This window comes from Cupressus sempervirens, chromosome 7 (genome assembly GCF_028749045.1).
Source record: "Cupressus sempervirens isolate cs-2001-9-10 chromosome 7, ASM2874904v1, whole genome shotgun sequence".
Taxonomy (NCBI): domain Eukaryota; kingdom Viridiplantae; phylum Streptophyta; class Pinopsida; order Cupressales; family Cupressaceae; genus Cupressus; species Cupressus sempervirens.
Window position 1 is genome coordinate 485,478,468 of NC_143124.1, and position 72,089 is coordinate 485,550,556.

The window sequence follows — 72,089 nt, forward strand, 5'->3', positions numbered from 1 at the left end:
TCTTTGGGATCTAGTTTGACTCCTCAAATCATTGGTATCAAATCTAGTAGATCTATTGAGGGGTGAAAAATTAGTTACTTTTTTTGTAGATTGTTATATTGAGAAGATGCCTCCAAAAAAAAATATAGAAGGAGATACAAGAGCTGATATAAGCTACTAAAATAATGGATAGAGAGTTGAGGAAAAAAAGAGACTAAGATTCAATAAGGTAAAGAGAAGTGAGACAAGTAAGCAAGTAAAATGCAACCATCTCAAAAATCTTGGAAGCTTTGGAAAGGATTCCTACGAGGGATGTGCATGAAGAACAAGAAAGTGATGCTTAAGCACTTGAGAATCCTCATGGAGAGGATTGACGGGACTTAGATCTTGAAGAAAGAAGGATGATAAGGTTGTTGAAGATATTTCAATGTGGTAGAAGAAAGACAATAACTGATTTCCATATCTATCATTGCAAGATAGATAGTGAAGAGGTTTTGCGGTTGATAGATTCCCAAGAGAACTATTATAATTATGGAGATATAAGGGAAGTAAAATAAGGTAAAGCTATACAAAACATAGCTAAGAGGGACAACATTGACATGGTTGAGTAGTGTAATGGAAAAGAGGTTTTGTAAGGGTGGAACAAACATGACCAAATGGTGAAGGATGTGCCTCTTCCATCAAATAATACAATCCAAAAATAGAGGATAAGGAATAACTTGAAAGAAAAGGAGATGGGTTTGATGACCTACATAGAGGAATTTCACAAGTTGAGCATAAGAGGTGGATTAGAGCATAAAGATGAAAATGTTGCAAGGTATCTTAATGGGCTTATATAAAACTTGCAAAATGGGATTACCTTGATTTTTCCTAACACGCTTAGAGATAGTTTCCAATTGGCTATAAGTGCATAAGATATGGTCAATAGGAAGAAAGAGAGACAAGAAGGTGGTAGAGGAAATGCAAACAGAGGAAGGGGAAGAAAAACTAGTAATATGAGAAGAAATGATAGTTTAGTTTCATATGAAATGGTGAACAATTTATATTTGGAATGGTCACCACACAATAGGCCGTATAGAGCATCACATGTATAGAGCATCTCCATTAAAATATGTTTACTGGTGGAAACTTGTGAGAAATAGTTGGTCCCAATTCAGTTGTGTGTCAATATTAGGAATGTGACCAATTAATGCGACAACCTCATCATATGTCACGATAGTCAAAGTATTGACAGCCCATAGGAACTCAACCTTTGAACATCCCATCTGTAAATGACCTCATAAAGAAAGTTCAATAAACCCGCATGAAACAGTGAAACAAAAGTTGCATACTTGTGAAGATGATCAGACTGCAGGTGATCAATATGTCTCAAATCTATATTCAGTTCTTTTACTATGCATATAAATGGTTTGTTATATAAAAGACTTATATCCACTAGATAAATAATCATTTTCTTACTATGCTATCCTTATCCTTGGCTGATCTCTAGTAGACCATTTCTTAACCATCCTCCTTCGATCTATAGGTCACTATATTGATTTGGTTCATCTTGTCTTTACTCGATTTAATAAGAAATGGCAATCTTATGGATTGCCAAAAGAGGAATGGGTCCAAGTGGAAGATAGGATTGAGAAGTGAGTTTAATTAAAATATAATAAATAGTTTATTACAAAAGGGAGATTTGTATGTTCTTCGCAATCTACTCCCTTATACATTCTATCAATGTTCCACATTGAACCTGATAGAGAACATCACAACACATAACTAGCAACATAGAACATACCTCCTAGTCACCTCAAGAACATAAAATTTCAAAAACCAAAGTGCACAAGTTTAAATTCAAAGCCTCAAAGGTCAAGAGCACAACAAATAAAAATAAATAAATAAATACGAACAAAACCCACATTTGATGGAATCACAGAAAATCTGGTGGCTAGATAGTTACAAGCTGATTTAAGCTAATCCTTCATCACCATTAAGGTTGAAAATAACATACCCAATTGAAAACCAATTTACATATACAAAGTGACTAACATTACTCACAAAGAGGGAGTAGAAGCTACACACTACCTTGTATCCAAGGTGCACTAAAGAACATAACCAAACTCTTGGAGATCATATAATCCTAAGTTTACATAATCTGGTAGTAACACATTTCATTAACTTATGAAACATTTACCAAGTTCCATGATTTGTCTTTCCAAAAATGACATGCTAGATATGCTTTCCAACAATATAATTAAGATCGTTCCATCACAAACTGCAAGTTTCAGCATCACCCGAGATGGCATTGTAGAATGAAAATAGAATGTGATCTCCAAAAAGAGAGAGAGGTTATTGTAGGTCTCTGCAACGTGGTCCTATAGGAATTGGAATCTCATCCATATCTCATACGAGCTATGAGATATGCCCCATCAAAGATTGCAGCCCTGTGGCATTTAGTGACCCTTAGGGACATTCGGGTTCAGCGTGCCTGAGAACGTTCGAGCACTGAAGGGGATAGGATGAGGTTAGGGATAGGGTTTACCCAACCACCCAGAGCTAATGGAGCAGAAAGTTTGATCCCATGATGAAAGATGAAAGAGGTTTGGCAGTTGGCAACTTTGTACTGGCCAACACGACAAGTTTTAGCATCACCCGAGATGGCATCGTAGAATGAAAACAAAATGCGATCTCCAAAAAGTGAGCGAGGTTGTTGTAGGTCTCTACAACATGGTCTTGTAGGAATTGGAACCTCATCCATATCTTGCACGAGCTTCGAGATATGCCCCATCAAAGATATTTGAATTCATAGTGTTTAATGAGAATATAGTTGAGGGTTGCTTTGCTTTTCTATGTTAAGTTTGGCTTTCAATTTTGGAGGAATGAATCAACCTTGATGATAGAGGTAAATACTGAATAATATTTATTTAATTACATTGTTTGAAAAAACTTTAATGACCTTTAAATACAATTGAAAGAAATGGAATTGATCTCCCTTACTCATGTAGATGAATAAAATTGGAATTCAAAAAAGAGAGCGACATCCACCATAAAACCATGCAATCATGCACTTGTTGATGGGAGTATCATAAGTTCATTGTTAGATGGATATGCCAAATGTGGAAGAATTAAAAGGAAAATATGTTGATTGATTGAATATAAAACCAAACATGTGTAATATTTAAAAATATATCATGGGGCTATTAATAAAATCAAACTAATAGAATCAAACTCTACAAACATGGGTATTCAAACTATGAACAAAAAAACCATCATTATTGAGGTTTTAGCATGTTGGGCAAGATAGGGTCTTATTGAAGCTAACAAGAAGCATCATTGTATATAGTGTTTTATAGGCATAAAATTAAAGTGGCATAAAACCATTCACATGCAAAAACATCTAGAACATGTGATAAAATCATATGTTCAAACCATTCATGTAGCCATACTCACAAATTTCAACAAAGAATTACAACCAACGTAAAGGTGCTAAACTTTGTAAGCTATGGATAACTATTGATCTTTAAATATAAAAACATTTGTATGGGTCTAAGGTAATATGGATTACAAAATTTCTTGATTTTCCAAAATATTATATCTTAAAATTCACAATCATCAAATCTTAGCATCCAATCAACTAATCTAGTAATACAAGCATCAAACCAATGTGATAACAAAAAATCAAAGTTGATTCCATAAGGTCTAACAATATCATATAATTCATTTATCACTAATTTGAAACATCATAAGCATATGTCTAATAATGCCATACATGAAATATATGTAAAAAATGACATACATAGAAAAAATTATACAAAACATATGCCCAATAATGCCATATAGGTGTAAAATGTACATCATTAAGCTGAGAGGCTTTCTACAGTGGGAGCAAATTTCAATGTAAACATTTTAACATTTTAAATAAATTTGATGTTCATTTGATTGTTTCTGCCACGTCTAGCTCCGCTGGCAAGAATTGAAGTCATGTGCGTTTTCGTTAAACTCATGTGTGTTTCAATTGTTTTAGTTGCATGTTTTGATTTCTTTCTTTCTTTACAAATGCATCAATTGCACTTATATATTATATATTAAAGAAACGCATCAATTGCACTTATATATTATATATTAATTTTAAAAAATTGCATGTAGGTACATGGCATATCTATTAAAAGTTATATTTAACACATAATAATGAATCTGTTAAGAAATGAATGGACCACTCCAAGATATTGAAACGTTTGTAACGGATTAAGCTCCCATTATATAACAATTTGCGACTCTGACTAAAAACAACATACAACTTTTAACTTTGTTCTTTCTGCAAATTTTAAGAAAGGTATGCTTTTCATCTCTACTATTTCCATTTCCATGATGTCTTTTTTGAATAACACTGCAATTTTAATTGAGGTTTAATTTTATCATTTGTTATTGCTTATTACCACATTGAATTTGTTTTCCCTACATTTTATTACCATTGTTTGTTTTCAAAATACATAGAACACTGTTGCACATTCTGTATTCATCTATTGGATAGGTTCAGTCATTTTGGATTTAAAAGTGATCCAGTCCACAATTACGAAAATAAAATGTGACTGAAACCATGGCAATTGTGTCCTGCTATTTATATTGTTGGTGACCTTCTTCAGATTTTTGTAGGAATTGAGTATTTTCCTTTTCACAAATTACCAAAGAAGAGATAAGAAACTTTTTGTTTGATATCTACTTTTTTAAAACCATTGGGACTAAATACAACATAGGAATAAGGATGGATGACCTGAACATTAACATCCTTCATGAAATCATACAGAATAGCCAGTGAATATAGCACTTACATCTGGTATGGTTTAAATACCTTCTATTTAGTTGTCTCAATTCCAAACTATTGTCCTGCACAAAGTACACTAACTCAAAGCAATTTGTATTGCCATCTGAGGATTTCTTACCATTTAAAAAGCTTTTGGCTTTGTTTCAATTGCTATACCACCAATTCAAAGGATCAAAATCAACCTATACACATTCGACTCTTAAGCTACATAAAAGTTCTGAATAAACCTTTCACCAAATCCCTCAATGATTTGGATTAATTCTAAACTTCGATAAAGATTCAAACTTACATATTTCTAATTTTTTAGCTATATACTGAACAAAGAAAATTTACAACGAATGAGACTTAAAGAAGTACACATTTTGAAAAATGACAATCATGATTAATCATATGCATGCAAGAAACCAAACTAAATGAAAGTTGAAACTTCAATAAACCACTTCACATAAACAAGAAGATTGTTGATCCATTGTATTGAAAAGACAAAACCAATGGATTCCTTGGCCTTCTCAGAATCCCTCAAACTAATCATGTTGAGGACCATGGAAAAACATGCTAATGCTTCCAAAAACCAAGAAAAAATCATGCCTAGCCAAGAATAGGAAATCTCATATAGATTATATAGATTGAGGAGTACATTCAAGTTAATCTTAGATTTAGTTATTTTTTAGAAATATTTGATTTAGTTATTTTTTAGAAAGATTAGATTTTTTTTAGAAAGATTAGATTTAGTAATTTTTTAGAAATACTAGATTTAGTTTTTTTTAAGAAATATTAAAATTTAGTTATTTTTTTAGAAATAAAGAGATTAGTTTTTTTACACAAATCAAATAAATATGAAATATAATGAAATAGGAGCCTTTTTATTTTTAAAATCCTATGATTTTTCAAATTTTGATTTGCATGTAAATGATTAATAAATGATGAAGTTTTAAATTTCATTTAGATATTTAAATTGATTTTTTAATAACATTATTTAGTTGTTTTTTTAGAAATATTACATATGGTTCAAATTTAGATATATTTAGTAAAGTTTTGAATTTCATATAGATATTTAATTTGATTTTTTAAAAATTAAATTTATTTAGTTTTCTTTTTTAAATTTTAAATATTAGATTTAGTTATTCCTCAAAAATATTTGATTTAGTTATTTTTTAGAAAGATTAGATTTTTTTTAGAAAGATTAGATTTAGTAATTTTTTAGAAATACTAGATTTAGTTTTTTTTAAGAAATATTAAAATTTAGTTATTTTTTTAGAAATAAAGAGATTACTTTTTTACACAAATCAAATAAATAGGAAATATTATGAAATAGGAGCCTTTTTATTTTTAAAATCCTATGATTTTCAAATTTTGATTTCCATGTAAATGATTAATAAATGATAAAGTTTTAAATTTCATTTAGATATTTAATTTGATTTTTTAATAACATTATTTAGTTGTTTTTTTAGAAATATTACATATGGTTCAAATTTAGATATATTTAGTAAAGTTTTGAATTTCATATGGATATTTAATTTGATTTTTTTTAAATTAAATTAATTTAGTTTTCTTTTTAAAATTTTAAATATTAGATCTACTTCAAATTTTAATAGTTTGTCTTACAAGTTAGATTTAATTTATAGTATAGTAATATATAGTATATTAATATTAAGTGTAGTGCCACTTAAGGATAGTGCTCCTAAAACAATTTTTAATGAATAATAATATATTCTTAGGCACTATGTTTAAATTATATTAATATTTTGTATGTATTGTGAAAGTTAATTTTCTAAATCTTAATTTCAATTAAGTTTTCAAATAGATTTTTCCTAAATTATATTTATTCTAAATAAATAAAATTTAAAAGAGTTAGTAAAATGAATAAATATTCTATTATTTGAAATTGACAATTTCAAGAAAATATAAAATTTGAATACGTACTTAATAAATTTTTTTGGACCTAAAATTATGAAATTAGTAATTCAACTAAAATGCGTTAAGATCTAAGAGAAAATAGTGTAATATGGAGTAGTGTTTTTACATTCTAACATTGAAATCAATAATAGAAACACTCACTACAATAAATTCTTACTCTTTTCAAATAGTGAACCAGTCGAATATTTTAGAATTATAATGTTTAAGGAAATGTTGTTTCTATATACTTCATCTTTAAAGGGTATGGATTCTTAGATGAAATAAATGTATGTTTCTATATAATAAAATAAATATCACCATATTTCTTATATGTGATATTTGTTGTGAACATAAATTGCAAGATATTTCTCATTAATTGAAGATTTTATTCACTTTATAGCTATGAGTCTATCAACACCAAATTTTCAATCTGATGAGGAAAGGAGACAATATCAAATACAACAACGAAGAGCGTATCAGAGAGAATATCAAAGGGAATATCGAAGACGTCCGAGAGAACAAATGACAGAAAATCAAAGACAAGATCAAAGAAGGAGGAGTAATGAACTCCAAAGAAAAAACTACGCCAGGCGAAGGGCACAACTTGCAGTGCAAGAATTGGAATATGAAAATAGAGATCAACAAAATAGTAACAGAAGTTGTCGTCAAAGAACATCTGATGGAGTATCACATTCTGAGATACAAGGAAGACATCAAGTGGATTTACAGCTCAATGAGAGGTATAATCAATCCTTGACTAAAAATATGCAATTGGATCTTCAAAATGAAGTATCAAGTACAACTGAACGTGTTCCTGAAACACCCCATCATACAACTCAAGTTGAGATAAATTTAGCTAGACAAGGTAATGTAAAAAATGTACAAAACGTGAATGGAAAACTTGGTGATAATTTCTATAGATTCCAAATGCAGTTTCGCCAAAAATTGGATAGCTTAAGAATGCCAAACATGTGTTATATTTGTCAAGAATGTTATCTAGGCATGAAAGTGTCATGCACCTCTGAAGGTCCAGTGTGTAATAGATGCCGACAAGAGAGAGGAAATAACAAATTCTCAGCTTCAAATAATATGGACCCAGGACCTCAACCAGAGGAGCTTGCAAACTTGACACAAGTTGAGGAAATGTTAATTGCACGTGTCAGTCCCATATTGCAAGTGACACATGCAACTGGTGGCCAATTTAAGTACAGAGGACACACAATAAGTTTCCCACAAAACATAGATCATGTTTCAAACATATTGCCACATACAATACATAAGTTGCCAATTATTATTGTTCGAAGGACAGATCAACGTGGGACACAATATAACTTTACCGTGAATAGAGATCGTGTATACAAAGCACTCAAATACAAAGTAGAGCATGATAAATTTTATTCTGATGTTCAAATAAATGAAAATGCTCTCAATGATCTACCCAGAAATAGAGATGAAATTTTTTTTCATAGATTGAAGACGGTGAATATGGAGTTTGATACAGATGCAAATAATATTATTTTTCCGGGTCCAGTTATGGAGACAGATGAAGGGAATGTAATTGAGCACACAACATCAATGGCTTCAAGACCTCCTAATGCACAAAAGGAAATGGAACTTATCCGTGCATGGGTTAATAATCCTAACGCAAACCTAGCATCATTGATAGATTGTCCAAGTATTGGTGTGTCACCTATTAATGAGTATGTCACATCAGGATTATTGGATATGGCATTCCCAACATTATTTCCTAATGGTACCTGTGATTGGTTAGAACCACGGTTGTGACATGTATATCTTCATGAATTTGTAAAGCGCAATATAGGGATCATCGTTTTGGAAAACATCCTAGATTTAGATATTTCATGAATAACATGATCATGAGACATCGTGCACGAAGTTCAACCTCTGTGTTTGTAAAGAGAAACTTTAAAGACATGCCAATCACCATCAATGAGTTGCGGCAACATATGGAAACTACACCTCACTCTAGATTGGCAGATAAATTGATGCAGTTTTGGTACAACGCTAAGGGGAACAAGGTCACATTGGGCAAAATCTCATGCAGAATTGATAGATTTGATTCATCAAATTGGTTGTCCTACAATGTTTTTCACATTGAGTGCAGCAGATATGTATTGGCCTGATTTACATGCTCTAATGCTAGGAACAATGCCAACTGATCCACGTGAAGCTCAAAATTGGTGTAGGCAAAATATAATTGATTATCCTCACATTGTGGCACACTATATGCACTTGAGACACTCTATGTTTAGAAAAGAGATTCTAGAAAATGGAATGAATGTCAAAGATTTTTGGTGTAGATATGAATGGCAACATAGGGGGTCCCCACATGTGCATGGATTCATATGGATCGAAGGGGCACCTAATATGGAGAACATTGACTGGTCAAATGAGGATGAACGCAAAAGTGCTAAAAGATATTTTCATTATATTGTTCATGCATGGAACCCTAGACAAGATCCTCACCAGTGGAATATATAGGTATGTTTATAAATATGTATTCTATGGTATAATTTGATATGACCTTATTTTCTCATTCAACTTATTTTGAATTGTAGCCTTTCATGAATTTTCAACAACATCCATGTCTCAAAAACATGAGACAACTTCCAGAGGTCAATCTAGATCATGACTATGAGGAGATCCTAAATTGTGTAGAAAGACACACAATTTCTAAGGAGGGTGCATGTTTGCAGAAGAAAAGGTGGCATATGGTTTGCAGGTAATTATTTCATTACATTGCGATATCTAAACCAAAATTAGAAATTGGTCACTAGTGTCACATGACTAACTACATATCTCTCTTATATTTATTATAGGTATAATGCACCTTGGCCATTAAACCTAGAGGGATCAAAATTATATGAAGACAGAGAAACAGGTGAAAAGAAATTTGAACCAGCCAAAAATGATGAAAGAGTCAACTCACATAATTGCCACATACTGCAACTATGGAGAGCAAATATAGATTGGCAACCTGTTCTCTCCAAACATGTTGTGGTGAAATACATTGCCAAATATGCAGCAAAAGTAGAGAAAAGCTCAGAAACATACCATCAAATGTTGATGCCCCTCTCCAACATGGAAAACCTTGATGATTTAGCTACACGTGCATATAGGAAACTTCTAACTGAGACAATTATAGAAAGAGACATTGGTGCTCAAGAAACATGTCATATGCTATTAGAGCTTCCATTGGTAGAGTGTAGTAGAAGATTTGTTAATCTAAATGTGTCCCATGAGGTCTTCAAACTTGTAACTATAAATAATGAAAATGGAAATGATGAAGACAAAACTAAAGAGAAAACAAAATCTTTCATTGATGGGTACAAAAGAAGGCCCCTATGTATGGAAGCCATCACATTAATTGATGCAGCAAGATCATGGATATATAATCCTAAAAGAAGAAGAGAGAATAAATGGGAGCCAAGGGAGAAAGCAGCAATAGTCAGAGTCTTTCCTAGATTTGTATCTATACCTTTACGAAATTAGCTAAATGGGTTGACTTTTGTTTATCAAAATTATTGCTCTACAAGCCATTCTGTGATATAGAACAAGATATTGGTCATAATGATGATGCCATCATAGAAAACTAGGACACATTTAATTACATTCCTTGGCATGTTCAACATACTGTGGTGACAGACAATGATGAAAACCCAAGTGATTCTGACACTGAAGACAATAACAATGTTCAAAGAAATACAACAGAACATGAATGGGAAATTATATCTAAGTTGCATCGTGGTCAAAACATAGAGTGCTCAAAAATAGACATTTTAGGGAGAAGAGACATTGACAAACATACAAATTGGTCTATTGATTATAAGGGAGAAGAGTACACTACTGCAGCAATCAATTTTATAGGTAATGTGAAGAATCATGGTTGTCTAATATATGATGACATTCCCCAATGCATCAACTACATGACCCTTGGTGACAAACAGAAAAAGGCAGTTGACATTATTATGACACACTATCATAGAAATTAGAATGTGGAGCCATTGCTCATGATAATTCAAGGAATAGTAGGCACTGGAAAGTCATATCTAATTGGTGCAATTAGTCAATCTCTTCAAAATGCAGCAATGCCCTCTCTATCTCCCCTTCTATTACTTGCACCAACAGGAGTCGCAACATTCAACATAGGAGCTTCTACAGTTCATTCAAAATTAAAAATACCAATACAAGGTTTTTGTCAATTAGAAGGAACAAGACTCACCAGTTTTCAAGAAGAAATGGCACATATCAAGTATATCTTGATTGATGAAATGAGCACATATCAAATATTAGCTTTGGAGGTAAAAGGCTTCACTTTTCCTCATTAAAAAGTGTAGCATGTATAAAATATAGACTATTATGTTACTAAAATTTAATTACAAATTAATCATTTTGACATAAATATTTTCATTCTTATATTTCAGGTGTATCTATAATTTTGGGGGGAGATTTGGGCCATCTTCCTCCAGTTGTTGACAGACAGCCATATGACAGTAATAGAAGGGCAAAGTTGCTATGGCAAGAATTCAAGATTGTTGTTACTTTGGACAAGATATTCAGACAAGATGGGGAGAATGAGGATCAACAAAGATTTCGCCAACTTTTGATGAATGTAAGAGATGCAAACCCACGGATTGATGATTGGAGGTTGCTAATGACAAGAACCCCTATCAACATAGATCTTCCAACAAATTTACAGTTTGAAAATTCTATCCATCAATTCTCAACAAATGAAAATGTTCATAGTTACAATAAAAAAATGTTGCATTCATTGAAGTATCCTGTTGCATGTAGTGTTGCGACAAAAGCAAGACATGGTAATGCATTGGAAGATTATTCAAATGATGAGCTTGATCTGGAATTGCTACTTTGTAAGGATGCAAGGGTCATGCTCAGTATAAATTTTATGAAATTTCTTAAAGGTGAACCTAAAATTAGCTATCACAAGGGTCCACTCAAAGAATGGTTGATAGCTATTCTTAATTTTGGTTACACAATCACGTTCACAATACATCAAGTCATTCCATCTTTCAGGTTGTTCCATGCAAATTATGGCATACCTACATTATTTCATGTAAAGTCTACTCTATCAATTAAAGTATGAAAAATTCTTCATGGAAATGTAGAGTTATTGCCAGTCCATCCATGGTTGAAAAAGTAAAAATATTCTACAAATTATTTATCAATGAATTGTCAACATTTTGAACAATACTATTTTTTATTATACCCAATTTTATAATAGCTATTAAATAATACATTATCAAGTTTTGTGATGGACTATGTCATCATTTCTTTCAATGATTATTAAGTATTTTTTTATTATGTTTGTAGAAAAATTTCTATATTGCTTCAATATGCTTCAATTGTTTAATTATTAAGTTTTTTGATGGACTATGTCATCATTTCTTTCAATGATTATTAAGTATTTTTTTATTACACATATTTGTACAAAAATTTCTATATTGCTTCAATGTGCTTCAATTGTTTAGCAATACAATGTATAACATTTCTTCGCTTTTTATAACATTAAATAAATTTCTATATGATTTTAAAATATCTTTTTAAATTACTATTATTATTTTTTCTCTATGCAAATTTTTAAAATTAATATATAAAAAATATACTAAAATCATAATAATATTAAATATCTATTAATACAAAAATTTCATAATATATTTAACTATAATGAATTATAATTTAAAAAATAATGTGTTTCATTTTGCATCGCGAGTGCTACTAGCTTATATATATTATATATATATATATAATAAGCTGAGAGATATCCTTCTTGAGGCGCCTATTTTCATAATCTCACTCAGTGTAATAGGCGCCTCGAGAAGGATATCTCTTGGCTTATTATATATATATATATATATATATATATATATATATATATATATATATATATATATATATATATATATATATATATATATATATATATATATATATATATATATATATATATATATAATATAAGCTAGTTAGATATATACTATTTCCAACTAGGGGAACAAAATAAATCCCTAATTGTCTTTAATTTCCAACAAGTGGGAGATGGTGTATATAACGAGGTCTTCCTCTGTACTTGTAGGTGAATGCATGAATGTTATGTGAACAAATATGGAAACCCGTTGAGATGTATAATACTTTGCTTACACCTTATTTTGTGGTTGTAGTGTGTAGTTCTCTACAAAATTTACAACCAAAACAATGGTATCCAATGAAAACGTATCCTTACACAACTTGAATTGCAAATCCAACCATCGAGCTCTATAGGTATGCCTTGCATACTTGTAAATAATCTTTTCACGAAAAATTTTCATGAACTCATGCACGGGAATCTTTTCAATAACTAGATCACATCTTTTACCATGTTTCCCATCTTTTAGGGCATATGTCACTGTCTTGAATTTTCCATAATCTACTATTTCATTTCCAATTGCATGTGTACTATCCATATGTTGACAAGTTGATAAAAGTTGCAAAGAACCACAAAATAAGAGCGTACCATCCAAGTATGATGTCTTGTAAAATTGTTGGCCATCCCTTATTTCACATAAAATGTTGGATATGAATTCCCTCGAAGATATTGGTGGCGCTTTTATGTCACAATCCTGCAAAACAAATTGAGAATGCAAAACTATGCATATGTGGCTAAAAACATCAAAATGGTTAGAAAAATCAATATGTATCCTACAACAACAAGTTGTGCGTGTGTGATTTATTTTCACATAAAAGGGTTTACCCATCTCAAAAAATCTTTGACTTATTCAAATTTGAGGATACATACCAATAAATTTTGCAAAAAATTGTGTCTAAGTTGAGTCCAAAAAATGTTTCACATGTGGCTCGCGATTTTGGCTACCAATCCTCCTCCTTACAACATCTCTTTGATTAGGAGAAACACGTGTGTTATTTTTCCAAAAATCTTCAATTAATGATTTCAAGGCTTCACTAATTTCTTTATCCTTTTGCGGTAGTCTACCGCTAAATTTCCATAACTCATTTTTTGTTGGATCTTCTAATCTCTCACGCCTTAGCATGGCTCACCTTAAGGTACCTCTACCAATTTTTAATGTTTTTCTTGTCTTTCTTATGAGTCGAGCTTTCTTCATTTGGCTAATTACTATTGTCGATGTGAGTACTCATCTTGTGATATTACTATCTTTGGTGTGTGATTTAGAACCCACTTTGTCATAATCACTCATTAGATTCTTTATAATATTTCTTTTATTTGAATCATCCATCGTTCTTAGCCCAAGAATCTTCATGATAGGCCTAAATTTTAAATTCCTCATCATTTCAACAAATAATTGGCATTGACCTGTAATATTTAATTCTTCAAAAAATAATCTTCACATATGATTAACTTTTCTTTGACAAGTACGCTTGCTAATCTTGTCAAGCATTGATTTCAGAATGTTAGTATCAATATCAATCAAATATTTTGGTTTTCTAAAACGAATTCTAGAAGGTGTTCTAATCTCTTCAATTCTCTCAACATTTGAAAATCAATATAAGGTTGAGTGTATTGTGTACCTTGGACCGAAGATGATGTGCCTTGGCAATAAGATGTAAAAGATGGAATATCACCTACTTGATGTGTTGATGTTGTGCTTTCAACATGACATGATGGAGTGTTTATATCGTCGGATCTATAAATCAGTGTCTCTTCAACATGAGAGGATGATATGACTTCAACATTGGAAGATGGTGTAGCAGATGATATGACTCCAACATTCGAAGATGGTGTAGCGGACAATATGACTCCAACATTGGAGGATGGTGTAGCTTCACAATTCAATTGTCTTCTTGAGCGTAACAATCTCATTTGTTCTCTTTGTCTTTCTAATTCTTCCTCCTTGTTTCTTTGTACTAGTGGTTCTTGATCCTCTTCGAAAGTCAATTCTTCATCATTGCTTTACAATTTTCTTTGTTCACGTAGTAATTTCTTTTTATCTCTTTTAATTGTCAAATCTCCCTCCCTATCTGCATTTGTTTGAATCTTTGGTTTCTTCCTTGGCATGATGATGATTTCTACATGTCAAAGTATTCAAACATTCAAATTATTTAAAATATGTAAATTACAAATTATTCAATTACATATAAAAATTATAATTATTTGAACAAATACACAATATATATCAAACGACTTGTCAAATTTCTAACAATTTCGAAATAACATTTCATTCAAACATACAATTTTCAATTAATTCACTATATATTACATAACATATCAAATTATAATCAAATTTGTATCTATATATCGACAAACAATATTTAAAATGGATTGCACTAACCTTTTCTATTAAAGGAATATTCAAAATTCTTCAAATCGTGTATCTAATGATTGAATTTGGTGTTTGCTAGCTTCCAAAAGTGTTGAAATAGTGTTTGCTATGTTGAAACCTGTGTTTTCTGTCAGAATAACAGAGAGCATAACAAACCAAAAGTTAAAAATGGATGAAATGGGCCCCAAGGTTGGTTTTTTTCCATTTTTTGGTGATTTGAGATAGTGTGTACGCACTATAAAGCGTGTACACACTATAAAGCGCGTACGCACTATCTCAAAACACATCACTCCCCATCCTCCCTACTCTCTCTCCCATCCCCTCCCTCTCTGTCCTCCTACTCTCTCCCATACTTTACTCTCTCTCACTTTCCCTCTCCCACCACCTACTCTCTCTACCTCTCTCACCCCCTCTCCTCTCCCATCCTCAGCTCTTTAGATCTCACACACACACTCTTATCCCCCCTATCTCTCTCCCTCTCCCTCTCCTACCACCTAATTTCTCTCCCCCATCCCCTACTCTCTCTCTTCTCTCCCATCCCCTACTTTGTTACTCTTACACACATTCCCATTCCCCCTCTCTCTCCCTCTCCCACCACCTACTTTCTCTCCCCCATTGTTGTACTCTCTCTACCACCAGCTACTCTCTCTCACACTCACACTACTACTACCTACTATCTCTCTCTCAAGTTCTCTCTCTCTCCCTCTCTACTATCTATCTCTCCCATCTTGTACAAGCTCTCTCTGCCTCTCCCACTCTCTCTCCCACCACCTACTTTCTCTCCCCCATCCCCTGCTCTCTCTCTCGTCTCCCATCCCCTACTCTCTCACACTCTCACACTCTCCCCCATCCCCTACTCTCTCTCTCCTCTCCCATCCCCTACTCTCTCACACTCTCACTCTCTCCCATCCCATACTCTATCTCTCTTACACATACACCCCCATCCCCCCTCTCTCTTTCCCTCTCCCACCGCCTACTTTCTCTCCCCCATCGACGTACTCTCTCTCTCTGCCACCCCCTACTCTCACACTCTCATACTCTCTCCCATCCCCTGCTCTATCTCTCCTACACACACACTCCCATCCCCCCTCTCTCTTTTCCTCTCCCACCACCTACTTTCTCTCCCCGATCATTGTACTCTCTCTTTGCCACCCCCTACTTCCACACTTTCATAGTCTCTCCCATCCCCTACTCTCTCACTTTCATAGATACACACACTCTTATCCCCCCACTCTTCTTCTTCTCTCCCATCCCCTACTCTTTATATCTGTCACACACACTCCCATCCCCCCTATTTCTCTCCCTCTCCCTCTCCCTCTCCCACTCCCTCTCCTACCGCCTACTATCTATGAATCTCAAGTTCTCTTTCTTCCTCTCTACTCTCTCTCTCTCTCTGTCTCCCATCCCTTGCTCTCACTCTCTCTCTCATCCCCTACTACTTTCTCTCAAACTCTCACACTCTCTCCCATCCTTTACTCTATCTCTCTTATAAATAAATACACATTCCCATTCCCCCCCCTCTCTCTCTCTCTCTCTCGCAGTCCTTGTCCCACTGCCTACTCTCTCCCATCCCTTACTCTATCTCTCTTAAATGCTTCCATTCCACCTCTCTCTCCCTCCCACTCCCTCTCCCATCACCTACTCTCTCTCTCTCTCTCTCTCTCTCTCTCTCTCTCTCTCTCTCTCTCTCTCTCTCGCTCTCCCATCCCTCTACCATTGCCTACTCTCTCTATCTCTCTCTCCCCTCTCTCATTCTTGACTCTCTCTCTTTCACACACACACACACACACCTATCCCCCCTCTCTCCTCTTCCATCCCCTACTTTTTCTCTCACTTGCTCTCCCTCTCCCGTTGCCTACTCTCTCTCTCACTCACACTCTCTCCCTCTCCACTCTCTCTCTCTCTCTCTCTCTCTCTCTCTCTCTCTCTCTCTCTCTCTACTACCCTCTAGTCTCTCTTAAATTTTCACACTCTCTTCTATCCCCTACTCTCTCTCTCTCTCTCTCTCTCTCTCTCTCTCTCTCTCTCTCTTACACACATTTCTATTCCCCCCTCTCTCCCACTCTCCCACTCCCTCTCTCATCGCCTACTCTCTCTTCCATCCCCTACTCTCTCTTGAGCTACTTTTTCTTCCCCCTCTCCCATTCCATACTCTCTCTCTTTCACACACATGCACTCCCATCCTCCTCTCTCTCAAGTTCTTCCTCTCCCACTTCATCTCCCATCGCCTGCTCTCTGCCCCATCCCCTACTCTTAATCTCTCTCTCCCATCCCCTACTTTAAATCTCTTTCCCCCATCCTGAATTCTCTCTTTTCCACCCCTACTCTCTCTCACACTTCCTCTCTTTGCCACCCCTACTCTCTCTCTCTCTCATCCTATACTCTCTTTGCCACCCCTACTCTCTCTCTCTCATCCTATACTCTCTTTTCCACCCCTACTCTTTCTCACTTTCTCTCTCCCATCCTGTAGTCTCTCCCCTCTCCTATCCCCTACTTTCTCTCTATCTCTTTCATGCACACACATAGCCATTCCCCTATCCCCCCCCACATAGTTCTCTCTTGCAACTTAGATCTTAATAGTGCATGCGCCCTATAGCGCGTACGCGCTATTTAGAACTGAGGTTTAAATAGCATGTGCATGCTATAGGGTGCACATGCTATTTAAACCTTAATTAAACCCAAGCCTAAGGTTATGTTTTTCCTTGGAGATCCAACCCAAATGTTTGGATTTGATGAACAGGCCTGAGACGTGTTTTCTAGCAAACATTAAAAAAATGATTGTTTTTTCTTCTGTGCTCCCCTTCAAGATTTCTCATGGTTGGGTATCGATAAGATCAAGTTACATAGCATTATAGGTATCTGTGTTAGATATCTAACCATATAATTTATTTTTAATTTGAACTATTTCAAGCCTTTCATCTATAATTTATTTTGAATGTATGTTCATTTTTTTTCAAAAACCACCATGTACTAATTGGGCTATAGATTTTAGCTCGTTCATTGAATTTTGTAATAACTTCTTTTTTTAGAAACTAGACTCCATTCTACACACTTTGAAAAAAAAAAGTTTTGATTTTAGTTTAGTTTTCGATTATTTCTAGGGGGAGTACATAGATATTTCACATTTTTGGGATGTGTCTAGTTAAAAAATTCATTAAAAAAAAAATACACATTATAAAATTACCTAAAAAATCTGGGATAAACTACATAGTGTTAAGTTACTTTTGACTAGAGCAATTAAAGAATTTCAAAAAAAAAGTTAAAATTTTTGGGGGGGCACACTTTGTACTGTGTTATGTTTTTTGTAATAAACAATACCACTTTTTGTGGCCTCCTTTTTTGAGGACCTAAAACTAAACCATTTTGAAAAAAAACTAGTAGTTTAGAAACTAGATTCAAAGGACTACGACTTTTTTTTTGTCATATCTAAAAATTTTGAGCATAACTATCTTCAAATTCTTGTTGAAGTTCAAAATTTGCAGATTTTTGGAAAAAGGTGTGCACTTATACCCACCTTTTGGCACCACAACTTTGTGCACTTACCCATGTTAAACTAAAACCAATGAATTCATGGAATTTTTATGAATGATATTAACCCTTCACCAATAAGTTGATTCTTGGACTATCATCATAGACCTTGTTAGTGCTAAGGTGAAGGAGTGACTCAAAAACTAATAAGGAATAAGATAGTCAATAAGAACTACTGAAGAATATGATAACATTAGTAACTAAATAATTATTGAAACAAGACATAATAGATAAGATCATAAGCTACCAAACAAGAGGACAACCCATAGAATAAGAGTAACCAAGCGACAAGAAGGAAATCAAGCAAGTATGCCAATTGACGTACAACATAAAAGGAAATAAGTAGATAAGTACTACTGATCGATAATTGAAAATGGCATCGATTAAACAAGAAGATAAATGTAATGAGACTATTCAATGGACAAGGAACTAATTTAACAATGAAGAGGTAAAACTCTAGAAATAGCTATTGAGTACACAACTCTTGATAACCCATTCTTAACCACCAAGAGACTGGAAATGCTACAATGAGCTTGAACATTCTAGATATAAATGACAGCTACCATACCGATCTAGGAAGAGTTTGTACAAACACACATATTTTAATGGTAGGTAGACTAACTTAGGATGATACCCAAAAAAATTGAATGTGAGTTAATAAATTTAAGAAGAGTATCCCTCTATGAGCTATGGGATAATATTTTATAAGTCTATATTTCAATTATATGCAAGAACTATTAGGAATGTGCACTAATCTTAAGGCAAGGCCCTAAATGGCACAACTATGTTGGACCAAGGTAAGCCTATATATAGAAGTTGTGTCCCTAAATGCAGAAGACTTCTAGGAGGAAGTCAATAGCTAGGGGGGGAGGATGTAAGGCCCACACTAGTACCCTACTATAGAAATGGATGTGATTAGGAGTTAATTAGTTTATGAATGTCATTCTATTACTAATAATGATTTATGAGATCTTATTAGAGGTTGATGCGGATTTTAGCTATTATAAGTCTAATACCAATTCAATAGCATTATGTTGAATAGATAGGACCACATGAAAATGAGATTCAAAATGTTCAAGCTAAGCACTTGGACACAAGATACTAGGGATGATCTACTAGGCAATTAGGGAGGATAAAATAACATTTGTTCTACTAAGAGCAACTATGACCATAGGTTATGATGAGAATAAGACATATGGATATGTTTGGAAATTGGCTCTAACTTATTATGACATAATTATTGAAAAATTCTATTAGTATGAGGAGTTAACCCTAGAAAATCAAACAAACCCTTCATAAGGTGATAAAGGGTTATTGCTAGGAACGTCACTATACCTAACTTGATTGAAAGGTACGAGTTAACTAGTCTACACATTAGCGATTTTCACTTAGGACATGTATGTTAAGATTCATTTTATATGTTTTCATGATTTACTAAAGAGAACTTAGAGTTTCATTGTTATGTTAGAAAGAGTTGTGATAATATTCAGAATGATAATGAGTGATATTAAGGAAGATTATTGTTGATACAAATATTTGATATTTCAATGTTAAATTGATAGTCAAAAATAGAAGATGATGATGTGCAATGCAGTACTAGACCATTATAAATTCAATCTTAATAAACATGGAGAATGTTTAAAAAGAACTAGATAATAAGTAAGCTTAAAAGAGACCTGGAGATGCATATTTACATTTTGGAAAATGTATTGCAAAGAAAAAAAAAATCAGTCATTCTATTAGGGCCCATTTGGTTGTAGACATAGGAATGGAGAATTAGAATGGAAAATTAGAATGGGATTGGGAATGGAGAATGGGAATGGAAAAGAGCAATCCCTTTCTTGTTTGGTTCGCCTGGTATTTGATTGAGAATATGTTACTCCCTTGTTTGGTTGTACAAAATTGGAATTGGAATATAGTTAAGTTTATATTTTAATATATATTATTTATTTTAATATGGTATTATATTTGGTTAATTATTTCAATATATTGTAAAAAAAAAAAAAATTCAAAAAAATTCTATTGAAATTAATTTATGTCAACATTTTTTAATGAAGAGATATAAACATAAAAATATTATACACAATAATATAATCATCAAATTAGTAAAATTTGCTCATCCTGATCCAAATTTGATAAATTGAGTTGTACGTCAATTTGATTTTTAAATTCATTTAATATATTTTATTTGTTTCACTATATTGATATATTTGGTTAATTATTTCAATTTATTGTAAAGAAAATAATTTTTTTCATTCTATTTTATTAAATGAAATTAATAAGAAATTAATTTATTTCAACATTTTTTAAATGAATAGATATAAACATAAAAATGTTATGCACAATAATATACTCTTGAAATTACTAAACTTTGCTCATCGTTTAATACAAAATCATATAAAAGGTTTAGTCTCCATGATTCTTTACAAAAAAATGGTCATTTCATCACTAAAATTAGAATCACCATGATCACCAATAGTGTGTTTATAAAAAATAGAACCGAATTAAGTCCACATTAAAATGTGATTTTGGCTTTTTCCATAGAACCAATCTCCCTAGCAGTTGTCTCCCACACAATTCACAACTTGCAACCATTCCTATCTTCTTCTATAGATTTTGATGTGCTTTAGGTAGATGAGCAATCTTTGACCCAGTGGAAGAATTTGCAGCCATTGTGCCCCTGCATTCCAAAACTACATTAGGGCTTGCCACAATAATAAAATAAAAAATAAAAATAAAAAAGATAAGTAACAACCTTTCTTTTATCTGGACAACACAAAAACTAAGCCCAGGATTATCATTTGTAAGTGACATCTTCATTACTATAGGTCCAACACCGCATCGACACATTGGAAGAGTTCGCAAATCCATCAACCCTATATAAATAATGAACAAATATAATGAGAAATTACTACAAAAGTGTAAAATATATTCTAATATCTATATTCAATGGACTATGTTGTCACTCCTCAGTCCAATCCTGCTAGTGATGCAAATACCTCTTGACTTAAATATTTTGACATATGACACATGACTTTCAACTGTATATTGTCCCAAATGCTTGAACACTGTATAATATATATAACATACCAATGCATGCATTTTTTATATCATAAAGAAAAGATAGGATGTGGAGAGATTGAGAAGCACAATTTACTAGGATGGTGTTTTTGCAACAAGGGTGTTGACATCACTGACTTATTCCCAACCGTATTAGTTATACAGCAATTATTGACAACTATTGTAGTGTGAACAAATTTCCAGAGGCATTGAGATTGTCGAAGAAAGTGATAGCATTCAGCACTAACAATGATGAAGACATAAGAACTGGTACACATACTTATATTAAACCATAAGCCATATATATTCCTCACATAGACATAAAAATCGCAGTTAGAGTGTTGATGGAAAAATTACAGTCCCAAATAGCATAGTGAAGGGAAAATTAATGTGTGATTGTGTGTAAATCCACATTTTCAAATGTGTTTGTGTAATTCTAAATCCTAGAAGTCAATTTGACCAGAAGAGTGTGAAAAACAGGGTTGGTTCTAAATGTTGCTACAAGTTATCCGAATACTTTTCCAATACAACAGGGTACAAATAAAGAGGTCAAAAGGTATGACACTTAAAACACCCACCTAGGCTGGAAGCACTGCCTTTGAACATGGAGCAACTGTCCAAGATAACATGGAAGCGATAGGAAGGGTGAGCAACATCACTAAAATATAGTGCAATTGCAAAGCACACGTCTTCAGGTCTCACCCCAACAATCATCTGCTCAATCAAATATGAAGAATTAAAATCCAGCTCAAACTAATGCATAATTAACATTAACACATCTCCACAATCCACATAAATAAACAACAATGGTGAAAATGCAAGAACTAGTACAAAGACATATATTAACCATAAGCAACATAACTAACAAATAGTACAATTGAAAAGCATAAGTTGAAATTTTGGATAGCACACCACTCTCATTTTTTTTACATATGTGTAATTAGGTCAGTCGAGAGTAAACAGTTTATAGAAAACAACATCATCTAGAAGAAATTTTTTTTGCAAATATTGTCCAATATATTTTTATGAATTATATGGCTTCGTGTACAAGAAGTAGCTTTATCAAATATGTTAGTAACATTACACACATTACAAAGTCATACGTTAAACTCTAGCATCAAAATACGAGAATCATTCTACTAACTACAATTTTTTCTCTTTCTACTTAGAGATGTACATACAACAGAGTGCATATTATGTGCATACAACAGCACATATTGTGTGCATACAGCAATGCATACAAGTTTCTACATTATATTTTAAGAAATGGATGGAATCAAAACTGACATATATATAGTTGTATGGAAGACGAGATTTGATTACTTGCTATCATTTCAGAATGCCATAACACAAATCTTGAAATATTATATGGAAAAAAAATGTTGAAATTTTTATTGCATACCTATTGCTGCTACCATAGTTAAAACCTTCAGTATCAGCAACAATGCTATAGCAGCAATAGCTATGGTTTCCTTTTAGTCCTAGATTTCTAAGTTAGTTTACATTGTAAAAATATGCCCTCATCAATTCCCTGAATTTGACATAAACAACAACCATTTACATATCAAAAGCCATTTAAAAGAGTTATTATGTACATGCAGCAGTGTGTATAGCAGTGCATATTATGTGCATACAATAGTGCATATTATGTGCCTACAACAGTGCACATTATGTACATACAGCAGTGCATAGTATGTACATACAACAATGCAACTATAAACACATACAAATAGCTATTGCAAGTAAGCCATAAAATATAATTATGTTAGAAAAAATGAAGGAAATCATGTATTGTTAATCAATTGCTTCAAAAAGATTGTAAATTCATACATAGTCTTAAAAAAGATTATCAGTTCATAAAGATTGTAATTTATCACAAAGATCTTCCAAACTTAAACCTAACGTACTCTTCCCTCTCCTACGCAGACATCTCTACGAACCCCAAAGCTTTTGTTGGTTTAGAAGTAAAACAGTCATAGGCCACAATCAATGTTTCCTTACTGATTTTGGGCATGGCCTTTAGGGCAGCAAATGTAGTTGATATATCTTTCTTGATTTCTCTTTGATCAACATTTATATTATGACCCTTACTCATACCCTGATCTATGTTTTGGATGCTCTCGCAGAGGACATCCAAACAAGAAGCCATGCTTGGCTTCTTTCTCTTTTGCCTCCTTGTTGTTAGTGTAGAAGGATTTTGTCTTACAGATGTAGTAGAATTTTTTGATTGGAGGAACTCTTCATCAAAATCAGGAGTATTGAAGCCTCCATCCATAGGCACATTAAAGCCCCCCTCATTATCAAGATCAATAGCCTCTTCAAAAATATGCACATTTTCAGCCTCTATAGTTGTTTCTGCTACATTTTCTTCAGCTATGTCATTCCCAAAAATGCTTGCTAACTCATTGAAGTAGAAGAACGGTTGCCTCTTGTACACTTGAGCATTTTTGAAGCAAGATCTCTACATGATGAAAACATGAAGGAATTAGATATCTTTTGTAACAATTGATTGAGAGATATTTTACTGACATAAAAATATTACCTTTAGCAACTCTTCCCATACACTATCCTCAGCATCCACACACTGAGTTGTTTCATTCCATGCGAAACCACTCATGTTTCGTAGCTCTTTCATGACTTTGAAACCTTGCTTCCACGTTTTCAATAAAATTATCCTTTCCAAGATTCATATGCATATCTTCATTAAACTTCTTTTGTATTTCTGTCCAAGCTTCCTTTTTAAAGCCCCCATCTCCTTTTCTTCCTAATTGAATTTGCTCAAAAAGTAAATCTAGCAATTTCCGTTCCATGTCTCTTGTCCACACCACTTTGACATTTTTACTTGAAGTAGCAGCCAAACTAGCAACTGTGATCACATGTACCTCCTCATCCATTTTTCTTAGATTGGTGAATGACATATGTAGCTGTAAAACTTCAAAAAAACAATCAAAATCTAATATAACCCCTAGCAACTATCACTCAGCATAAAAGCATGTGTATTTTTTTAACGTTATAAAATGTGCATAACATCCAAGCATGTGTATTTTTTCAATGTCATAACATGCATACCTACAACTACATTTCCCATGTCAGTGATTCTATTTTTTGGAATGTTTATACAAAATTGTAAGCCCCTCTTCCATTATCAAAAAGGCTGGATAATAAGAAGCAACCAAAGATGGTAGCACAACTGAACTCCGTAGAAACTAAGCTTTTTATGAATTATTCATGTTTTCCATGCCCATTCACTGTGAAGGAGATTTTAGAAGATATTCATAGAGTATTATAAGAAAGGGATTAGGATGATAGGTCCACAGATGTTTCCAATTGCAATAGAGCAATAGCAAGGTAGCAAAGAAACCTGGGATCCAAAACAAGTGACAAAAATTTAAACAATAAAAATATTTCTCATATAGAAAACCTCCAGTTCATAAGCTCGAGTTTATACAATAGATGAGGTATCAATGGTGCAGTTGCATGCTAAGAGGTGTATGGTTAGCCAGACAGTACTGGGAAAAAGCTGTAATCAGCTGGAAAAGATGAAATTCTACTGAAAACAGTGTTGAAACACTAGTACATTATCCAAGGCATTGTGTCAATGGTGATATTAGGGTGGAACATCAATTTTTCAATGACAAGTTTGCAATATCAACCAATGTTGCTACATCTGCCATCTAAATGATGTTGACTTTAATTACATGGCTGGAGGTGTGGACTTTAGCAAAGAATAGGTTGAGAAACACATACTAAATGCCCAAATATGATTGATATCCTTCTTGAAATGATGGAGCTTCACTGTTATTAGGCTATTAACTTATGTTAACTAATAAATAATGTAAATAATAGCTGGTGTGACTGATCTAATACTTAGAATGACTAATTTTCTCTCTCCAAACATGGTGCTCAGCCAGGGTTGACTAAAATAACTCAGATCCAACTCTATAAGATGCTAAAAAATTCACCAAAAAGACCAAAATTAATACTCAAATAGCATGAATAACATCAAAGAAATACACAAGATTGATCAATTATAGCCCATAGTGGATTGTTACATAGGTTTATTGCTCATCAAATTACATGAAACAATGAAGACATAAGGAAAAAAAGATTTGGTCAAAACATTGATTTCTCAACATTGTAAAGTACAAGACTGCAAAACTATATAAAGGTGCATACTGTGAAGTTTCCATTGCAATCAACAATCTCAAAATAAATGAGATCAATCGTAACAAATGTTCATAGAAAGTCATATTGTACCAGACATGTACCAAAGCCAAAAAACCATATTCATAGAAATACCAAGTATATATATATTATAAATACATCATAACTCTTATATAATGAGTTGTGCATAAATATGTCATTACTACGAACTACAAATATATGTTCATGTTTTGTAATACAACTAAGTTTGAGAGTTGTAGTCTTCCCACATCCTTTGGGCTATTTCATCTCGAAAATTTCCCCAGTCATCTCTATCTCTTTGATTCATTCCATATGTCTCTAGAATGGGCACATTTATCCCAGCACGATCATCATCCTCTTCAATATCCACTTCAGCTAGAAGACCATCCTCTGTGGTAATGAAGTTGTCTAGTATGCCACATGCCAAAACAATCCTTGTTTGGGTAATTATACTATAGGATGTTGCATGCTTTAGGATAGGAAAACGGGGTGAACCCACAATACTGGGTACCACTTTTGGGGGATAGAGGAAATTGAGAAATGATGAAAAATGTGCATATAGAATTTTACATATGTTCACCCGAACGGGTTACCTATGTTCGCGCAAACATATAACCGTTATATGTTCACACGAACATATTAGGTTTAAATAAGGTATGTTTGTGCAAACATACCCTGCTAATATGTTTGCGCGAACATATTTGCAACAGTGATTTTGTGATTAAAATTCCACTTTTTGGTTTGAGATCTTGATAAATTTGCCTTTTTTGTATGTTCATACGAACACAAATTATTATAAATATTCACACGAACATGTTAAATAAAAATTTTGGCTATTGGATTATTTTTCTCATACATTTGCGTGAACATGGGTTCGCACGAACATGCTTAATATGTTCATGTGAACGCCATGTTCACGCGAACATGTAAAATTAGGAAAATTTTAACCCTTTTTCCTTTTTTTTTTTTTGCTATTTTACTCACATAATGTCAGGAGAAAGGTCTCCTACTATGAAATAAAAAATGTCAAAATGTGTTGTTCAGAGCAAGCTTTGCAATGACTATAATTGTAATACATGTTTTAGTCATTAAGACTTTCAAATATGAGTTTAACTCATTGCTGGTTCATTACCGATTGAACATCAACCGACTTCGACACCTCGGGAAAATTAGTAAATCAAGTCAAAAAAAATTTGAAAAATATGTAGGAAATAGCTTATTGAGATACCTTTCTATTCAATTTTTTTTTTTTAGGTTTATGATAAATTGACTTCAAATTATCTGTGTCAAACAGAACATATGTTTGAATTACAATTCATGTCACTTCAAAACTTCATAAACTATACAATATTCAACCAAAATAAATCAAACCAAATGCATCCTCTGGATATTGATGTTACAAATCTAACGCCAAAAGAATTACTTCATTATCATTTTTAAAATAAAATTTATGTGTGTCAAACAGACTATCACTCTTTAAAAATATTGAATTTTATTATGTACCACTTTTCAGAGGAGATAAAAAAAATTGATATAAATATATATATATATTTTTTTAATTAAAAAATATGGTTACAAAGTAGGAACAAAGTACTCAAAATCACTAGTGCTGACTAGGTTTTCTCTACAAAACTCTTTTAGGTGGTAACGTGTACACCAATAAGGGGCAAGAAAACTTGGTACATTTGGATACCCAACATCAACTAAATAAATTTTTCTAACACAAATGGAAATAAAGTTATAATCAAAATAGAGCATACAAGTTTTGATTTAATATAATGACAATATTATCATGTAAAATATGAATTAATATACCAAGAGGAACCACCAGTGGATTTTCTCTAAAGAAAGTTGAAGCAAGCACCCGACTATCTACAGTAGACCCTTCCCAACCAGCAAGAATATATTGAAACTTGTAGTCAAATGAATAGACACCCAAAACATTTTGTGACAAATTGCATTTTCTATCACAATATTTTGCTTGGATGTGCACATCGACAGTAACAAGCATATGGGTTCCATCCATTGCACCAATACAATCCTATAAAAAGAGATATTATTATCAAATATAAATTAGAATTATAATTATTTTCAGCAAACAAAGAAATATCACTAGATTATTTACCTTGAAATATGGATCAAAACGGTCCTTCCCAACAATTTTTGGAGCATTTGTTGCAAGAGGGGGTAACAGATAATCACTATGAAGTGCTAATATGGCCTTCAAGACCTTCTGGAAGTGTCGACTCACTGTCTCTCCTGAGTGACCAAAGTTATGGCCAATCTTTCGGTTCCTTAGATTATGGCCAAGGGTGTGGAGAAACATCACTAGTTGTTCTTCCAATGTTATGTTATCCGTATCTTGGGTGCTCCCTTTTTGTCTTAGAATTTTGGCCAAGCGAAATAAGGCTACTCTACTCATGTGTATTTGGTCATGGCAATCTGTGTTAGTAGAATGGATAATATGCTTATAAAAAGGACATGCGGCTCTTCTTCGCTTATTCCTATGTCTTCTAGCCTCTTGGGAAGATACTACTATCAATACTGCAAGGCTGGCCAATAAAACAAGTATGCACATGACCTTGATCTTCCTAACTATGACTCCTTGGACTTGTATATTTTGAGTAAGATCCATCAAATGACCTACAATGAAAACAAGGTAACATAAATCTTACTATTGTTAAGAGTTATATAAACAAAATATAAATAATAATTACTTAAAAAAATCGAGAGTACATCAATACATAGAAACTTTTCTTACCACATCAGATCTCTAGACAATATGGAAGAAGAAACTTCTATCTTACATTGTATTAAAGAGATAACGAAGAATATACACATACGCTGAAAATGGTCAAACAAAGAGCTATACAATGTTCTGCAAGAAGGAAAGGATACTGCAGCTATATGTGAGCAGAAAAAGTAACAATTGAGCAAAAAAGGATAGTACAACTATAGCTATGATATTTGTTACCAAGTCCAACTAATTATGCTAGTCAAAAGTCCATTACATATATCCAAAATAGCAAATAGATTAAAGACATGTAACATATATATATATATATATATATATATATATATATATAGTTTTCAACATTATCTATCATTATTAATCTTTCTATGTCAAAAGATTTGACATATGATAACCCATTCATCTATTAGAAATAATAATATAAACTATATCAAATATAAAAAGCTTATTTGAAGTCAAACTCTAAAAACTATTTCAAATTAATATAAATTATTTTTAATGTCCAACTATATATATATATGCTATTTTCAATATTATTTATTCTCATTAATCTTACTAATAAAAAGCCTTTGACATAGCATAATCCATTTGTGCACAAATCTATATTGAGTTGTTTCAAACAATCTGAAGTCATCATGCATTTATATTCTAAAACCCATTCAAAATATGTTTATGTTATGATCAACTATATGAAGTTGTGTCGATCCTTGCAATAAACATGTCCTGCCAAAGGAAAGGAATTTGGGCAATAAGCTTTATCTAAAAGCGGTTGCACAATCAGCATCTCAAATAAGCTCATATAACCCAAAAGTTGAAACCAATGGACAATGCATATATTTATAGAGGTTTCGTATTTAGTAATTTGAATTATTCATTTTGTAAGGGTCTATTAGCAGTTTGTTGGGCTTGTAGAGATATTGTGTTTCCAAATTTATGTACTATTTGATACTAGCATGATGGCAGCGCTATTATTCCATGTTGAAACAAGTTATTTTATAAGTTCTATGCTGGATCTAGTTGGGTGAAGTTAAAAAGATGTTTAGTTTGTTTGTGCCTATAGGCAGTGAGCACTGTGTGCTCTCTGTTTTGAAACGATTATTGTAAGAGTTGATATCCAAGGTATTTAGGATAGTTATGACAGAGAAATAGATGTTTCCTTATGCTGTCAAGATTTTCCTAATGTCAAATGATTATGGATAATGTGTCTTACAATCATGACTGCTTTGATGCTCTCTCTCTCTCTCTCTCTCTCTCTCTCTCTCTCTCTCTCTCTCTCTCTCTCTCTCTCTCTCTCTCTCTCTCTCTCTCTCTCTCTCTATATATATATATATATATATATATATATATATGTTATCTGCAATCTTTAAATGATTAGTCTCTGTGAAATATTTGAAAAAAACTTTCTAATTTTAATATTGTCCAAAGTATTGTGTTCGTATGCAGCATTCTCTTCAAATTTTTCCCCTGATAAAGACTTGAAATTCTCAGACGATATCAAAATCATGGGGTTAATTGCAGAAGACATGTGCACAGTAAAATATTATAAATAGTCACTTTCTGCAATCTTTTTTAATAGAGTGTTGAGACAGAATGCAATGTGTCATTCTTATCCAACATGCTTGCCTTCAAAAGACTGCAAAAGATATTGGGAAAAATCTATGTGTTGCTAAAGCACTTTCCATCAGTCCCTTGGCTGAGGTAAACCTCAGCTAAGAAAAGATAAGGAAACAAATATATCCTGACTTATTGTAACTTGCATGCTAGAAGGCCTTCACCTACAAAAAACTCGAAAGCCATCCCCATCAGGGATCTAAAGGGGATCAACAAGATTATTAAAAGTTTTTGTAGCAACAAGCTTATAGCCTCAAGGAGATGGCTAATGCAAGGGGTTTTAATACCATTCAACTCCCCAAAGGGCATGCTAATGCTTAATCTTCAATGAGATATGGCATAACAGGAAAAGGGTTACTATGTCCTGGGTAAAAGCATATTGACTGGGGGTTTCTTTCTGAATCTCCACGAGAATTAGGGTTTCTTTGTGAATTTCAACAAGAATTAGGGGTTTCTCTCTAAATTTTAACAAAAAAAATGAGTCTTTGTGTTTGGACAGGCATGAGCAAGGATGAGGTAGAAGTACTTGTAGAGAATGGGAGCATTTTGCAGATTAACCGAGCAATAGCAGAGCAGCGCCTTCTGGCGAAGAAATGAGGTGTCGTAGGGGTGAGCGATCTAGGGTTGGTTATTTAAAGAGGATTTGACTTCCTCGTGGTGCCAATCCACAGCAACTTAAGGAAAAGTTTGAGAATGGTGTTCTCACTGTTACGATTTCAAAGTTGTCTTCTTCTTCTGATGAAGTTGAGCTAAATCAAATGATATCCCATGAGCTCCACTATGCTTATATGGAAAACAAGCTAGATTTTTAATTGCAACGGGAAAAAGATATTTTGGAAACATGCAATGGGGTGGCGAAATGCAAGAACATACCTTCAAATGTAAGACCTCTAAGAAATGGAAGACCTCTGCAATCGATTTGCTGAAATGGACCTCTGAAATCAATCTCCTAAAATAGTGTCGTGAAATGCAAGAGCGAGAGTTTTTTCTATGGACCCGACGAAACATGCAATTCACAATATGTTGGAAAAAGTTTAAGCTTTATAAAAGTAATCTAGTTTTTACTATTTAACACTTTTAAGCTAAGTTAAAATCATTAGTATGTGATGTTTGGCGAAGGAAGGTAGCTCCCACCTAAGAGTCTAAGTTTGTTCTATATGCCAAATAGATATAATAAGGTAACACATATGTGAATTCTGAAATATTAATTTGAGTAAGAAATATTTGATTATTTTGGGAGTACGTATAGGTATATATAAACTTATATAGATATAGTCAAAATTAAACGAAAGATAGTTTCAAATTATTACTCATGACTATTTTAAAAAGTAACAAATAGATTATATAAATATTTTCTGCTATACATCTCTTGTTATTCATTCTGATGATGGATCACAGAGTGTGATATGAAACATTTAATGATGCAAAAAAACACACAATCAAATCCAAAAACCTTTGATAACACATATATAAATATTGATTATACTTTTTTCAAAATTATTTAGTTAAATAATAAAATAAAATCTATAATAACTAATCTTGTTTCTTGATTCAATCATCTTTATAAAAGATGTAAATGTAAATGAATAGCATGATTAAAAACATACAATCCTTTTTACAAATACTTTTAATCTCAAAAATTAAACATAAATATTAATATAACATAATTATAACACATCATAATCTTCACTCTTTTTGTTCATTAGTAAAATTAGAATTATTCTAATTAAATTGTTTAGAAAAAGTAAAATTATGTGAATCAAATAACTCATTTCAAAAGATTGAACCATGATGAAGAATATAGTAAAAGAAAACTATTAATAATATTAAACCAAAAATAGATTCTAATAAAAATACATGTCATACTCTTACTTTAAAATATATTTTAAATAGAAATAACACTCTAATTACATTGTGAAAATTAAATAAATCCAGCCATAAAAAAAATTCAATGCCTTGATTCAATCTAAAATTGCAATTAAAACCCATTTTATCATTCCCACCAATACCTAGTGAATAATCTCACAGACTAGTTGGAATTTCAATTATAGAATAATTGGTTCTACCAAAAGAGGAAAATAAACATATTAAGTTGTTTAATAGAATAGTCAGACAACCATATTTTTTTGTAATTGGTATTCCAAGTTACTCTCAACACTAGTCCTAAGGAAGAAGAATAAGATCAAAACACATTCATGGATAATGTGATAAGAAATGAAAAAATAAAAGAAATAATGAAATGGGTTTGACTAATGAATTTTAGTAGATTGATGTAGTTGAAAAGATAAGAAGACAAAACAAAAAGAAATGGATGAGGTAATTATAGATGCAAAAGTGAGATCTATGATCAATGAGGGTAAACCTTCGTTCAATATACTTGATGCTGGTATACGAGGTAATTCCATTGTCACAACTTTTTTAAAAATCACATTAGCACAAGGAGATATCATAGGGTCAACAGAGGTAAAAGAAAAGGTTAGACAAGGTTATTGAGTCTACACCAGCAATGCCTACTTTATCACTAAAAAACTAAATATTTCTCATTCAAATATTTATTAATGCACCTTCCACATTCATTTCAAAATTCATATTTATACTTACCTTATCTCTTTGGCGTACCTATTGCACACTAAGATGCGATTGTTAGTATATTTATCAATTCCAAAATCTACCTTATTAATTAGAAGACAGACCTGGTCTTGAAATGATGACCTGATCCAAAAGTGGAGTATATATAATAATGACATTACTAAAAATATATATACATATGAACGCTTTAAAATATCTAATCAACCTAACCTAATTAAAAGGATATACGTGTATTCCTAGCCATTAATCAAATTTATCAAACTACCCCGCTGGCCCTCACAATAAAAAAAAGGGAAACAAAAATAATTAATTGATAAGCTCCTTAGGAAGCTTTCCATCCATGTGACATGCTTGGAAGCAACAAAGTTTCCTCTTACAAAACATGACTCTGACATGTATTTAATACCACAGGCGCCACCCATCTTGCAAATCTCATTAACTATGGTTGGTGGACAGCAAAACATGTCTTCATCATATCTCATTAGTAAAGTCTTCATCATATCCTAGGCGCCACCCAAATTGCCAAGTCGAGTTCCTCCTCCCTTCTACGTAATACCAAGTCAATTGCTTTTCAATTGTAGTTATTTGGAATCATCTTAGAAATTAAGGAATCTTCATCTTTTAAATTATAGTAACGTAATAATGATAATTAATTAAAAACTAAACAAATAAACAACTAAATAAATAAATAGAAAGAGACCTAATATTAATAGAAAATAGAATTTTAAATAAAATTGATACAACATCTTCTCGTCACAATTTGGCAACTTTCATTGTTGTAATAAAATGAATTGAATACCGCTTATATAATTTTTTAAAAATAGGAGCTTTAACCCCCTTGCACCTTGCATAAGTTTGCTTTTAGAAAACGAGTATCCTCCATGAGAGGAACTCGAAGATCTAGGTTCGATGCACAACTTCGTACCAATAATAGCTTTCCTGATTCAAACATCGATGTGAGACCTAATTCGCATTTCCTTACAACAACAACAAAAATTTGATTGTGTTTTTCCTTGTAAAACTAGGGCATGACATTCTGGTATCAGAGCAGGTTTATACGACACTGGGTGTTAATGAGTCCACAAGAAATGTGTAGTGGTATGTTTATCATAGTACCATATTGCAGGGAAAGTATGGGCTCTTAGAAAATTGACTCATTACATATAATGTTACTGAATTGACAACTAAATTGAACATCCTAAATAGATAATAGTAAATAGTTGTGGTAACAATTTTAAACCATTAAGTATCAAGGTAAGATAGGCTATTATCGCAAACTTGTACAAGTTCAAATTTAAAGGATCTTTATGCAATTCCTCTAGTTGATAGTTGTAAGACTTAGCAATTCTAGATCTCGGCACACATGAAAATAATTCTTCTTGACCATGCCAACCTTCAGGACTAATAAGGTGGTAGCTCACCTCGACGATGTTAGGTATTGGTAAGAACTCGAAAACCCTTGTAAAACATGGATTTGATCCTAGGGGGGAAATGCTCTGAATCAGGGTAATGAGAATGATTAGCATGACAACTTATATAATTGTGACAGGAACTCCCCACAATGTAGTATAACGATGTAAGGATTAATATAATATACAATAAGGTAGTATCTTACACATTTATTATTTAGATGTAAACTCTATAGTTTAAGTGATAGAAACCGCACGTGAAGAATCCCATTAGAAGTGATGCATGATAAAGATAAGTTTTCTACTAAATAGACAAGGGGAGAATAAGGAACAATATGCAAATAATAGAAAAAACAACACACATCGAAACAGATAACGTTGGATATAACATGGTTCACTGATTTTATTTTAGTATGTACTTTCCATAGCAAAAGAGGGCTCTTCACCACCTGAGACACCCTCATTTTAGGATAAGTAACAAGACTATAGATACTCTCTAGCCAGGGTAAACCATAAAACATTAAAGTTTTCGGCATCAACCAATGGAACTTAAAAGCCAAGTTTCTGTTCAAATATTGTCATATTTCAACAACACCTCGCAACTTAGTGAAAATTATCGCTTGGTCATCAATAGTTTGCTCAATCTGCACTGTAGTTTGAAAGATATAGAAACTTGACAAAGGCAAAATAGTGCTCACTATATCAATAAAGTCTTAAGGAATGAATTTCCTAAACTCGGCAAACCATAAGCAATAGGGTGTGGAACACTCTCTTGATCTACTCTCGGAAGGATCGGAAATACAAGGAAATCGTTTGTGCACATCATTGAGTTATAATGTAACTCTAGGACAACCCTTCCTCTACTTCCATCAGTAAGACCCTGATACGACGGCAATGCGTTTGAGGATTTGAATTGTTATGAATTTGTTGTTGTTGTTTTCAATTTTTGCATATTTTGGTAAATTCGTGGAATGTTCATGTAGGATGATTTCTGGGTATGGTCCCCTTTGCCTCGGGGATATGACTTGTTTTAACAAAGATTTACCATTGTGGCCACACTTATGTCTAATTGGTGATTTTATTTTGTTTAAGTTATTTTATGAGGCTTTTTTTTTTTTGTAAGTATGTTATATTATGATTTATAAGCTGGTCATATCAGGGAAAATTCTTGACAAGCATCATGAGGAATTTGAATACCACCCCCTTTAATTATCATAAGATACAATTACATTCAACCCTATAAACATGGAAATACATTAGCCCTCAAACGAATAGACCTCAATTTTCCACCATGCTAAGGATCATAGGTAAAGATACTAGAAGTGAAAAGACTATAAGGGCTGAAGGCTAAAGGAAACACAATGCTATTTTGACCTAATATCTAATAAGTATATCGAAGCAATAGTGTAATGGCCAGATTTCTCAATTAAGATGTAACCAAAAGAACACCATAACCATCGAGTGTTTACAATTGAGGGCTTGAAAGTGGATCTGGATGTTAAACTAAAACCAATGAATTCTTGGAATTTTTATGAAAGATATTAACCCTTCACCAACAAGTTGATTCTTGGACTATCATCATAGACCTTGTCAGTGCTAAGGTGAGGGAGTGATTCAAAAACTAATAAGGAGTAAGATTGTTAGTAAGAACTAATGAAGAATATGATAACATTAGTAACTAAATAATTATTGAAACAAGACATAATAGATAAGATCATAAGCTACCAAACAAGAAGACAACCCATAAAATAAGAGTAACCAAGCGAGAAGAAGGAAATCGAGCAAGTATTCCAATTGGGGTACAGCATAAGAGGAAATAAGTAGACAAGTACTATTGATCGATAATTGAAAATGACACTGATTAAACAAGAAGATAAACGTAATGAGACTATTCAATGGACAAGGAACTAATTTAACAATCAAGAGGTAAGATTCTAGAAATAGCTATTGAATACACTACTCTTGATAACCCATTCTTAACTGCCAAGAGACTGGAAATGCTACAATGACATTGAACATTCTAGATATAAATGACTGCTACCATACCGATCTAGGAAGAATTTGTACAAACACACATATTTTAATGGTAGGTACACTAACATGGGATGATACCCAAACAAATTGAATGTCAGTTAATCAATTTAAGAATAGTATCCCTCTATGAGCTATGGGACAATATTTTATAAGTCTATACTTCAATTATATGCAAGAACTATTAGGAATTTGCGTTGATCTTAAGGCAAGGCCCTAAGTGGCACAACTATGTTGGACCAAGGTAAACCTGTATATAGAAGTTGTGTCCCTAAATGCAAAAGATTTCTAGGAGGAAGTTGATAGCTAGGGGGAGAGGATGTAAGGCCCACACTAGTACCCTACTATAGAAATGAATGTGATTAGGAGTTAATTAGGTTATGAATGCCATTCTATTACTAATAATGATTTATGAGATCCTATTAGAGGTTGATGTGGATTTTAGTTATTAGAAGTCTAATACCAATTCAATAGCATTATGTTGAATAGATAGGACCACATGAAAATGAGATTCAAAATGTTCAAGCTAAGAACCTGGCCACAAGATACTAGGGATGATCTACTAGGCAATTAGGAAGGATAAAATAACATTTGTTCTACTAAGAACAACTATGACCATAGGTTATGATGAGAATAAGACATATGGATATGTTTGGAAACTGGTTCTAACTTATTATGACATAATTATTGAAACATTCTATTAGTTTGAGGAGTTAACCCTAGAAAATCACACAAACACTTCATAAGGTGATAAAGGGGTATTGCTAGGAACGTCACTATACCTAACTTAATTGAAAGGTACTAGTTAAATAGTCTGCACATTAGCAATTTTCACTTAGGACATGTATGTTAAGATTCATTTTATATGTTTTCATGATTTACTAAAGAGGACTTAGAGTTTCATTTTTATGTTAGAAAGAGTTGTGATAATATTCAAAATGATAATGAGTGATATTAAGGAAGATTATTGTTGATACACATATTTGATATTTCAATGTTTTGAATATTTTATGAGGATTGTTAGATGGAAGTTAATTGTATATGTTATGCAAATTATGTGATATTAAATTATTTTGCATTTATCTGTATTTGTTTTTATATTATTTTATTGAGCTACTGATGTTTAAGTTGAGTGTGCAGGAAGAGGAACCATGGAAATTTAATGGAGAAACAAGGTATAGGCACATGTTTAAATGACTCTGCCAAGGTGAATCTTTGTAAGATTCGTAAACCTCATTGTGATGTGCTTATTTTGTAACCGTGAGATGTATGTGTATGGCCTTTTTTTCATGTGTAGATTTTGAATGTGTCATGTGTGACGATTTAGTGCATTTTGTGTGTGTCACTTGACATTTGTGCTTGCTATGTAAAATGACATGTTATTCGTCAATGGATCATGTGGCCACCTTATTCCATGTTAAATGCCTCAACTGAGGAATTTGATTATTGCCTTAGTTAGTAAAAGGACAAGTTTATCACCTTGGGGAAATTGAAATTTGAATTACCTAGCTTTGGGAGGGTCATAAAGTAACTTTAAGGTAAGGTGTGATTAAAATTAACCCTACCCATGTTAGTACTCTAGGTTAGGGAGCTATTAATGACCTCTATGGTGTCTAGCGGAGCTAGGAGACCACATGAAAATGATATTCTTCATTGAATTCGAAAATGAGAAGGATATATATATAGAGGCATGGCTAAATGGAAAATTCACTTGGCCACTCTCTATCTTTAGAGACTATTAGCTTTGAAGAGGAGGGAGCTCTACTAGAATTATTCTTTGCCTTGCTTGGAGGAAGGTCGGTACCATGATCCATGAAGTTCTTCTTTCTGCATGTAGATTAGAAATGGTGTTCTTTATTTCATGATGAGATTTTGGTGTATTGTGGTGTGTTTGTGAATAAATCCTTGTTGTGTGTTGCATGTGGGTGGTGTTGTGAGAGTCTTTATTTGATTTTGTTTGTTTCATGTTATGTGTTTTTGAATTGGGTGTGAGGCATCACTCACCCTTGGGAGGGAAGAGATGCTTGGGTGAAGGGGTTAGTTGGGCTCACACATGTAGTTGAGGAATACTCCCTTGTGTGGAGATGGTTGTATATGTTCTATGGAATGTGAATTATCTTGCTCACTTGCATCTTGGTAGGTATAAGGATTTATGTAGAAGGGATGATGTTGGTTGCCCCAAAAGGGCATTTTGATAATGGAAAGATGTGTATATTATAATTGAAAGCTATGTAAATCCTCCTCATGGTGAGAGCTCACCTTCACCCTAATCTTGATTCATTTGTTGAATCATTCTGTAAAACCTTTTTAATGGGATGTGTTGTGATGTCTCCTGCTAAATCTTGTCTTATTGTTGTGAGTGTGTATGGCATGTGAATGTGTAGAATGCAACCATTTATGCCTTGTTTCCCCAAGCTCAGTGGGTGGTCTCCTTGAGGCCTAGGTTGGGAGCTGAGCCTCCATGGTTCCCATTTTGTCTTTCTTTTGCAGATTTTCACTTGAAGAGATTGGAAGCTTGATGGTCATGAAGTTCTTTACTTGCATGGAAGAAGAACCCTTTATGGTTGGTGTTGGAATGGAAAAGTGAACTCCATCCTATGATGAGTAGTTTTTGTGTAGCAATGTGCTGTCAATGGTCTCATGTAGAGAGATTTTGAGATATCTTGTTGTGTGATTCTCCATTGTGTATTGTGAGTAAGGTCTCCACCACCTTGTGATTCTTTAATGTTGTGTTGATGTTGTTTTATCATTGCTTTATTAGGTATGTATTGAGAAAATAATTTGTATCATGTTAAATCATGGAGAATGGACTGCGAATAATTATTTGATACCTTTTTCTTCTCATAATTGCATGAGAATAAGATTAGTTGTGGATGTTCAATATTGGAAATAAAATTAATAGTGAGATATGCATTGGATAGTGAAGGAATTGTGGATAGTATATTCGTTGAGATTAGATGATAAGAAAGTTTTCTTAATGTAAATTTGATGCTCTAAAAATTAGTTCCAAGAAATCTTGAGTTCCTTATTGCAAATTTGATTTCTTTAATAACATCATAATAGTTGGTTCATGTTAAATTGATAATCAAAAATAGAAGATGATGATGTGCAATGCACTGCTAGACCATTATAAATTCAATCTTAATAAACATGGAGAATGTTTAAAAAGAACTAGATAATAAGTAAGCTTAAAAGAGACCTGGAGATGCATATTTACATTTTGGAAAATGTATTGCAACGCAAAAAAAAATCAGTCATTCTATTAGGGCTCATTTGGTTGCAGGCATAGGAATGGAGAATTAGAATGGAAAATTAGAATGGGATTGGGAATGGAGAATGGGAATGGAAAAGAGCAATCCCATCCTTGTTTGAATCGCTTGGTATTTGATTGAGAATATGTTACTCCCTTGTTTGGTTGTACAAAATTGGAATTGGAATATAGTTAAGTTTATATTTTAATATATATTATTTATTTTAATATGGTATTATATTTGGTTAATTATTTCAATATATTGTAAAAAAAAATTATTATTTTTAAATTCTATTGAAATTAATTTATGTCAACATTTTTTAATGAAGAGATATAAACATAAAAATATTATATACAATAATATAATCATGAAATTAGTAAAATTTTCTCATCCTGATCCGAATTTGATAAATTGAGTTGTACGTCAATTTGATTTTTAAATTCATTTAATATATTTTATTTGTTTCACTATATTAATATATTTGGTTCATTATTTCAATTTATTGTAAAGAAAATATTTTTTTCATTCTATTTTAATAAATGAAATTAATAAGAAATTAATTTATTTCAACATTTTTTAAATGAATAGATATAAACATAAAAATGTTATACACAATAATATACTCTTGAAATTACTAAAATTTTCTCATCGTTTAATACAAAATTATATAAAAGGTTTAGTCTCCATGATTCTTTACAACAAAATGGTCATTTCATTACTAAAATTAGAATCACCATGATCACCAATAGTGTGTTTATAAAAAATAGAACAGAATTAAGTCTACATTGAAATGCAATTTCGACTTTCGCCATAGAACCAATCTCCCTAATAGTTGTCTCCCACACAATGCACAACTTGCAACCCTTCCTATCTTCTTCTATAGATTTTGATGTGCTTGAGGTAGATGAGCCATCTTTGACCCACTGGAAGAATTTGCAACCATTGTGCCCCTGCATTTCAAAACTACATTAGGGCTTGCCACAATAATAAAATAAAAAATAAAAATAAAAAAGATTAGTAACAACGTTTCTTTTATCTGGACAACACAAAAAATTATGCCCAGGATTATCATCTGTAAGTGACGTCTTCATTACTATAGGTCCAACATCGCATCAACAGATTGGAAGAGTTCTCAAATCCATCGACCTTATATAAATAATGAACAAATATAATGAGAAATTACTACAAAAGTGTAAAATATATTCTAATATCTATATTCAATGGACTATGTTGTCACTTCTTAGTCCAATCCTGCTAGTGATGCAAATACCTCTTGACTTAAAATTTTTGACATATGACATGTATGACTTTCAACTGTATATTGTCACAAATGCCTGAACACTATATAATATATATAGCATACCAATGCATGCATTTTTTATATTATAAAGAAAAGATAGGATGTGGAGAGATTGAGAAGCACAATTTACTAGGATGGTGTTTTTGCAATAGGGGTGTTGACATCACTGACTTATTCCCAACCGTATCAGTTATATAGCTATTATTGATGACTATTGTAGTGTGAACAAATTGCCAGAGGCATTGAGATTGTTGGAGAAAATGATAGCATTCAGCATTAACAATGATGAAGACACAAGAACTGGTACACATACTTATATTAAACCATAAGCCATATATATATTCCTCACACAGAAATATAAAAATCACAGTTAGACTGTTGATGGCAAAATTATAGTCCCAAATAGCATAGTGAAGGGAAAATTAATGTGTGATTGTGTGTAAATCCACATCTTCACATGTGTTTGTGTAATTCTAAATCCTAGAAGTCAATTTGACCAGAAGAGTGTGAAAAAGAGGGTTGCTTCTAAATGTTGTTGCAAGTTATCCCAATACTTTGCCAATACAATAGGGTACAAATAAAGAGGTCAAAAGGTATGACACTTAAAACACCCACCTAGGCTAGAAGCACTGCCTTTGAACATGGAGCAACTATCCAAGATAACATGGAAGCAATAGGAAGGGTGAGCAACATCACTAACAAATAGTGCAATTTCAAAGCACACGTCTTTAGGTCTCACCCCAACAATCATCTACTCAATCAAATATGAAGAATTAAAATCCAGCTCAAACTAATGCATAATTAACATTATCACATTTCCACAATCCACATAAATAAACAACAATGGTGAAGATGAAAGAACTAGTACAAAGACATATACTAACCATAAGCAACATAACTAACAAATAGAATAATTGAAAAGCACAAGTTGAAATGCCGGATATCACCACACTCATTTTTTTTACATATGTGTAATTAGGTCAGTTGAGAGTAAACAGTTTATAGAAAACAACATCATCTAGAAGAAAAAAAATCTGCAAATGTTGTCCAATATATTTTTATGAATTATATGGCTTCGTGTACAAGAAGTAGTTTTATCAAATATGTTAGTACCATTACACACATTACAAAGTCATACATCAAACTCTAGCATCAAAATACAAGAATCAATCTACTAACTACAATTTTTTCTCTTTCTACTTAGCGATGTACATACAACAGAGTGCATATTATGGGCGTACAACAATGCATATTGTGTGCATACAGCAATACATACAAGTTTCTACATTATATTAAAAAAAATGGATGGAATCAAAACTGACATATATATAGTTGTATGGAAGACGAGATTTGATTACTTGCTATCATTTGACAATGCCATACCTCGAATCTTCAATTATTATATGGCAACAAAATATTGAAATTTTTATTGCATACCTATTGCTGCTACCATAGTTAAAAGCTTCAGTATTAGCAACAATGCTATAGTAGCAATAGCTATGGTTTCCTTTTAATCCTAGATTTCTACGTTAGTTTACACCGTAAAAATATGCCCTCATCAATTGCCTAAATTTGACATAAACAACAACCATTTACATATCAAAAGCCATTTAAAAGAGTTATTACGTACATACAATAGTGCATATAGCAGTGCATATTATGTGCGTACAACTGTGCATATTATGTGCCTACAGCAGTGCACATTATGTACATACAACAGTACATAGTATGTGCATACAATAATGCAACTATAAACACATACAAAAAAATATTGCAAGTAAGCCATAAAATATAATTATGTTAGAAAAAATGAAGGAAATCATGTATTGTACATCAATTGCTTCAAAAAGATTGAAGTTCATACATAGTCTTAAAAAAGATTATCAGTTCATAAAGATTGTAATTTATCACAAAGATCTTCCAAACTTAAACCTAACGTACTCTTCCCTCTCCTCCGTAGACATCTCTACGAACCCCTAAGCTTTTTTTGGTTCAAAAGTAAAATAGTCATAGGCTGCAATCAATGTTTCCTTACTGATTTCGGGCATGTCCTTTAGGGCAGCAAATGTAGTTGATATATTTTTCTTGATTTCTCTTTGATCAACATTTATATTATGACCCTTAGTCATACTCTGATCTTTGTTTTGGATGCTCTCATAGATGACATCCAAACAAGAAGCCATGCTTGGCTTCTTTCTCTTCTGCCTCCTTGTTGTTAGCATAGAAGGATTTTTTCTTACAGATGTAGTAGAATTTTTTGATTGGAGGAACTCATCATCAAAATTAGGAGTATTGAAGCCTCCATCCATAGGCGCATTGAAGGCCCCGTCATTGTCAAGATCAATAGCCTCTTCAAAAATACGCACATTTTCAGCCTCTATAGTTTTTTCTGCTACATTTCCTTCAGCTATGTCATTCCCAAAAATGCTTGCTAACTCATTGAAGTAGAAGAACGATTGCCTCTTGTACACTCGAGCATTTTTGAAGCAAGATCTCTACATGATGAAAAAATGAAGGAATTAGATATCTTTTGTAACAATTGATTGAGAGATATTTTACTGACATAAAAATATTACCTTTAGCAACTCTTCCCACACTATTCTCCGCGTCCGCACACTGAGTTGTTTCATTCCATGTGAAACCACTCATGTTTCGTAGCTCTTTCATGATTTTGAAACCTTGCTTCCACGTTTTCAATTTTTTTTTAAAGTTATCTTTTCCAAGATTCATATGCATATCTTCAATGAAGTTCTTTTGTATTGATGTCCAAGCTTCCTTTTTAAAGTCCTTGTCTCCTTTTCTTCCTAATTGAATCTACTCAAAAAGTAAATCTCACAATTTTCATTACATGTCTCTTGTCCACACCACTTTGACATTTTTACTTAAAGTAGCAACCAAACTAGCAACTACGGTCACATGTACCTCTGCATCCATTTTTGTTAGATTGGTGAATGACATATGTAGCTGCAAAACTTTGAAAAAACAATCAAAATTTAATATAACTCCTAGCAACTATCACTCAACATAAAAGTATGTATATTTTTTCAATGTCATACAATGTGCATAACATCCAAGCATGTGTGTTTTTTCAATGTCATAACATCCATACCTACAACTACATTTCCCATGTCAGTGATTCTATTTTTTGGAATGTTTATACAAAATTGTAAGCCCTTCTTCCATTATAAAAAAAGCTCGACAATAAGAAGCAGCCAAAGATGGTAGCAAAACTGAACTCTGTAGAAACTAAGCTTTTTATGGATTATTCATGTTTTCCATGCCCATTCACTGTGAAGGAGATTTTAGAATATATTTATAGAGTATTATAAGAAAGGGATTAGGATGATAGGTCCATAGATGTTTCCAGTTGCAATAGAGCAATGGCAAGGTAGTAAAGAAACCTGGGATCTAAAACAAGTGACAAAAATTTAAACAATAAAAATATTTCTCATATAGAAAACCTCCAGTTCATAAGATCGAGTTTATATAATAGATGAGGTATCAATGGTGCAGCTGCATGCTTAGAGGTGTGTGGTTAGCCATACAGTACTGGGAAAAAGCTGTAATCAGCTAGAAAAGATTAAGTTCTATTGAAAACAGTGCTGAAACACAAGTACATTATCCAAGGCATTCTGTCAATGGTGGCATTAGGGTGGAACATCAATTTGTCGATGACAAGTTTGCAATATCAACCAATGTTGCTACATGTGTCATCTAAATGATGTTGACTTTAATTACATGGCTAGAGGTGTGGACTTTAGTAAAGAATAGGCTGAGAAACACATACTAAATGCCCAAATCTGATTGATATCCTTCTTGAAATGATGGAGCTTCACTACTATTAGGCTATTAGCTTATGTTAACTAATAAATAATGTAAATAACAGTTGGTGTGACTGATCTAATACTTAGGATTACTAAATTTCTCTCTCCAAACATGGTGCTCAGCGAGGGTTGACTAAAATAACTCAGATCCAACTCTATAAGATGCTCAAAAATTCACCAAAAAGACCAAAATCAATACTCAAATCTTCAAATATTATATGGCAACAAAATATTGAAATTTATATTGCATACCTATTGCTGCAACCATAGTTAAAACCTTCAGTATCAACAACAATGCTATAGCAACAGCAGCTACTGCTATGGTTTCTTTTTAATCCTAGATTTCTACATTAGTTTACACAGTAAAGAAACAGTGTCATGAATAACATCAAAGAAATACACAAGATTGATCAATTATAGCCCACAGTGGATTGTTACACAGGTTTATTGCTCATCAAATTACATGAAACGTTGAACAAATAAGGAAAAAAAGATTTGGTCAAAACATTGATTTCTCAACATTGTAAAGTACAAGACTGCAAAACTATATAAAGGTGCATACAGTGAAGTTTCCATTGTAATCAGCAATCTCAAAATAAATGAGATCAATCGTAACAAATGTTCATAGAAATTCATATTGTACCAGACATGTACCAAAGCCAAAAAATCATATTCATAGAAATACCAAGTATACATACATACATACATACATACATACATATATATAGGGTATGTGCAGGATCATGGTGTGCCAAAAAGTGGCGATCTGAAAAATATGTAGTTCTAAAATGCTTCAAAAAATTTCAAAATCTATTCCCACTTTTTTCCCACCCATCCTAATACTAAATGAAAATAATTAATACCTTTATAATTCCTACTATATCTTTCAATACCAACCTTATATGGTCATCTTTAAAACATCTCGAAAATGTGTTTTTGGCATATTCTTATGTGTTTTTTACTTCAAGCATGTAGCTGACGACTTTTTTTAAACCAAAATTTGATGTCATGAAAAGAGTTTCTTAAAAATGTTCTTAGCTTTTCATAAATGTAAGTTTTGTCAAATTACAAGTTCAGTAAGTAATTATTACTTATTTTCTAATGGAGTTAGCTATAAAGTGTTGATTAACATACTGGTTGAAAAATAGCAATAACTTTCAAGCCATATAAGATTTTTGAAATCCAAAAGATGCGTCACATTCTATGCTTCGACTAGTATAAGAAAAAAAACAAAAAACTTAATTTTGATTTTTTTTGAACTAGTTAAGGTGGTTAGACATGGGAATTTTTTATTTCTGAAAATAGTATAGTAGAAAATTTATAATTAATTATTTATTTGGAATAAAAATTTCCAAAAATATGTGTCACATCCAGGCATGAGTCTACTTTTTATATCTAAAATTATATTTAAAAATATTATCATTTGATTATGATTAAGGTGGTCAGACATACACCTACTTTTTATTTTTGCCTTGAAATTTTTGTAATACTGCATTAAAATCCAAACTTTTGACCAATCAAATAATTTTTTTTCTAGATAAGGCCTTGTATTTTAGAAACTATATTCAATTTCCTATAGATTATTTTCTTACAATTTTTTGATATAAAGTCCAGAACCACTTTAAAATTATGTGTCAAGTTGACATAACCCTGATTTGCTGATTTTTCATTGCCACTTAAGGCCATAGTTTGGTACACCATGATCCTGCACATACCCTATATATATATATATATATATTATAAATAGATCATAACTGTTATATAATGAGTTGTACATAAATATGTCATTACTACAAACTGCAAATATATGTTCATGTTTTGCAATACAACTAAGTTCGAGAGTAGTAGTCTTCCCACATCCTTTGGGCTATTTCATCTTGAAAATTACCCCAGCCATCTCTGTCTCTTTGATTCATTCCATATGTCTCTAGAATGGGTACATTTATCCCAGCACGATCATCATCCTCTTTAATACCCACTTCTGCTGGAAGACCATCCTCCATGGTATTGAAGTTGTGTAGTATGCCACATGCCAAAACAATCCTTGTTTGGGTAATTATACTATAGGATGTTGCATGCTTTAGGATAGGAAAACAGGGTGAACCCACAATACTGGGTACCACTTTTGGGGGACGAAGGAAATTGCGAAATGATGAAAAATTTGCATATAGAATTTTACGTATGTTTGCTCGAACGTGTTAACTATGTTCGTGCGAACATGTAACCATTATATGTTTGCATGAACATATTAAGTTTAAATAAGGTATGTTCACGCTAACATACCTTACTAATATGTTTGTGCGAACATATTTGCAATGGCGATTTTGTGATTGAAATTCCACTTTTCCGTTTGAGATCTTGATATATTTGCCTTTTTTATATGTTTGTACGAACACAAATTATTATAAATGTTCGCATGAACATGTTAAATAAAAATTCTGGCTATCGGATTATTTTTCTCATACATTCATGTGAACATGGGTTCGCACGAACATGCCCAATATGTTCACGCAAATGCCATGTTCGCATGAACGCATAAAATTAGGAAAATTTTAACCCTTTTTCCTCTCTCTTTTTTTTTTTGCTCTTTTGATACCCATAATTGCAAGAGAATGATCTCCTATTGTAAAATAAAAAAATGTCAAAAATGTGTTGCTCGGAGCAAGCTTTGCAATGACTATAATTGTAATACATATTTTAGTCATTAAGACTTTCAAATATGAGTTTAGCTCATTACCGGCTCATTACCGATTGAACATGAACCGACTTCGACACCTTAGGAAAATTAGTAAATCAAGTCAAAAAAAAATTGAAAAATATGTAGGAACTAGCTTATTGAGATACCTTTCTATTCAATTTTTTTTTTAGATGTTTATGATAAATTGACTTCAAATTATCTGTGTCAAACGAAACGTATGTCTGAATTACAATTCGTGTCAATTCAAGACTTCATAAACTATACAATATTCAACCAAAATAAATCAAACCAAATGCATCCTCTGGATATTGATGTTACAAATCTAACGCCAAAAGAATTACTTCACTATCATTTCTAAAATAAAATTTATGTGTGTCAAACAGACTATCACTCTTTAAAAATATTGAATTTTATTATGTAACACTTTTCGGAGGAGATAAAAAAAATTTGATATAAATAATATTTTTTTTTAAATTAAAAAATATGGTTACAAAGTAGGAACAAAGTACTCAAAATCACTAGTTTATGTCATCTTGAAATTATTTATAATTTTGGAGATATAGTCACTTGAATGTGACGTTTGTTGCAAAAATATTGATTTCAGTGTCAAAATTGGTCAAAAAGTGGAACCCATTATTGTGGGATCACCCAGCGTTCCTTTAATATACCAAATGTTTGCTCAATCACATTCCTACGAGAGGAGTGTCAGTGATTAAATAACTATTTAGGAGTGCTGACCAGGTTTTCTCTACAAAACTCTTTTAGGTGGTAACGTGTACACCGATAGGGGGCAAGAAAACCTGGTACATTTGCATACCTAGCATCAACTAAATAAAATTTGCCTACACAAATGGAAATAAAGTTATAATCAAAATAGAGCATACAAATTTTGATTTAATATAATGACAATATTATCATATAAAATATGAATTAATACACCAGGAGGAACCACCAGTGGATTTACTCTAGACAAAGCTAAAGCAAGCACCCGACTATTTGCAGCAGATACTTCCCAACCAGCAAGAATATATTGAAACTTATAGTCAAATGAACAAACACCCAAAACATTTTGTGACAAAGTGCCTTTTCTATCACAATATTTTTCTTGGATGTCCACCTCGACAGTAACAGGCATATGGGTTCCATCCATTGCACCAATACAATCTTATAAAAAGAAATATTATTATCAAATATAAATTATTATTATTATTATTTTCAGCAAAGAAAGAAATGTCACTAGAGTATTTACCTTGAAATATGGATCAAAATGGTCCTTCCCAGCAATTTCTAGAGGAGTTGTTGCAAGAGGGGGTAACAGATAATCACTATGAAGTGCTAATATGGCCTTTAAGACCTTGTGGAAGTGTCGACTCACTGTCTCTCCTGAGTGACCAAAGTTATGGCCAATCTTTCAGTTCCTGAGATTATGGTTAAGGGTGTGGAGAAACATCACTAGTTGTTCTTCCAACATTAAATTATCTGTATCTTGGATGCTCCCTTTTTGACTTAGAATTTTGGCCAAGCGAAAGAAGGCTACTCTACTCATGCGTATTTGGTCATGGTAATATGTGTTAGTAGAATGGATAATACACTTATAAAAAGGACATGCAGCTCTTCTTCGCTTTTTCCTATGTCTTATAGCCTCTTGGGAAGATCCTACTATCAATACTGCAAGGCTAGACAATAAAACAACAAGTATACGCATGACCTCGATCTTCCTAACTATGACTACTTGGACTTGTATATTTTGAGTAAGATCCATCAAATGACCTACAATGAAAACAAGGTCACATAAATCTTACCATTGTTAAGAGTTATATAAACAAAATATAAATAATAATTACTTAAAACAACCGAGAGTACATCAATACATAGAAACTTTTCTTACCACATAAGATCTCTAGAATATATGGAAGAGGCAACTTCTAGCTTACATTGAATTAAAGAGGTAATGAAGAATATACACATACGCTGAAAATGGTCAAACAAAGAGCTATACAATGTTCTGCAAGAAGGAAAGGATACGGCAGCTATATGTGAGCAGAAAAGGTAACAATTGAGCAAAAAAGGATAGTACAGCTATAGCTGTGATAGTTGTTACCAAGTCCAACTAATTATGCTAGTCAAAACTCCATTACATATATCCAAAATAACAAATAGATTAAAGACATCTAACATATCTTTATATAAATTGTTTAAATATATATATATATATATTATTTTCAACATCTTTTCTGCTCGATGGAATATGCTTTGTTTGCTCGATGGAATAGAAATATGCCAAGGCTGATGACTAAAAATCAGATAGAATTGTTTAATCCTGATGACCTATGGTTGGGGAAGACATTGTATTGGTAAGATTGACTGTATAGCAATTTTATTATATTTAAATTGTCTCCTCTATCACACGTACGTACCCTATTCCAGATTGACTACTGTAATTCATGCCGCACAGACTGCCGAAAGCGAGCAATGAAAAGTATATAGAATTGGCCAAGCTCGACTTCAACCGTATTCAGGCTACACACAGATCTGAAATACAACATATAAAGAGGTAAAATGGAGGAGGATCACGCTGAACTTAATCAAAATAGTCCCTGTAATAAAGACAATGATCAATCTAATCGGGGTTTCAAAAACATTTGTTTAATTTATGTGTTTTTGCCAAGATCTTTGATGAAAGATATTAAAAATGAGATTATTGCAATGTTATAGATGGTACAAGGATTGCAAATTCCCGCGGCTAGATTTTACTTGGCACAGAGAAGTTGCAGTTTACTGGACCTCTTCAGCGGTGATGTTCGAACCGCAATACATCGAGTGTAGACTTGATTATGCAAAAGTAGGACTCCTGGGTGTCATCTTAGATGACCTCTATGACACCTATGCAACTCTCAGCCAAATCAAGCTTTTCAATGAAGCTTTCGAAAGGTCAGCACATTCAATCCTCCTCTCATCTTTAACAAATTCCTGGTCAAATTTAACTATCATATTTTTGTCTGTAGGTGGGATCCATTGCAAATCGACCAACTGCCAGAGGAAATGCAAATAGTTTTCATGGGTTTCTATAATACTTTGAGAGATATAGCTGAACGAGTAAAGGAGGTTCAAGGCCGTGTTGTGCTTCCTTACCTGCGCCAAAAGGTAAGTACTTCGCAACATTTTAATGGATTTTGCCAAAGGGCGAATTGGGCCACTTTAAACATTACATACTGTGGAAAAAATTAAGCTTGAAAAAAAATCAAATTTGAATATTTAACATTTATAATCTTAAAATGAAAATATTACGCAGTCCCACGAGTTGTAGCCTAACAATATTTGTTTGTTTTGCCTGTTGCGGGGTTAAGTGGTTAAATCTGTTGTGGAGTTTCACGAAAGAGAGAGAGTGGATGGAAACAAGTTACTCGCCGTCATTAGAGGAGTATTGGGAGAATGTGAAAGTGTCGATAGCAATGAGAACAACTATCCTCCCATCAATTTTTTCTACAGGAGACCGTCTTCCGGATCACATTCTTCAGAAGCTTGATGACTTTTTCGATCTCGTCAGTCAGACGGCGCGTATTATGAATGACGTTAGAACTTTTCAGGTGATTCCTGCCTCCCCTGCTCTCATTTTAACCCCTTTTGAAGATCAATTCAATATCTTAGAAACTTGAACCGAATTTTATGTTGTGCCGTGAATTTAGAGGGAAAGAGATCGTGGGGAATTGGCGCCATTCGTACAGTGCTACATGAATGAGCAGGGTGGATGCAGTGAAGAAGAGGCCCTCAATTACATTGAAAAAGTAAACGAAGAAGCCCTTGCCAAATTGAATTACCAGTTTCTAATGCGGTCAGAGGTACCCAACTGTTACAAAAAACTGCTTTTCAACACGGCAAGGATAATGCAAATCGTTTACAGAAAGGAAGACGCCTTTTCAAACGCCGCGAAGGACCTTGAAGATTCCATTAAAAATTCCCTCTACGAACCAGTCCTGTAAAAGATTTCCCACTGTTATGGGATCTTAAATTCAAGAGTCAATGCATGTGGTTCCATCAAATGATAGTAAATTCCAACTTTAGCAAAATAAGTTTCTATCTCAAAAACATTATTAGGTTTTTAATAATACATGCAAATGTTAATTTAATTTGAGCATCATTCCTATGCAATGAGTGTTAATTGTTTTATTATTAATAGATTGACTCTTATTATTATAAATTATAAGTGAATAAGTTTGACTCAAAAAATATACAATAAAATCTTCATACAATATCATAATTTGACTTATACATATGAATTCATAAGCTAAAGAGATTATATAGTGATTGGTTCATAAGTCATAGCACTTGGGAAGGTTTACAATTGAAACGGGAAAGGGATTCATTTTTCTCTTTCTCTAAATAATATAAATTTCAATATAGTACTTGCAGGTATAACTATTCTGTGACACATTTTGAATTCCTTGTATTAACCGGTTATTAAATTAACTCTAAATATACTCTAATCAGTAAATACAAATAGTAACTAGTCAAAAGCGTATGTTTTAACCCTGCCTTCCCACCCCAACCTTATAAAGACATCTCTTTCCCCTGCCTCTTCAAACAAATGTGACCTCTTTCTCATCCAAAATGGCTCAGATTATATTTTCTCCTTCCATTTCACTTTCCAAGTCCTCTGGATGGATTTCAAGGAGAGCCCATGGATTTTCATCAATAAAAATGCACTCGCGCGGAAAGAGTCTGGGTACGTTTAACATCTTTCTCTGATCAAACTGCTTTGTAATGCTTGACTCAAAACTTATTTATTGTTGTTTTTTGTCCAACTGTTTGCAGCTTGCCACAACATGCCATCTGCTGCTGTTGTGGGAGAGCAAGGTAATGGCGATCACAAAATGCAAACCCTATCTGCTTTGTTTTATAGACTTGTGTATTTATACTTAAATATTGTGAGTTTTTAATAGTTAAGGCTGTAGTTATTGCAGATTTAACGATAGCGCATTCGGAGCGTAAAATTAATACTAATTACAGCAAACCAGATTATGTTTATTCTCTCTCAACATTTGATGAGGTATCGAGTATGAATTCATTTGAGTTTGCTTACCGGATCGGCATTTATTTGGACCTGTGGATTGAGTGTTACATTGATCAGGAGTCTCTGAGAAATGTAGAAGTCAAGAGGAAATCTGAAAATCTAATTGCGTGTTCTTGTTTCAGGCGGCCATGGATGAGATGGATATAAAGAGAATAGAAGAACTGGTTGCAGAGATAAAAGCGGTCTTTCATTCGATGGAAGATGGGGAAATAAGTCCCTCTGCTTACGATATTGCCTGGGTTGCCAGAATTCCTGCTATTAATGGCTCTTCTGAACCCCAATTTCCTCAATTGCTGGACTGGATTCTTCACAATCAGTTAACCGACGGTTCCTGGGGAGAAAATAGTCGTTTTTTAGCCTGTGACAGGCTCCTCAATACTCTTTCCTGCCTTGTTACTCTGGCCTTGTGGGGCGTTGGAAATAACCAAGTGAAAAGAGGTAATTTCTTTTCTTTTTTCTTTCATTTCTGTCCTTTCCATTTGTGAATTCGGTGGGGAAACAGGCCCAACAAGATTTTACCTTGAACCAGATGAAAGGGTTTGATTTCTAGGCCATGGCAGGTCTGAATTTCTTGAGAAGAAACGGAGAAGGGGTGATTAAAGAAGCACTTGGTCATCATCAACCAAAGGGATTCGAGATGGTCTTTCCTGTACTGCTGAATGAAGCCAAACTTTCGGGTTTGGATCTTCCTTATCAGCTATCTGTTATGAAACAAATAAGCGAAAAGCGAGATTCGCAATTGAGAAAGTGAAATCCTGACCCACCTTTTACTATTACCTATTTTTTATTATGTCCGGTTTTGTTTTGTTTTGTGATATGCCCTGTTTTGCTATTATATATTTGTGATATGTCCTGTTTTAAGGAATGCATAAACTGAAGCTCACGTGATTGAATAAAATTATGGTGAATCAGAGTATCTGTTGAATACCTGCACAGAAATCCTTCAACAATGCTGCAGTGTCTGGAAGGCATACAAGATTTAGTCGATTGGGAAAATATCCTGAAACTGCAATCCAGGGATGGATCTTTCTCAGGCTCCCCTGCATCTACAGCCTGCGTATTTATGCACACAGGCTATCAGAAATGTCTGCAATTTCTGACGAGCCTTGTTAAAAAGTTTGGAGACCATGGTAATTTTCGTATTTAATACTCCCAATCATTTTTTAAAGAATGTCGGATTTTCAAAATTTAAAATGTTTGTTTTGCAGTGCCGGGCATGTATCCAGTGGATATAGCGGAGCGTTTGAGAGCCGTGGATTGCGTTGAACGTTTTGGACTTGAACACCATTTCCAAAAGGAGATTAAACAAGCTTTGGACTATGTGTTCCAGTGAGTAGCAGTACCTCCTCTGTTGTGATTTTCCAAATAAAACTAGAGATTATTTGCGTTAATTTGACATCTCGCTTTGGAAATGTATGGTAGGTACTGGACTGACGAGGGCATTGGATTCGGAAGGGAAAGCCTGGTTCCTGATGTTGATATTACAGCCACTGCCTTCAGGCTTCTCAGAACATTCGGCTACTCTGTATCTTCTGGTATATATATATAATTTAGACGACTACTCATTCAAAGCTTAATCGGGGCTTTAATTTCCGGAATTATTAGATCGCTCTTAATCTCTAACAATTTGAAATGGCAGACGTTTTGAAAAACATTAAAGGCGGGGCTGAAGAACTTCATATGATGTCCAGTAACGAAAACAGCGCAGGCGTAGTCGGAATATTGAGCTTGTATAGATGTTCACAGCTTAACTTTCTCGGCGAAAATGTAATGAAGGAAATAGACGCCTTTGCGAAATATTACTTGGCTGAATTCCTGCAAAGTGAGAACTTTTATCAGGCGAAGATTGTCAAGGAAAACCTGCCCGAAGAGGTATTTTGAACTGTTTGCCTTCTCCGAATGTTTTTATCAGCGATGAACTACTGAGCATAATAAAGTATTAAAATCTGATTTGTAATTTTTTATCCAGGTTGAATATGCTTTGTCTGCTCGATGGAATAGAAATATGCCAAGGCTGACGACTAGAAATCAGATAGAATTGTTTAATCCTGATGACCTATGGCTGGGGAAGACATTGTATCGGTAAGATTGACTGTATAGCAATTTTATTATATTTAAATTGTCTCCTCTATCACACGTACGTACCCTAATCCAGATTGACTACTGTAATTCACGCCGCACAGACTGCCGAAAGCGAGCAATGAAAAGTATATAGAATTGGCCAAGCTCGACTTCAACCGTATTCAGGCTACACACAGATCTGAAATACAACATATAAAGAGGTAAAATGGAGGAGGATCACGCTGAACTTAATCAAAATAGTCCCTGTAATAAAGACAATGATCAATCTAATCGGGGTTTCAAAAACATTTGTTTAATTTATGTGTTTTTGCCAAGATCTTTGATGAAAGATATTAAAAATGAGATTATTGCAATGTTATAGATGGTATAAGGATTGCAAATTCCCGCGGCTAGATTTTACTCGGCACAGAGAAGTTGCAGTTTACTGGACCTCTTCAGCGGTGATGTTCGAACCGCAATACAGCGAGTGTAGACTTGATTATGCAAAAGCAGGACTCCTGGGTGTCATCTTAGACGACCTCTATGACACCTATGCAACTCTCAGCCAAATCAAGCTTTTCAATGAAGCTTTCGAAAGGTCAGCACATTCAATCCTCCTCTCATCTTTAACAAATTCCTGGTCAAATTTAACTATCGTATTTTCGTCTGCAGGTGGGATCCATTGCAAATCGACCAACTGCCAGAGGAAATGCAAATCGTTTTCATGGGTTTCTATAATACTTTGAGAGATATAGCTGAACGAGTAAAGGAGGTTCAAGGCCGTGTTGTGCTTCCGTACCTACGCCAACAGGTAAGTACTTCGCAACATTTTAATGGATTTTGCCAAAGGGCGAATTGGGCCACTTTAAACATCACATACTGTAGAAAAAATTAAGCTTGAAAAAAAATCAAATTTGAATATTTAACACTTATAATTTTAAAATGAAAATATTACGCAGTCCCACGAGTTGTAGCCTAACAATATTTGTTTGTTTTGCCTGTTGCGGGGTTAAGTGGTTAAATCTGTTGTGGAGTTTCACGAAAGAGAGAGAGTGGATGGAAACAAGTTACTCGCCGTCATTAGAGGAGTATTGGGAGAATGCGAGAGTGTCGATAGCAATGAGAACAACTATCCTCCCGTCAATTTTTTCTACAGGAGACCGTCTTCCGGATCACATTCTTCAGAAGCTTGATGACTTTTTCGATCTCGTCAGTCAGACGGCGCGTATTATGAACGACGTCAGAACTTTTCAGGTGATTCCTGCCTCCCCTGCTCTCATTTTAACCCCTTTTGAAGGTCGATTCAATATCTTAGAAACTTGAACCGAATTTTATGTTGTGCCGTGAATTTAGAGGGAAAGAGATCGTGGCGAATTGGCGTCATTCGTACAGTGCTACATGAATGAGCAGGGTGGATGCAGTGAAGAAGAGGCCCTCAATTACATTGAAAAAGTAAACGAAGAAGCCCTTGCCAAATTGAATTACCAGTTTCTAATGCGGTCAGAGGTACCCAACTGTTACAGAAAACTTCTTTTCAACACGGCAAGGATAATGCAATTCGTTTACAGAAAAGAAGACGGCTTTTCAAATGCCGCGAAGGACCTTGAAGATTCCATTAAAAGGTCCCTCTACAAACCAGTCCTGTAAAAGATTTCCCACTGTTATGGGATCTTAAATTCAAGAGTCAATGCACGTGGTTCCATCAAATGATAGTAAATTCCAACTTTAGCAAAATAAGTTTCTATCTCAAAAAGATGTTGGAACTTTTTGAATTATTAGGTTTTTAATAATACATGCAAATGTTAATTTAATTTGAGCATCATTCCTATGCAATGAGTGTAAATTGTTTTATTATTAATAGATTGACTCTTATTATTATAAATTATAAGTCAATAAGTTTGACTCAAAAAATACACAATTAGATCTTCATACAATATCATAATTTGACTTATACATATGAATTCATAAGCTAAAGAGATTATATAATGATTGGTTCATAAGTCATAACACTTGGGAAGGTTTACAATTGAAACTGGAAAGGGATTCATTTTTCTCTTTCTCTAAATAATATAAATTTCAATACAGTACTTGCAGGTATAAGTATTCTGTGACACATTTTGAATTCCTTGTATTAATCGGTTATTAAATTAACTCTAAATATACCAATTAGAATTCATTTTATTTACTTCTTTTATATAAATATTATATTTTAAAATTTAAAAATAACAATATTTTAACTTTATAATTTTCCAATATTAAATTTTTATGTTTTGATCGATTAATTGAATTGGTTTCTTATATATTGATTTATTAATCTTCACATATATATTTTTATTATATTTGAATCCCTAATTTCAAGCACAATTTTTCAACGACCACAACTAATATTGCAAGTGTCAAAGTTTCGTTATCTCTATCAATATTGAACTTGCATAACTTGAGGCAAGTACTTAGCCACTATGTGCCACTTGTTTGATTTTTGTAGTAAATTAATAACAACCATTCATTTTTTATTATTATTTTTTTCTATACTTTTTTATGTAAAATTATTATTAAAACGTCATTATCCTTTCATTTTATTAGTTTACAAACAATGTAATTTTTTTAAATAGATAAATGACCTAAGCCTTGACACATCATAAAGTGCAACAATGTAAAAAAAAATCATTTATTTAAGTAATATACATTCCAATGTAGAAATTCATTACAACAATTTTAAAATGCTATTAAATTTTTGAATGCCATGTTTACTATTCTACTCATATATTTGACTTTATTAAATAGCTAAGCGTTCAAGTCTTATAAAATGATATTGTGGGACCTTATTCTATCCAAGTAGTAAATTAATAACCATCATTCAATTTATTTTACAACTTTAATCAATCATGATACATAATTAAAACAATTGAACTAAAATCCTATTCTCTATATTTATTTATTTTATTATAAATTATTATTAAAAAATATTTCTTTGTATTGGCTTTGCAAACAATGTAAAATTTTATTCTTCTACTATTAAATTAAATTCTTGAATGACAACATTACTATTCTAAATGTCATCAACTTTGATTTTGATTTTGCCAAATATTTTATTAAAAAATCTAATAGATTTTGAAGTCTTATTTTACTTATGTAATAAATGAATAATGACAAGAAAGAGCACTTGTTCATTTTTTATTTTTTTTCGGTCACCAATTCACTAATCATCATTCATAATTAAAAAAGATTTGACCAAATTTTTATCATTAACATTTATTTTCTATTTTCTATGTTTTTAAAAATATTTTCCTTTCTTTTTATTCATTCTTTATAAAGACACAAACATGCTTTCAAAGGACCCTAAATATAAGCATTAAATTAGGAACCCCCAAAAGGGAAAACTGCCGAGGAAAGAAAAAGACACAAAACTAATAGCAACTAGGAAATAAAATCTTAGCTAGGGAACAACAAAAGGTCGTATGCTAGATTCTTCAATGTCTTAAAAGCTTCAACCTTCAATTGGGTCATGCTAAGTGCAATCTTCTTTAGATTGAGGATGTTCTAAGGAGGTTTATCAACCCCTTTTTTCCAAATTTATCATGGTTCTTTTTCTCAAACTAGTCTCCACTTCCTTCCCTTTTTCGTTATCAAGATATAGATCAACCACCAACATTCCTTAACAAATATTCTCCAAATTGCTCACCTTAGTGTTTAGTCTTTCAGTCATGTTTTGATCATGTTTCGACTTAGTTTGACAAGAGAGATTAAATTTTTATTAATGTGAGCTTGAGTTTCTTCTCCAATTCCTTGGTTCTTCCTTCATGTTCCTTCATTTTATCCATGGTATCCACCATTTTATATAGACAATCTACTAAAAAATTCCTCTCATCTTCATTCCATAGCTAATCTATTCTACAATCTTGTTCATTTCCTTTATACATGTCATTTCTTAGCCTTAGTAACCTTTTCATAAACGTTAACATGATCACCCAGTTTATTTTATTTTAATATCATTAATCTCATAATTTTTTTGGATTGATTTGCCTACAAAATCAACATCTCCATTATGTGTTATGACTAGAATATCATCTTGGTATTCATAATCAATTTTGAATCAATAATAATTAGTGTTAATGTCCAAAAGGAAGCAAGATCTCCCTTCTCTATCGATGTTAGGATACAAACTGTTAAAATCATTATAAGAATGAGAGTCTTAAGTCACAATTTTCTAAGAGGTTGAGGAAGCGTTCTTTTTTCTTTAGTGATGCCTATTCCTCTGGTTATATTGCCTATTCTACTTTTCTTGCCTTCAATGCTAATTGGCAGCCTTCCTCCATATTGTCAACATAGTGCATGCTCAATTCATCTTGAATAGAGAATTTTAGGCCATTCACATATCTAGCAACCATCTGCTCATTACTTTCTTGATGCTCTATGCTCATGGATAGCTTGTAGAATTCATTTGTATAGTCTTGCACTGAAGACAAGTTTTGCTTCAAATTCTAGAATCTGCGAAAGAGGGTTTGTGAATAATCCATGGGTAAGGATTTTCCCATTAGCTTTTTCTCCATCTTGATCCATGTCTTAAATTTTTCCTTTTCATTTCTTGTTCATTCCTTTTGGAGGTGATCCCACCATATCATTGCATGCCCTTTTAGTTTTGTGCATGCAAATTTCATCTTTTTTTCTTCTATCATAGGCTTCCATTCGAAAAATTTCTCCATCTCATTTAGCTAGTCTATTAGTTCTTATAGCTTAAGACTACTAGCATAGTTGGAATCGTCAATCTTTATTGCTTCACTTCTTCCTTCTAAAGCCCTAAGAACTATGTCTTCATAGCTCATCTCTCCCAGTCTTTCATCTATATTTTCTCCCTCTTCATCAGATTCATTTCCTCTTCATATTCCTTAATTATCTAGTCACTTATTGAGTCATTCAATCTCCCTCTACAAATCTAGCACCAATCTTTGCATCGGTGTGATGCCTCCTCTTCCTCTTCCAGCCATATTATTGTTCTAATACCAAATTTTGTAACTCTCAACTCTTCAAAGAATAAATCAAAAAATTACACAACACAAAAGTTTTAGAATGCCATAATCCTTCATTAAACAATTGCAACTCTACTCTCCTCTACAATGAAAAAAAAGCACCTACTTATTAAATTATGAAAATTACCATATTTGGCATTTTTTTGAGAAAAATAAATTTTTCCATTTTTGGTAATTTTAAAAACTCATCCTACAAATCTCCTTTTTTTCCCAAGAAAAGCCCCCAACTAAGGCAAGATGAATTGCAAACTGATCGACAAAATCAAACAACTGATTTTGGATTTATTACAAAATAACTTTCTTAAAAAATTGGAAAAAACATGTAAAAATAGTTTCGGAGGTCAAGATGATATTCTAAGGCTCTTGAGAAAATGTCAAAATGACCATCATTAGCAATCCAAATAACTCCTCACACAACTGCCTGTAAAATTTCAGCCAAAACCCACTTTTGAGTCAAAAGTTATGACCCCCAGAAGTAAATTTTGACGAAAACCCACATCTGAGTCAACAACCTTGACCCTTGGATACCCCTACATCATTTAGACTTCCCTTGCTTAGTGGTGGTCAGAAAATTTGTCCTCAATAATAATATATGTATCCGACTCTATAATCCCTTTTAAAGAGAAAATCAATAACCAGAAGTTGTGTGAATTAAAATTATTTATCTTATAAATTAAGGTACAAATCCCTTTCAATAATAATCAATGAATGACTAAAATTGAATATAAATTTGCAACCATACTTTTGACTAGAAAGTAATAAAGGCAAACTTTCATTCACGCATAAACATGATACGAATGTGATCTTTAATACAAATGATTTTAATAAATAGAAACACAAATTCTATCATGTTTCCAATAAAATTGATTAAATTGGACTTATAAATTGGCTATATCTACTAGACACATATGATAAATTCACAAAAGATAAATAATTGTCACATTAAAAAGTAAATTCACATGACAATTTATTCCCATAAACTAAAATGAAAGGCTTATGTCTATCATAATCATTCACCAACTCGTATTTAAAGATAAAACTCTCCTCAAAATATCATATATCAATATTCTATCATAATCATTCACTAATTCATATTCAAAGATAAAAGTCTCCTTAAAATATTATATTTCAATATTCAATCATAATCACTCACCAACTCTCATTCAAAGATAAAAGTCTTCTCAAAATATCATATAACAATATAACAATATTAAGTGTATAAGCCCCCAAAAAAAATCTCATTACCTTTAACAGTCATTTAAAAACATCAACATAGCATCAAGAGGCTAACTGTTTTTAAAATCTAGAGTTACTGAACTCTGTCCCAATGTAAGACTCAATTTTTATGTAGTTCTTAGAAACTAATCTATGTTATCTAAAGACACTAAAATAGAATGCAGATATATGATAGCATGATCAACGTTGTGGTTGTTTGTGGAACTGTCTGGTTGGCTTTGCGCTGTAATTTTGATTCCAATCTAGATGAGTTGTGGAGAAACTCTAAGTCAGCAGGAAATTTGGAAGCTCAATATGAGTAAGGCGTCTACGCCTCTTTATCCCTCCTAACCCACACCGCTTTATTCACATGAATCTCAAGTTGATCAATGTAGAGGTGTTAATAAGGATTGCACCTTAGCTACTTTGGAGAAGTCTTCTCTCAGAAGAGATTTTTCTTCCTTTACATACTAAATATTCTCCTTGAACGATTGAATTATCATTATGGTATCATCGGCCTTCATGGTTTTACCATCTTCCTTCAAGCATTCGACATTGATACATTTTAAATCATTCTACATCAAGAGGAGTAAACTCTTTCAGTTCTTTCAAAAGTTTAATAGATTCTTCACGGCCTTGTTTCATAATTGAATTTATACATTCAATGCTCTTTTTTCATACATAGATTTTGTTGTCATCGAAGTCAGACATTTCCCTCTCTGCCAAAATTTGGCTGAGCTATATTTTTGAACCTTGTTCATCCTAGAAACCACTTCCATCCACTTAATTTCTTCCTTCTTCTAAGTGGCAAATTTTTTGTTTCTGCTTATTTAATCATGTCCACAATGTCCTCAAACACTTTTCTAAGATCACCGATGTACCTAGTGCCCTCCATAATACTCTTCTTGTTAGGGCTATTCTTGGCTCTACTCTTACTCCCGGAATGATTTGTGCCGACAGGGGATCGATTCACAGAAGTTCTCCTTGATCTTTTGGCAACCAAACTTCAACTGTAACTTTAGTAGTACTTGCAACACAAGTTTGAATAAGTTTATTAGAAGGAATAATAAGGGCATGCTAGGAAAAATCAATGCTTGCACTTGTCCCTGATTATTATTCTCCCACATCTCTAGTCTCTTAGCTAGTTCTTAGCTCTTCTTATTATTGGGAAACTTCAGATCTAGATTTGATTTTCATCATCCCTGTCACAATCAATTTCATGGATAGATTGTTTTTGTACCTTTTCATTGTATTGTGGGTCTCTCAAATCCTTTCTTTCATTTATAACCAGAGAAATGTCCATCTTCAGATTAAGAGTAATAATTTGGTTCAAAGTGAATTTAGGACATATTTTCCTTCTTACCTCAAACTCATCGTAACAATCTTCTTGGAAATCCTCCAACTGAGGGATATGAGAAAACTGTATTCCTAGGATCAAGTGAGCTTGTCCATGTCCCTTACTATCAAACTGAGGTTGAGCTATGTAATATTGCATATTTTTTTCCAAATTCAAAGCATCTGAGACAGATCTACAGACATAATGATGTAGTTCAATTGGCAAGGAAACACTTTAACTTTACCTTGCTACTAATTTCATATCAATGTGTGATAATTATCTAAAAGGTTTAATAAGCACAAAGAGGTCAAGGGAATACCTCGGTAACTTGAATGACTCACCTTGAAAATATCCCATTGTGATGTATGTAAAACTAGGAAACTAGATGAAATAGTTGTCATTGCCAAAACCAGGCCAAAACTTATTCAACTTTTTATCAAATACATCAACAAAAGTAAAGTTAGGGACATAATTCCGAACAATAGAGGATCCCAAAAAAATAGAGACCATGCGTTTGGGAACAAGACAGAGAGGAGGTACAATACCTATAGAAGATTAAACATGACCCACAAGAAGCTCTATAAGGAACAAAAGCCACCTAAAGCATGACTTTTTGGGTTTACTAGGTTGGTGCCAAAGCTAGTCCAGAGTGAAGCATGATGGGGACATATGGTGCAAGAAAATATGTTTTACAAAATTTGACTTCAAAATGCCAAGTTTTCCAAGTGTTGGAATGCTCTATTATGCCTTCAAAGGCTCAAAACTCCACTTTGCTCTTTTCTATGGATCCCAAGATTCTAAAACACTTATTCCAACCTAATGCAATGTGAATCAATAGGTTATAAAGTCCCAACCACTCAATAGGAATGCAAACCCCACTTCACCCCTTAATTAGGTATACTAGCCCTATTAGATCTCAGTCATTTATATTCTTAGTTTTCTCCAAAACTTCCCAAAATATGAAACAAACTAACACTTGATCGAGATACCCATTTGGATAATCTTAAACATGTGTCAAAATCAAATGCACTTCTTTTGGATTATTTGTATGGTATCACCCTATCAACACAATATAAGGCCTAATTAGGCCACTTTTACAAAGCAACCCTATGAAATACTTAACTTGTGACATCAAAACTTGCAATAATATCTAGTTTTGGTGTAAAATAAAGGATTTTGGTGGTTTTTTGACCCTAAACCTTCACTAGATTGTCCCCAAATCTAGGGATTTCTCAAAACTCACTTTCAACTTCTATAATTTGACTTTTCACCATTCACTAAACATCTCACAACTCTTCCAAACTTTTAATACCCCCCTTGTTAAGGTATTTTTTCTTCTTCTATAGAGTTAGCACCAATTTCATGACCCTTAAATTCTTATTCCCACTAGTTCATGGTGTATGCCTACTAATCCACACTTCCAACACATTTAAAGGTTAGTAACATTAAATTTATGTTACATGCGATCCATTTCATGGAAAACAATAGAGAAAATCCATAAAATGGACCATTCTTCCATAGAAAACCCTCAGACTATCACAAACAATACAAGATTCCTTATGTCATTTAGTGTTATAAAGGAGAATATTATTAATAAGATTCCTTATGTTTTTCATTATTTCTATTAATGTGAATCTGACTACATAATACTACGATATCATTCAAATGATCAAAAGAGAATTTAAACTTAAATCTTTATTCATTCACAATTATTACTTAATCATAGAATTTAAAGGGACCCACTAGATTACAAAATATCATAAGAAATGAACCTTTTTGTTGCATTTTTATGTATTAGTTCATAAAACCTTGTATTCTCAATCACTCTTTGATTATGAAATGCCTTTCAAATGATTTATAAAACTATAATCCAACTTCCCAAATTGGTCCAATGTGATTTACACTTGTTAACAATCCTAAAACACTAATTATCCCCTATCTCACCAATAAGGCTAGTTAGTTGTTATTATTTGAAAAATTGAACTTAAATCCTTCTTTAATTAATCATTATGCACTTCTAAACTGTCATGTCCCCAATTTTTTGGTGACAGTTCGATTTAATTAATTTAATTAATACTGGTTGTCCAAGGACGACTAATTAATTATTTTAATTAAATAAATAAATAACTTTATATTTAATAAAGTGACTTGGATTATAAAAGTATTTAATAAAGTCACTTAAGAGATAAGATCAAAATTGTTCTAGAAGTCTCTGGAGAAGGTGGAGAGAAAAGAATAAATAGGCACCCCGGGGCTCCATTCGAAAAAGGCAGTTGATTATCTCTCTTTTCTTTTCAGATTGTGATTCAATCACAGGTGCATTATGGAACCTAGGGTTTTCGCAATTGTCACAATTGGCCATTGAGAACGATAACTCTCAATTGGTACGCGATTTTGAGGGTGTGAAATATTATCCGAATTATTGCAGATTGGAGGTGACGCTGCAGTCATTTCATCGGAGCGAAATCTGTGGCCAAGGGCCAACGTGGAAGGAATATTGTGTGAATTATTTGTAGAATAGAGATAGCTGCAATATAGGACCGCCTTTGTTCGTTGTCAACCAAGATTGAGATCCATTCGTATCAGCAACGATTGGAGATATATAAATTGCATAAGCATTTAAAGTTCAAAGAACGAAAGACTTCTTATCAGCAAGCATTCCTGTTTAATGTTGGAATCAAAGTCTGGACTGAAGACATCTTTCCAGCCAGCTTTTTCATTAGAGGCCGAACCTGGACCATAGGCAAGTTGCAAAGATCAGTTATGGTGGGGTTCCTATGAACAATGATTGCATTAATCTGCAGGGCATCTTCGTCATTGAAGGCAAAATCAAAAGGTGAAATCTCAAGTACTAGCAATCACCATCTGGACCATTACGAAGGGCATTCATGCGTGCAGATTTTACACATCGCTGACGGTATTGCGTTTGGTAATCCGACTACAATCAACCGTTGTCTCAGCAATACAAATTCCTGCCTCCGATTGTGGGTTTCACATAAGTTTCACACCGCTGGCGACATCAGTCCAAGACGGACATTTCAGAGTTGGTTGAAGAGACTCGCGATTCCAATACTTCGACAGCTGCAATGAAATAATGGCCTGTATCAGAGTTCTGAATCATCAGCGATAGCAAGGGACGAAATCAGGATTTGTTACCAGCAGAATGAATGAATCACAGAGGTCGGAATTCCTTCTGAAGACAACTCGACAATTGTTGAAGTAGTGTTCTGTTTGGTGTGTAAGTTGATGAGATCTTGGCCAATGTCATTTTCCTTGGACTGGACGGCTTAGTTAACCTTCATTATGGGAGTAATATTGCTTAAATCACCATCCACAGGGGTAAGTGGGTATTGGTGATAAAGAAGGGAGGGCAAGGTCCACTGTTCTCTCCAACTGAATTAGCGTTCTATAACTGGCCAGAGGCAGCATAGGGGGTGCATTCACAAGGTAAGGTTTGCGATCAGTATTTTCGTATTAGGAAGGCAGAGGAAATACAAGCTTGTGCACGAAGACCAGTTTCCACAATTGAAGACTCAATGTCGACTCTTTTCTTTGCCAGGTTCATCTAGTTAGTAATAGTTTATCATAGTACATTTTCAATTGTAAATAATGACAGGTTCCTATTAGCAAATAAAGTTGGCTCTAAAGTATTTGATAAATTGTCGTAGCACAGTTTTTGTAGCTCTTAAGACAGGATTATCAGAGCTCGATTGCTAATTGTTTGACGAAATGTGAAACCTTTGATTTTTTAGTATTTTTTGGTGCTGGAGAAAGCAATAACCTGTTAGGGTTATTTCAGTGGTATCAGAGAAGTTTTCTTGCCATCCTGTGGGTTGAGAACCGAATTACATGAGTGATCGGCACTCTACTTCAACCAAGATGGACAGGTACAACACAAAGTCTCCAAGGACACAATCTCGGACAAGTAATAGACGCAGTATTCAGAGTCGAAATTGTGGAAAGGAGGACTATTCAGGTATTCAGGATGAGCTCAAAAAAATCAAACATAACATGTCTGAACTGTTGGTTAAACACCACCGTATGCTTGACAGGCTGTCCGTCCTAGCTAAGGTGAATAAATCAACTGGATTTCATTTTGGTAAATCTTCTCACGAAGCGTTGACAGATACAATGAGAGATGCTACTAGGAACCTTAATGAGGAGTTCGAGAAACAAGTGTGCAACTAGTCAGAGGCTTCAGTTCGGTCACAGGAAGAAGCAGTGAAGGACATTACGCTGATGGATAGTAACTGTCAACTTGACACTCAAGTTGGGACAGTTGAATACGAGTTTCCCGAAGGTGATGTCTCATGTACTCAGGGTAGTTTGGTTCCGACAAGCAATGATTACAGTAAAGTGAGTTCAGATGATGATGAAGATGTCATTGTGCATGGTGATGAGATACTTGGTGAAAATGAGCAGACATCGAGCATTTATGATTTTGCTGACAGAGAGTACCAGGCTTAGTCAGAGGCTTCGTCACATGCGGATGAGACTGGTAGTATTTCACAAGATTTGTCCAGCCAACTAAAGGTAAGCAAAGATAGTATTGTGGCTTCTTTATCTCATCATGACAGGATGCGTGAGATGTTAGAAGAGCACATCCAGATGATTCAATTACGAGGAAGATATAAGGAAGTTCAGGCAAATTCTTCCTGCCGTGACTTACATGCAATTGGTGAAGGAATGGGAAAGACGAAGTTGAGCTATTTACATCTTCTATCAGACCGTGACCATCTTCTTAGCCTTACCAAAGATTATTCAGATGCCTTGAGGAGGAAGGAGGAGGAAGTTGTCAAGCTTTCTTGCGAGCTTGAGGACACTCAAGCAACTTTGGCATTACAGGACTGGGAGAGGCATAGAAATGAGCATGGCGTGGAGCTGGGCTTAGTTTCATCTTACATGCCTGACATTCAGCTCCCTACAGCAGACGGATCATATATGGTAGCTGATAATGTTACGAGTTCATCTTGCATTCACATCCAGGATACAAGGACCATGGCAGACAGGTATGTGAAGTTAGCTGGTATTGGTCACATTACTCAGGTAAGTAGTTTGCTTGAGTTACCAGTTGTTTCTTGCATATGGATTCGGGAATGTTTCAGCAGCATTTGGGATTCAGTCAACCGAAGATCTTTAGCACTTTATGATAGCCATGATTGTTTGAGTACTATCATGGATTTGATTAGCAGAATATACGGTGTTATCTTTCCTTGTGCCAGCAGAACATCAGATGTTGGTATTAGTTTTTATGCACCGTTGTTGGGTTTGGTTCATATTTCCAGTCAACCATCCTTGCTGAAAGGTGTTGAAGGTTTTTCATATTTGGAAGCATGTACAGATGAGTCCCAGGATCGTTTTGGCCTTGATGACATCCGAGAGAATGAAGTGAACAGTTTTGAAGATTCAGCTTCCTTAACAGTTTCTTTAGGTACAGAAAAGCTTGACAGCAGAACTACAAATTTTGACACTCTGGATGTTGATATGAGTTTTGAAGTTGATTCGAAAAATATGGATGATAATAATCCAGAGACCCGTATCTTTGAAGATACTCCTTTAGACAATGTGTCAGAGGGAGTTTATAGAAGACAGTCTAGCTAGAGCCATCATGTGATTAGCCAATTGAAAGTTAGTGAGCGAGACATTACTATCGCTTGTGAGCATTTTGATACTGCTCGTCAGTTGTTGGCTATTACTGGTTGGGATTCTTCTATGACAGATGAGTCCAGCGGTGGTTACTTTTCTTTGGCAGAGATTCATGCCTTGCGTGAAGCTGTTCGGATTTTGAAGCAGGATTATTTACGATTGGTAGCCGACCGTGATCACTTGGTTGAGTGGGGGAGTACAACATATGAGGCACTCTCGGATCGTGAAGAGGAGGTGAGTGAGCTTTCCCAAGAGCTCATAGCGACTACTGTGGCATTAGAGGACACACAGCGAGATCTACAAAAGTCGCAACTTCAGTTAAAAGAGGTGACTGTGGAGATGGAACATTTGCGGTCAAAACCAGCCCCAGACCCAGTTCATTTGACTACTGAGGTGGATGACGGTAAGTACACTCCTACAGTTGCTTTTGAGGAGCTTATTGTTGAGACTGACACACATGTTCAGGGTTTGGAAGAAGTTGGTCTTAATGAGTTTGGGATATCGGTAGAGTCAAGTTTCCAGATTGACTCTTCTCAGATAGTTGATAGTATGGTACAGCTGAGTATGCCACCCTTTCAGGAGGACCAGTTGTGGTGTAAAGGGGAGTATGTTAATGTTTCCTCGTATAATTTTTACTGCACTGAACCATTCATGAAGTATTTGTTGGATAGTGCATGTGTTCAGTTAGACTCACATAAGGTGACAGAAGGTGTTCTCATCCAAGATACTAGTGTTATTTGCAGATTGGTTGAGAAGATTATAGGGGTCCTTGCTACTATGCTACCTCACAGGGATCTCGAGGAGGGGTTTGTTGAGCAGAATGCATGGGATCCTATCCAGCCTACAATCACTCGGAGTCAGAGATTGGAGCCATATGTTGATTACCAGTTCAGTGATGATGAGTTAGCAGCAGAATTTGAAGGTTCTTACCGGCATTATACGGTAGGGTACGCTCATCATTTTTCTTTTGACACAGAGATAGAAGATTTTATTTCACGCAGATGTAGATTGGCTCCAGTTTCTTACCATCCATTAGGGGATAGATTGGCACCATCTTTTGAAAATAAAATTGGTAGTAGCAAGTTACTCAGCCTGCAGCATCGACACACTTGGAGTAGTTTTTCAGAGATTGGATTTGATGGCAATGATTCAGGTACCTATGGCTATTTTCATATCTACAATGCAGTTGGGTGCAGGTATCTTTTTGACAGGGGCTTGAGTTTTGATAGAGTTGATGTTTCAGTTGGCTTGAGTTCGGCAGAATGGTTCCTTCTACTGATATCTACAGTTGGTTTTCAGATGATTTCATCAGAGTTGTCAGTTGTTTGGATGTTGAGTACAGTTTCTCAGCTACTGGTATTGATGATTTCTCCACGGGAGTATGATGAGGATTGGGATGATACACAGATTTACATTTGGGATCCAGGCAGACTGATTGGGTCATGGTTCAGCCATTGCTTGGGGACAAGCAATTTCAGGAAGGGCAGACTGTCATGTCCCCAATTTTTTGGTGACAGTTCGATTTAATTAATTTAATTAATACTGGTTGTCCAAGGACGACTAATTAATTATTTTAATTAAATAAATAAATAACTTTATATTTAATAAAGTGACTTGGATTATAAAAGTATTTAATAAAGTCACTTAAGAGATAAGATCAAAATTGCTCTAGAAGTCTCTGGAGAAGGTGGAGAGAAAAGAATAAATAGGCACCCCGGGGCTCCATTCGAAAAAGGCAGTTGATTATCTCTCTTTGCTTTTCAGATTGTGATTCAATCACAGGTGCATTGTGGAACCTAGGGTTTTCACAATTGTCACAGTTGGCCATTGAGAACGATAACTCTCAATTGGTACGCGATTTTGAGGGTGTGAAATATCATCCGAATTATTGCAGATTGGAGGTGACGCTGCAGTCATTTCATCAGAGCGAAATCTGTGGCCAAGGGCCAACGTGGAAGGAATATTGTGTGAATTATTTGTAGAATAGAGATAGCTGCAATATAGGACCGCCTTTGTTCGTTGTCAACCAAGATTGAGATCCATCCGTATCAGCAACGATTGGAGATATATAAATTGCATAAGCATTTAAAGTTCAAAGAACGGAAGACTTCTTATCAGCAAGCATTCCTGTTTAATGTTGGAATCAAAGTCTGGACTGAAGACATCTTTCCAGCCAGCTTTTTCATTAGAGGCCGAACCTGGACCATAGGCAAGTTGCAAAGATCAGTTATGGTGGGGTTCCTATGAACAACGATTGCATTAATCTGCAGGGCATCTTCGTCATTGAAGGCAAAATAAAAAGGTGAAATCTCAAGTACTGGCAATCACCATCTGGACCATTACGAAGGGCATTCATGTGTGCGGATTTTACACATCGCTGACGGTATTGCGTTTGGTAATCCGACTACAATCAACCGTTGTCTCAGCAATACAAATTCCTGCCTCCGATTGTGGGTTTCACATAAGTTTCACACCGCTGGCGACATCAGTCCAAGACAGACATTTCAGAGTTGGTTGAAGAGACTCGCGATTCCAATACTTCGACAGCTGCAATGAAATAATGGCCTGTATCAGAGTTCTGAATCATCAGCGATAGCAAGGGACGAAATCGGGATTTGTTACCAGCAGAATGAATGAATCACAGAGGTCGGAATTCCTTCTAAAGACAACTCGACGATTGTTGAAGTAGTGTTATGTTTGGTGTGTAAGTTGATGAGATCTTGGCCAATGTCATTTTCCTTGGACTGGACGGCTTAGTTAACCTTCATTACGGGAGTAATATTGCTTAAATCGCCATCCACAGGGGTAAGTGGGTATTGGTGATAAAGAAGGGAGGGAAAGGTCCACTGTTCTCTCCAACTGAATTGGTGTTCTATAACTGGCCAGAGGCAGCATAGGGGGTGCATTCACAAGGTAAGGTTTGCGATCAGTATTTTTCGTATTAGGAAGGCAGAGGAAATACAAGCTTGTGCACGGAGACCAGTTTCCACAATTGAAGACTCAATGTCGACTCTTTTCTTTGCCAGGTTCATCTAGTTAGTAATAGTTTATCATAGTACATTTGCAATTGTAAATAATGACAGGTTCCTATTAGCAAATAAAGTTGGCTCTAAAGTATTTGATAAATTGTCGTAGCACAGTTTTTGTAGCTCTTAAGACAGGATTATCAGAGCTCGATTGCTAATTGTTTGACGAAATGTCAAACCTTTGAATTTTTAGTATTTTTTGGTGCTGGAGAAAGCAATAACCTGTCAGGGTTATTTCATAAACCCTCTAATTATTGGACTTTATCCTTTTAGGATCAGTTTACATTGTTCAAGACTTCATAGGCCCAACTTTTCTTATTTAGCACTATTTTGCCATTTTTACAAGATTTTGGTCTTATAGTCCATTTAGGACCATTGGGACATTTTGTTAATACATTTAAACTATTGCATTAAAATTCTATTATCAGCTTTACAACTTCATAGTTGGCTTCTTGGATCTCATCCTTGGCTCCTGGTTCATCATGTGCCTACTTGGTCTTCTAGGTGCTTCTACACTAAAGCGCCACCTAGAATCTCACGAATTAAGTCCCCATAACTGATTCAAACACCCAAGAATATGATATTCATCCTTGAGCATGCTATAGATCTATCTAGTAAAATAATCCATTAAAAAAGAACCATCTTACCATTTCAACTTCTTAAAAATTGTTGAACAGTGAAACCATTTACCTAGGAAGAAAGAGCCAACAACCATGATAATCAGAGTGTATGTTTTTCTCTAAGAAGGGGAATATTGAATTTATTTTTAATTTCATCCCAAGTCCCTAGTCTATTATAAAGTAGAATATCCTTGATGAGAGGTATGTCATGTTAATTCCATTTTCTAGCAAAGAAGCTTCAAGCAAGTCAATGGTTTATTGTTTAACAAAAATGAAGGAGGGCCTTTAATGACATATTTATAACACAATAATCCCCTTACCTAATGTAGGAGAATCCTAGGTTTCTTTTCTATCATGCTTATCTTTTTCTTCTAAGTTCTTGTTATATTGTCGAGTTCTACTATTGGCAGAGTTACAACTTTGGCCGTGTTTGAGTTCCAGTTTTGGCCAGTTACAGTTCAGTGTTGGTTGAGTTCCTATGTGTGTCGAGTGCCAGTATTTGTTGTGTGCTATATTGGTCAAGCCTATTTGGTCATTATTTTTCCTGATGCTCGCTTATGTCTATGTCCTGATTTGGCCAAGTTTATCTGTGTGTTGGTTCTTTTATGAGTTGACTTGTTCATTTATTTGAATTAAGCATTTACTATAAGGATCATGCATTGGGATGGATGTAGAATATTATGTGATCAGCTTGAACTCTAATGTGAAGATCTAGAATCTTTTGTAAGGAATTTTGATAAGTGTAAATAGAGGTGTCTAGGATTAGGTTAAGAAATTTGGAGGGTATTATTCGAGGAACAGCAGTGTGTAGAGTTAGATCAACAATGATATTGTGGATCTTGATTTGTAACT

The 72,089-nt window shown here is 33.7% G+C and overlaps 3 protein-coding genes across 4 annotated transcripts; 2 read left to right on the forward strand and 1 right to left on the reverse strand.

The window, feature by feature from the left end:
* Positions 1-25,990: 25,990 nt before the first annotated feature.
* On the reverse strand, positions 25,991-46,540 carry LOC149547663 (protein ANTAGONIST OF LIKE HETEROCHROMATIN PROTEIN 1-like). The gene is made up of 4 exons (XM_089794166.1): positions 46,426-46,540; positions 27,896-28,029; positions 27,586-27,811; positions 25,991-26,160 (listed from the first exon to the last, which is right to left on the reverse strand). Exons 1-4 carry the CDS (start codon positions 46,538-46,540, stop codon positions 25,991-25,993), a joined length of 645 nt encoding a protein of 214 aa, XP_089650292.1.
* A 3,139-nt stretch (positions 46,541-49,679) lies between these two features.
* Positions 49,680-51,215, forward strand: LOC149547664 (bifunctional levopimaradiene synthase, chloroplastic-like). The gene is made up of 5 exons (XM_089794167.1): positions 49,680-49,789; positions 49,951-50,166; positions 50,241-50,379; positions 50,583-50,822; positions 50,922-51,215. Exons 1-5 carry the CDS (start codon positions 49,680-49,682, stop codon positions 51,213-51,215), a joined length of 999 nt encoding a protein of 332 aa, XP_089650293.1.
* A 605-nt stretch (positions 51,216-51,820) lies between these two features.
* Positions 51,821-56,200, forward strand: LOC149547665 (bifunctional levopimaradiene synthase, chloroplastic-like). 2 transcript variants are annotated; one of them, XM_089794781.1, is made up of 15 exons: positions 51,821-51,958; positions 52,048-52,089; positions 52,188-52,282; positions 52,429-52,744; positions 52,867-53,053; positions 53,219-53,436; positions 53,515-53,635; positions 53,729-53,841; positions 53,946-54,178; positions 54,276-54,388; positions 54,490-54,588; positions 54,750-54,965; positions 55,040-55,178; positions 55,382-55,621; positions 55,721-56,200. In XM_089794781.1, the coding sequence occupies exons 1-15, from the start codon at positions 51,844-51,846 to the stop codon at positions 56,012-56,014; spliced, it is 2,541 nt and encodes an 846-aa protein (XP_089650907.1). In that variant the 5' UTR covers positions 51,821-51,843; the 3' UTR covers positions 56,015-56,200. The 2 variants fall into 2 exon arrangements, with proteins under 2 accessions (XP_089650907.1, XP_089650909.1); XM_089794783.1 differs by having other exon boundaries at positions 52,197-52,282.
* The last annotated feature ends 15,889 nt before the right edge of the window (positions 56,201-72,089 follow it).

Bases quoted from the DNA above. Each gene is read 5' to 3' on its own strand.
- LOC149547663 (XM_089794166.1), bottom strand. From the start codon at position 46,540: ATGGAGGATGGTCTTCCAGCAGAAGTGGGTATTAAAGAGGATGATGAT. The intron at 28,030-46,425 runs GTAATTTTCAAG...TTGGTCACTCAG, and splicing joins AAGAGACAGAGATGGCTGGG to GAGAGACAGTGAGTCGACAC. The intron at 27,812-27,895 runs GTAAATAATCTA...CTCTTTTTATAG, and splicing joins GTTTTGATCCATATTTCAAG to GATTGTATTGGTGCAATGGA.
- LOC149547664 (XM_089794167.1), top strand. From the start codon at position 49,680: ATGCCGCACAGACTGCCGAAAGCGAGCAATGAAAAGTATATAGAATTG. The intron at 49,790-49,950 runs GTAAAATGGAGG...GCAATGTTATAG, and splicing joins GAAATACAACATATAAAGAG to ATGGTACAAGGATTGCAAAT. The intron at 50,380-50,582 runs GTAAGTACTTCG...TGCGGGGTTAAG, and splicing joins TTCCTTACCTGCGCCAAAAG to TGGTTAAATCTGTTGTGGAG.
- LOC149547665 (XM_089794781.1), top strand. From the start codon at position 51,844: ATGGCTCAGATTATATTTTCTCCTTCCATTTCACTTTCCAAGTCCTCT. The intron at 52,283-52,428 runs GTATCGAGTATG...TTCTTGTTTCAG, and splicing joins CTCTCTCAACATTTGATGAG to GCGGCCATGGATGAGATGGA. The intron at 54,966-55,039 runs GTCAGCACATTC...TTTCGTCTGCAG, and splicing joins TTCAATGAAGCTTTCGAAAG to GTGGGATCCATTGCAAATCG.